The sequence below is a fragment of the Sander lucioperca genome, chromosome 14, assembly GCF_008315115.2.
Source record: "Sander lucioperca isolate FBNREF2018 chromosome 14, SLUC_FBN_1.2, whole genome shotgun sequence".
Classification (NCBI taxonomy): Eukaryota; Metazoa; Chordata; class Actinopteri; order Perciformes; family Percidae; genus Sander; species Sander lucioperca.
In genome coordinates, this window is record NC_050186.1 from 7075373 (window position 1) to 7147104 (window position 71732).

At 42.0% G+C, this 71732-nt stretch overlaps 4 protein-coding genes across 8 annotated transcripts in view; all 4 read left to right on the forward strand.

Moving 5' to 3' along the window:
- Positions 1 to 435, forward strand: part of megf10 (multiple EGF-like-domains 10) — an 81565-nt gene extending 81130 nt beyond the window's left edge. Inside the window, exon 25 of the mRNA XM_031282270.2 lies at positions 1 to 435. This exon is cut by the window's left edge and continues 539 nt beyond it. The gene's annotated coding sequence lies outside the window, so the exon portion shown is untranslated.
- A 6283-nt stretch (positions 436 to 6718) lies between these two features.
- On the forward strand, positions 6719 to 23956 carry LOC116038076 (long-chain fatty acid transport protein 6). Its single transcript, XM_035991481.1, has 10 exons — positions 6719 to 7602; positions 12489 to 12692; positions 14792 to 14950; positions 15287 to 15411; positions 17102 to 17296; positions 19681 to 19771; positions 20518 to 20716; positions 21543 to 21640; positions 22152 to 22282; positions 22371 to 23956. Exons 1-10 carry the CDS (start codon positions 7125 to 7127, stop codon positions 22545 to 22547), a joined length of 1857 nt encoding a protein of 618 aa, XP_035847374.1. The 5' UTR covers positions 6719 to 7124; the 3' UTR covers positions 22548 to 23956.
- A 4942-nt stretch (positions 23957 to 28898) lies between these two features.
- On the forward strand, positions 28899 to 39360 carry prrc1 (proline-rich coiled-coil 1). 5 transcript variants are annotated; one of them, XM_031282287.2, is made up of 9 exons: positions 28899 to 29029; positions 30156 to 30291; positions 32778 to 33170; positions 33913 to 34058; positions 34198 to 34300; positions 34399 to 34559; positions 34913 to 35016; positions 36141 to 36243; positions 38222 to 39360. In XM_031282287.2, the coding sequence occupies exons 2-9, from the start codon at positions 30195 to 30197 to the stop codon at positions 38429 to 38431; spliced, it is 1317 nt and encodes a 438-aa protein (XP_031138147.1). In that variant the 5' UTR covers positions 28899 to 29029; positions 30156 to 30194; the 3' UTR covers positions 38432 to 39360. The 5 variants fall into 5 exon arrangements, with proteins under 5 accessions (XP_031138147.1, XP_035847476.1, XP_035847477.1 ...); XM_035991583.1 differs by having other exon boundaries at positions 28946 to 29032; positions 30154 to 30291; XM_035991584.1 differs by lacking the exon at positions 28899 to 29029 and adding an exon at positions 29607 to 29761.
- A 6373-nt stretch (positions 39361 to 45733) lies between these two features.
- On the forward strand, positions 45734 to 61436 carry lmnb1 (lamin B1). Its single transcript, XM_031282325.2, has 11 exons — positions 45734 to 46282; positions 50769 to 50925; positions 51189 to 51314; positions 51961 to 52131; positions 53405 to 53530; positions 55581 to 55801; positions 57632 to 57860; positions 57994 to 58098; positions 59047 to 59166; positions 59611 to 59712; positions 60407 to 61436. Exons 1-11 carry the CDS (start codon positions 45927 to 45929, stop codon positions 60446 to 60448), a joined length of 1755 nt encoding a protein of 584 aa, XP_031138185.1. The 5' UTR covers positions 45734 to 45926; the 3' UTR covers positions 60449 to 61436.
- Positions 61437 to 71732: the final 10296 nt, after the last annotated feature.

The following is a 71732-nucleotide window of genomic DNA, read 5'->3' on the forward strand; positions in this document are numbered from 1 at the left end:
TGTCACAGTCTCTGTCCGACTGCCTCTCTGATCTCTCTCCAACAACTCTGTCTTTTGCGTGTCTCGCAGCCTCGAAACGACAGATCCTACTAATGGTGATGACACACAGATGGTGGTGAAGCATTTGTGGTGTTGCACTTGGTAGTATATATGAATGAAAAGTGTCCTTTCCATACCTCCGCACACCTCGCACCGCAAAAGTGGAAGTGATTGTTGGATTTTTCGGAAAGTTACTGGTTGCGTCCGAAATCGCATACTAAGCACTACATACTCAATGGACACACCAAAGCTGTCATTTTCAACGTCACTTCTTGACGGCCTCCTTGCCGTTGGAGATGCGTAACCATGGTAACCCCTGCCGACCTCCGCTCTAGTGGCATCGCCAGATAACGCTTAAATTACTTAAAAAGGAAAGCAACTAGACCAACAGTCGCAGGGGACAAAATCACAGATTTTTATATGTAAAAATGTAAATTAAGCTCCTTGGCTGCTGTCCTTTTGTCTGTTATGTCCAGTGTTTGCATACTGTAACGTTTCACTGGAAATAGTATGCAATTCACGTACTATTGGTTTCATACTAAGATTTCGGACGTACTTAAATCTCACATACTGTTTTAGCCTAGGCTACTAAATAGCATGTTAGTATGGAATTTCGGACGCAATCAATGTCTTGGTTTCAGATGCTGTTAAATGATCTGAGTACTTTGTTTCAAGCATACTGAAGCCTTTATGATGTTTGTGTAAAGCATTCAATACCATCAAATCTCTATTTTTGTAACAACAGTATTTGAAAAATGGCTAATTGGATTGAATATTAGCAATTGTATCAAAGATTAGATGTTTGTTAAAGTTTCATTAGGTAGAGCAGTAGAGGCAAGCTGCTGACTGTCTTTTTCATGTTGGGATAGTCAGTGTTGGGTTGGTATTTAAGTTAACTAAAGTTACAAGTTCCATTTAAATACTATTTTTTATCAGCATAGTTCAAAGATCTACAAGTTGTTTAATCGCACTGTGATCAGATCTCAGCCAGGTGTAATGTCATCTGTGTGACCCCCGCTTAAAGAAAGTCTCCCAACAAGCTTTCTACAGTAGCCTATTGTTAGCCTAGTTAGCAAGTCTGCAGATGCTTTCATCTGTCTCCCTTTGTCATGTGACCCTCGCCTTGTACAAAGCGGTCCTGCATAGGGTATTCCTCATCGCTTCACTTGGTCGGGGCTGCACCACGTTTGATTTGCATATCAACATCCAGTCACAATGTGGGCAGAATCCAAATCAAGATAACACAAGAAGCACTGGGATGTTACTCAGTAATTACACTGAACACACTTTATGTTAAAGCTTCAAATTGGTATTGGTAAAATGTGTCAATGACAGAATTGAGGCTACAGGCCCTGACACAGAATGATTTACAATGTTTAAATTCTTATCACAGTTTCCCTTTATCCAGATGTATTTCTAATGACATCGTACTGAAAATAAGTTGAATGCATTGTTTTGCTCATTGTGTTGCTGTACTGACTAACTTTGTTTTATGCATGAATGGAGTGTTATTGAAAACATTATTTAAAGTTCTATGTAAAAGAAGACGGAGCATGCAGCATGGTGAACATCTCTACCACAAGGTGGCGGCACACGTAGGAATCTAACCAATGAGAGGATGAGCCTAGTACTGTTGAGGAGGCACTTAAAACCCTTTTCTATTGCAGGCGCCCACAACTTAGGGCTGTACACCAGTAGTTACCAACCTTTTTCACCTGAAGGACCCCTAAACAGACACAAATTAGACCACGGACCCTTTTTGATAAGATTTTGTCCCAAGGTCCCCCATCTGGTAGGATTTTTTATTTTTTATCTGTTTTATTATAGAAAGTGTATGAAACTCATAAAGACCAAAATAGTCATTCATAATAGGCATTCTGTCATTGTGGTACTTATTATTTATTATTATAGTCAAAACTTGTGAAAAAAGGATTTCCCTTTTTGCTGGGGACCCAGTGGTACACCCTGAAGGACCCCACTTTGGGAACCAATGCTTTAAATTGAACTTTTAAGAACCTTGCAAATCTTTGGTTCATGTTATATATTTTGTTTCCACTGCATTTATTAAACGAGATGTTTCAGATATGTAGCATAAAAAAAAAAAAAAAAATGCAAAAGCAAAGCCTGCTTCATTAATAATGTGAGACAGGCAACAAGAGGCCATCTTCTACTGCAAGAACTTGACCCATAACCTTCTGGACCATAAGCTTATTCTATTCTAAACTTCTAAAAACCTTGTGAGGCATAAATACTATGCTCTTCCTATATATCCGCTGTTGGGACATTTCATATGTACACTTAAAAGCACAGAAGTAAGTGAATTTGGGACATACTGTACAATGATGGACAACTGATATTGTAATTGACTTTCTCTCTTATTTGTGTAAAGATGTTTACTCTGATAAGGATTCCATGGCAGTGCTAGGAAAATAGAGCCCAGATAGCGCATTGAAGTACTTTATAGTTTGTTTTTGCTCCTCTGTGCTCATGTTATCTTAGTTTTATTATTTAAATGTTGCCCTGCACTGTTTAGCTGTGCGAGTCTGGTCCAGATTTTGGTTTCTAACTGATAACTCTAGCTCCTTCTAAAACGCATCCTTTCACTACATATTATTGAGGGCCTGGGCATGCTGGTTTGTTATTCCTCTTTTGGGTGGTTACGACACATATGGTGGTTACCACACATATTCTTGACCTTAACAGCGCTGCTGATAACCCCTGAAAGTTCCTGAACTTTGCAATGAGTGTCACTTCCTGAATAGTGTCCAAATTGCATTCCCTAAGCAGGCTTCTGCAGTGGAAAAGGGTTAATATAAAGTTTATCTGCACCCCTAGCTCCCTTCCCCTCTCCTCACATACTGATGAGGTTCTGCACATTGGGTGTTTTGGTACCAAGTACACTTATGAACCACCCTATGCTCGAACATGGTGTTTGTTTTACCCGATCCATGACTAGCACATAAGTCCAACACCAAAGCACCACTGGATCAGATCAATCACCCCCCTCTAGGTTTCTCCATAGTAGAGCTAGAGTCCAGTCGGTCTCTCAGGCCTTTTTAGGGTGTACTCACACTTGGCCCAGTTGCCTTGAACTGTGCCAGAGCCCAATTGTCCCCCCCCTCCAAACTCCCCCGCTGGCCTTCGCTCACACTGCAACCAGACGCGGGCACATTTAGCGATCACACTGATGCGTACCATGCCAGAGTCCAACCGAACCCTGCCCTGGCCCACCTCTTTCTTTTCATGTTATTACAGAATAAACAAATACTTGTGTATATGCTGCATCCAAAAATGCATGTCATACAACAAAATACAACAATACACACTTGTTGTTTCGGGCTGTGCCCGGCTGAGCCCCGTGGGTCGAGGCCCGGCCACCAAACGCTCGCCGGCGAGCTCCCCTCCCGCGTCTCGCTCCCCTCCCACGTCTCGCTCCCCTCCCACGTATCGCTCCTCTTCCCATGTCTCGCTCCCCTTCCCACATCTCACTCCCCTTCCCACATCTCCCCTCCCACGTCTCGCTCCCCTTTCCCACATCTCCCCTCCCACGTCTCGCTCCCCTTTCCCACATCTCCCCTCCCACGTCTCGCTCCTCTTCCCACGTCTCGCTCCCCTTCCCACGTCTCGCTCCCCTTCCCACATCTCGCTCCTCTTCCCACATCTCGCTCCCCTCCCACGTATCGCTCCTCTTCCCATGTCTCGCTCCCCTTCCCACATCTCACTCCCCTTCCCACATCTTGCTCCCCTTCCCACATCTCCCCTCCTGCGTCTCGCTCCCCTTCCCACGTCTCGCTCCCCTTCCCACGTCTCGCTCCTCTTCCCACGTCTCGCTCCTCTTCCCACGTCTCGCTCCTCTTCCCACGTCTCGCTCCCCTTCCCACGTCTCGCTCCCCTACCATGGCAGTGCTAGGAAAATAGAGCCCAGATAGCGCATTGAAGTATTATTCTATTCTATGTTTTCTTTTTTGTCTCTTCTGTATTCGGAATTGCATAAAATAGCAAACAGTCTTAAGCTATTCTGAGCTCATTTAAAATGTTTGTAAAATAATGTATATAGTTAAGTCAGTTCTGTAAAAAATATTTACATCACCCAGCGTCTTATGTCCGAAATTAAAAAACTGGAACAAACGTGGAATTTGGTTTAGCACTGATATAATGATTATGAAAACTGGGAAACTTATCCTACATATACTGCATTTCTTTTGTAATCTTTTCTCTTTCTAGTCTGCCAGAGTACTGTGTATTTATATGACCACTAAAGATCTATCGAATGCTTGGGATTTCCCCGAGATTAACAAATACATTCAAGTTCTTGACTCTTAATTGTTTCTTTAATCCTCCAGTTCCAGAAGAGAAATCATTTACACTCAAGCTGCCACTGCACACCTGTCACAGGCCACAATGGGATTCAATTATGCTTTTTTTGTTTTTTATTATAGTGCTGTTTGTGCAAATGCTTTGGAATAAAATGACATAATATGATGAAATAGTTTGGCGTCTTGTGATATTTATGAGCACTTTATGCAAGTTTGCAAGATACTCTCTGCAGATATGCAGATTTTTGATTCTGTTCAGCACTATACTTGGCACTATTATGTTCATCTTTAAGAAACATTATGTAACTTTTTATACCTTAAAATAACTATAACAGTGGTGGTCAAAGCAAGCAACCAATACACCGGTTTTAGTTTAGGTTATTTGTTTCACAGAACATAAAAAACAAATTACATTGAAGAAATACAAAATACATGTGAGGGTGTGGTAGAAACCTGTAACGGCATTTTGAAAATAATACTGTAGTAAGACTCGCTGCCACTATGAGTTTTCTCTGTACAAACACAGACAAGGCAGTCGCTCACAGACAAAGGCACTTTTTTTATTCTAACATCTGCTCACACACACTTTCAACATAAATACACAGCTTCACCAGAAAGCGACCGCTGTGCAGCTAGGTGCGTGGGGCTTCATAGTTGTCAGTCAGCATGTTCTCCGCAGCGGGCTACCGGTGATTATTACCCCGATTTGGAAAACAATACCTTAGGTGTAAAACTGACCGCTGGATATTCTAACTTTAACTAGTCTATATCGACAACGTTTCATTTACGGGATTGCTCCGTTGCAGCCGGAAATTCCGCCGAATGTCCTTTTTTTAGGCTGGATGTGCGTCCCCTTCCTCTTTCTTTGTGTTGGCGTTCTAACCTCTGGTGGATTTGTGAGGACTATGGTTAACTGCTCCTCAGATCTCTGCAGGGTAAATCCAGACAGCTAGCTAGACTATCTGTCCAATCTGAGTTTTCTGTTGCACAACTAAAACTACTTTTGAACGTACACATGTTCCACCAAAACAAGTTCCTTCCTGAGACTATTTAGCAGAGGCACCGTGGCTCCGTCTGCCCAAGACGAGGAGCGCTGTGGAGGAAGGTCTGGTAATGCAGGACCAAACTTTAACCAACTCTACCTCACTTCCTTTAACAAGCATTAGCTGTGTCATCACTTTGCTTTGGGGGCCTTCTGTGAGTTATTTCAGGGTACAATGAGATAGAATTGAACATATTTGTGTGTTATGCTGGTGGCATGGTGTTTCAGTGGTTAGCACTGCTGCCTCACAGCTGATTCGGGCTGAGTTTGAGCCCTGGTCCAGGCAGGACCCTTTTGTGTGGAGTTTGCATGTTCTCTCTGGGTTTGCATAGGTTTCCTCCCACCATAAAGACATGCATGCCATATGAGCCCCTGTTGTTGCCTTGGAAGAAGGCACTGGCATTAGTTCTTACCCAGTCTTACCGTAATGCCTAGTATATACATGGACTGAAAACACTGTGTGGGCTAGTTGGAGCCAGGGGCGATTCCAGGATTTTTTAAGTGAGGTGGCACAGAGGGGACCAATAACCAGTCAGGGAGGGTGACATTTTATCAGAATACAGCCTAGAAAATCTGCTTAGAAATAAAACTAAGCTAAAAATATATATATATATATTGGATAGGATAGAACAACTTCTACAACAAAATAAAACATCACATTAATTATTAGTTTCACTTGTTTATATTTTAAACAAATTATATATCCGAATACAAGACTATAATAACAGACTGGAGATGATCTGTTACTGATAATAACAGACTGGAGATGATCTGTAATCTGATCAGATTGAGTCTCTCTGACTTCTAAACATCACCATCAGCCACACTACATATGTTCTGTACAGAATTATCCTCCAAAGTCCCTCCAATTCAAAACCAATAAAAAAGTTGATATAAAACATCATCATGTTGAGTCGATTCTGAACCAATCAGCTGTTAGATCAGCTGAGAGCCAGGCGTTTCCCATCATGCCCTGGGTCTTGCAGTGGGTGGAGAACAACTGCAGCGCCTGGCTCTATAACCTGCGGCCGCCTTGATCTCGTGAGTTATCGTTGTCCATGTGCATGACGTCAGAGCGAGTCGGGATCAAGGCGGACACAGATCATGCATTGGGTGGTGATCGATTCTACACAGGCCTGGCTCATCTCCAACAAGCCTACAAATTGGTCATGTGACAAGGGCTGGGAAGATTGGCAGAACAGGGCCATGTTCAGCCCCGACAAAACGTAGCAACATGTTTTTTTAAAAGTGAAGCGGGGGTGCGTTGAACACCCTGTTGTGTGCAAGCGCTGTGCCTTTATATACCACGAGTTTACAGACACATCTGACTTTTTTCTCAGAATATTACCCTTCTCTCCCAGGTCCGTAACATGATTATTTTCCAACAGCGGCCTTAGAACGCTGTCGGAGCAGAAGCAACTAGTGTTTCTCAACATCAAGCTGATAAGAAACTCTGTGGCAGATCAAGTTTCTGATCTGTCTGGAGAGGTCTACTGGTCTGGCCCACTGGAGATGGGAGATGTGGCCCATTCACTAAAATGTGTTTGGGGGTGGAGGGGGGCTGGTGCCACCCTTCTAGCCCCGCCCCTGGGTTGGAGCGTCTTTTGGCAGTGAAGGCTGGCTGGTAGCCTCGGTGCTGCTGAGAGATTGCATAATGAGCGGCCCATCCGCTTGACTGCAGACTGCTAGGCTATTTAAAGTGAGGTGTGGTGTTTTTAAACGTTACGATGTTAACTCTGGCGTTAAGCAGCGTTTTGGCGGGGCTGCTGGCTCTTGTTGTCTACCAGAGGGTGGCTTATCCCTTCTTCTGGCTGGATCTCATGTATTACTGGAAACTTCGGAGGTACGGGAAGAAGTTGGCGGCTCGTATGCAGCGAGGTATCCTCACATATCTCGACTGTTTTCTATACCAGGTGAGAAAGAAGCCGAACAAAGCCTTCATCATCTTCGGAGAGCAGACTCTGACGTACCGGGATGTGGACCGGAGAAGTAGTCAGTTCGCGAGAGCGTTCAGGACGGAGGGCTCTGTGAAACAGGGAGACATTGTTGCCCTGTTGATGTCCAACGAGCCGGACTTTATCTGTGTGTGGTTGGGACTGTGTAAGCTGGGCTGTGAAGTGGCCTTTCTCAACGTGAACATTAAAGCCAGGTCCCTGCTGCATTCCGTCCACAGTTGCGGGGCCGCGGCGCTGGTCGTCGGCGCAGGTAAAACGTAGCCTACTGCACGTTCCTTTTCACGCAGTCAGGGCGGTTCCTTTAACTGAGAACTCTGTTATTCTGGAAGAAGTATTCAGATCCTTTACGTCAGTTTAAAGTACTAATGCCACACTGTGGAAATACTCTGTTACAAGTAAAAGCCCTGCATTGAAAATGTTAGTTAAAAGTCTGTAAGTATCGGCTATCATTAGGAATATGTAGTCAAAGCAAGGGCGTAACTTTGTGTTCAACATTGGGGGGGTTTGAGATCTCCAGCTATCTAGGGAGGTCCCGGGACATGTCTGCATGGATTGAGAAAAGTTACAAAAACGTCATAAATATTGTAAAAAAAAAACAACTCAAAAATGGTGACAACTCCTTAAAGCTACATTGTGTAAGAATTTCTCCCATCTAGGTGAAATTGTATATGACAACCAACTGAATATTACTTTCTAGCCCCTCCTCCTACGGAGGCCGAACCCAAAATGATCTCTTAGTATCTCCATCGTTTCCACGCAGCTGTTCTAGCCACTCCAATATTAACTTTGTTCTTGTTGCTTTGCCTGTCGCGTTGTCGTTTTAATTCTCTTTTTCCCTCCCGGCTGGCATTCGTCATGGTGCCACTGAGTGTAAAGGCTCTGACACACAGAGCCGGTTATCGTCCGTCTGACAGTCTGGTGAGATCAGTGACTCGAGTCTGTTCGGTGTGTTCCGTGCCGTCGGCCTTCATTTTGGCCGACCCGACTTGCTCAGTCGGAGACAGGGCAGTCGGGACTCACCCGGAAATGGCGAGCGGATGAGCCTCTCAAAATCTGCCGAAAATCTTTTAAACTGACCTTTGTCAATCTGAAATGAAGACAGATTCAGCAACTGCACGGCCTATTTCTCGCTTAAAATGTTTTCCGAAACACGTTTCGGTGAACTATTTTAGTCCAATATGAGATTGTATTCTGAAAGAGCCGCCATGACAGTCTGGCTGTGAATTTCCGGAGAAAAAAGAACCACATTCGTCCAATCAGCTGCCGGTTCTCATTTTCTGGGAAACAATACAGCGAAGCGCCGCCTGCTGCTATGGAGACGTATTATGTTTCACGCACGCGCAGAGCATACGCTCAAGTCAGTGTGTTCTGAGGCATTTTTTTGGACCTCGGGACCCGACTGATCAGTCCGACTGGCTTTACTGCCGGCGGTCGGCCGTCTGGTTGGTGTGTAACCTCTCTAAGAGGACGAAATGCGGAGGTATGTTCCTCTTTGGCTAATGTATTATAAAGATGGAGGTATGTTCCTCTTTGGCTAATGTATTATAAAGATGGAGGTATGTTCCTCTTTGGCTAATGTATTTTAATGATGGAGGTATGTTCCTCTTTGGCTAATGTATTTTAAAGATGGAGGCGCAACATGGTGGCCGTCATTCGAGCGACTCGCCTGTATGTATTCTGAATGATTCTACGCGTATGAGAATACTTTGATTAGTTGGTGGTAGTAATTACACATGAATGAGCACATATTTGTGAAAGAACAAAGGGGTTTTTGCTAAGAATCAACTCAAAAAATTACACAATGTAGGTTTAAAGATTGTATCAATTATTTTGAAAAAGAGACAAATATGTTAAATAAAACATCTACAAAAAGCTGTCAAAAGGCTACAAACCTCTAAAAAGACAACAAAAACTCAGAAAGAAGCGACAAAAACATATAAAAAAAAAACTCGGAAAAAGCAACAAAAACTTTGCAAAAAGCCCAGAATGTATTATTGTGTTGATGGGATGATGAGCTGAAAGCTGTTTCGTGGTCTAATTTGGGTCAGTTTAGGAGGTCATTGACGTGGCCGTTTGATACGGGCCTGCTGGGAGCGGGCCGATCACTTGGTCTGTGGTGTGTACTTCTACTGTACTTCAGAGGAAAACATTGTGCTATTAAATTGACCTGACAGAGAAATGTTACTGGTTTCGTTGCAGATTTGTAGATTTTATAATCAAAATACAACAATTAAAATATGCATTATTATTCATGAAAACTATCCAGCATTATATTAAGCTGTAGACACACTGACCAGACGGCCGACCGTTGGCAGAAAAGGCAGTTGGATCAGTCTCCCCAAATTCGTCAAAAAAGTTCCTCAGAACACACCAAAGCGACGAGACGTAATACGTCTCCATAACAGCAGGCGGGGCTAATCTGTATTGTCGCCCAAAAATGAAAATCGGCAGCTGATTGGACGAACGCGTCACGTGGGTCTGGTTTCTCCAGAAATTCAAAGACAGACTGTCATGGCGGCTCGTTCAGAATACGATCTCATATTGGACTAAAATAGTTCACCGAAACGTGTTTCTGAAAACATTTGAAGAGAGAAATAGGCCGTGCAGTTGCTGAATCTGTCTTCATTTCAGATCAACAAAGGTCAGTTTAAAAGATTTTCATCAGATTTTGAGAGACTCTAGTCACGCTCATCCCGCTCCCCGTTTCCGGGTTAGCATTCTACCAATCAGATGGGTCATTGAGTCCGACTGCCGGCAGTGCCGGCCCTGCCGATTATACATGTCAACTCGGCCAAAATGAAGGACGACGGCCCCTCGGACGGACGACGGCACGGAACACACCGAACAGACTCGAGTCACCGACCTCACCAGACGGCCGATTATCGGCTCTGTGTGTCAGCGCCTTTAGAGTTTAACCCTTGTGTTGTCTTACCCGCTTAACCTTAAAATAATGCTACATGAGCTTATAACTCCCAAATTCTCCAATGTAACAGAGACGTTCACTGCACCAGTGTCTTCCTAATCACATTGAATGTAATTCTTTAATTCCAGCCAGATCGTTGGGTTATCTGGAGAATGCAACTGTCGTAACATTGCTATCTGTCCTTTAGCGTACAGTAAAAAGTTAAAATCTTTCAAATCAGGCCCTCCCATGGAAGTTTCCTAATGTGATAAATGCTATCAGTACCACTGATTCAGTGGTACTGATAGCTGACAGGGAGAGAGCAAAGTACCGCGCCATGACTTCCCCTAACAATAAGACAGCCATGTATGTGAATAGTCTGGAGCCCTAATTAGAAATTATAGTATTCATTTCATTTAATAATTTCAAAACTTTATTTAAAACACAGGGCCCATTGAATGAGACCCTCATTTCTTAATGGGGCCAGCATGCATTTCAGCAAAAAGACAATCAAACTACAGCAGATACAAAGTTTAAACAATCAAATAAAACAGACACAAGAAGATACACAGAAGTCACTAATTATGGCCTTAAACTGACTGATTGGGGAGAGACCCATTTTAAAGGGTAACTACCGTTTTTTTCAACCTGGACCCTATTTTCCTATGTTTTTGTGTGTAAGTGACTGATGGGATCAACAATCTCTGAAATCAGTCCAGTATTAAGCATGAACGCTGTAACCGACAGCCGTGAACTGGGCTGTATTATGTAACCCTACAGGACAGATGTTCAGCATCAGTCAGCGTCCACTAAAAGTTCTGTTTTTGCCGCTGACAGACTCAGATTATTATTCTAAGTGTCAATAGACAATACTTTTAGCGTGTATAGAGTCAACATATTTTCACATGTAAATCTGTAAACTGTGTTTATTTCAACCAAAACTAGAGTTGTGATGGTTGGAAAAGTGGAAAGACGACCCAAAACGGCTTTTCATAGATTTATTTTGTTTCTGTCCACTTTGAATGAAGTGTGTTTTACGATGTTTATTTACATGGAGTCTGGTAGGTTTAGCTAACCCAATTTCGCGGACCTTTTATGTTTAAAAAAAAAGGTGATACTCTTTAACAGAAAGGTCGACCTCCTTAGAAATCCTTTCCATAATGTTGTCAGAATATTAATCTGAGTCTGTCAGCGGCAAAACGAGCACTTTTGTGAAGGTAAATACAAGCTGCACAATTGTCCTATTAACTTACATTGTAGCTTGTTTCTCTGCTGCCAACTGCAGAGATCTCTCTTAATACTGGACCAATGTCAAAGATTGTTGTTCCATCAGTCACTTAGACACTAAAACATAGGAAAAATAGGGTCCAGGTTGAAAGAAACGGAAGTTGCTTTGTGTCGTGTTCCAGGAATGTGGAGCAGCAAACAAAAAGGCAGTTTTGCCAAGCTCAGTCCGGGACTTCAAGTAAAAGCCATTCATTGGAAAGAGTGGAAAATGGATTTACATATGGAGTTAACAAGATGGAAATGTAATGGGGTAACTGACCAAGAATGATTTACAGATGAACACCAACCAATGAGCATTTCGCCTCATCTCAAGAGATGGCCAAATGATATTGACTTTATGATCATGGAAGATGTTATGTTGACCACAACCTCACACACACAATCAGGTTGTGTAGGGGTGGACAAAAAAACAGATAATGTGCAATTAATGACATTTTTAATCGTGATTACGATTTTGGCTCCTAACGATCACACAATCCAAATAATCGAGAAAAACGATTATTTAGCACATTATGTTTTGCAACTAAACTCTTATTTTGTCTTGTGTTCTGAATGAAGAAAAAAGTTCAAACGAGAAAAGTATGAAGGGAAATTTGACAGTTCAAGATAGGGCTGGGCAAGATATGGATATTATATCGACATCGATATCTGAGGCTAGATATCGTCTTCAATTTTGGATATCATAATAGCAAGATATGACACAAGTATTGTCTTTCCCTATAATAATATCAATATCAACATCGATGTATTTGTTCAAAAATACTATAGATATTAGATTTTTTTCCCATATCACTACGCTCTCGTTCAAGGTTGTTTCACTGTTGATTTGTTTTACTGTTTCACTGGTTTTTTAACTTCAATAATTGCAACATTTTTCAGTCAAAAGTGAATGAGTAGTTGTGTTAATTAATAGTGATTTTGATATTGACCTGATTGATATTGTCCAGATTTGGTGCGTTTGGTGGAGGACGTGCTGCCCGATCTGAAGCAGGACAACATGGCGCTGTGGCTGGTGGATCACACAGCACCGTCAGAGCATTTCACCACTCTACTGGATAAGGTGGAACACATGTCCGGAGAAACCTTAAGGGACCGTCCTAAAGTTGACATCATGTCCAACTTTCTCTTCATTTTTACTTCAGGCACCACAGGTACTGCATGAGCATTGACTCCCTTAGTTCTAACACAGCCATAAGCCCCATGTAAACTGCTCCAGTGGAGATATTATTGTCGTTATAGGAAGAAGAAGTCGACAGAACAATCTCACACACGGCCCATTCAGTATCTGCCGATGGCATCACCTTATCTTCCTCAGTAGTTGGAGTTTGCTCAGTTGTCCTGGAGTTCTAAATGTTCAGATAAGACTTGTTGAGAGTAGGCCTGTAACAATTATTACATAATTGTCTCATTGTCAATTTTTTTAAATAAAAATAAATAAATAAATAAATGACTGAAATAAAAAAGTTTCTTTGTTTAATGAGCTAAGGTCTTAAAGAGTATGACTGGTAATCGTTGATTTTGTTTAGATATGACAAATTGTAATTATATAAGTGATTATTGGTCAGACTATAAGTTTTTATTATTATTTCAATTGTTAGTTTTTGGCACCTGACCCTATAGGCTACACGTTCATAGAAACAAAAATGACAAGGATACAGTTAGAAAACATGATAATGAAGAGGCGTGGTTTACATCATAGGCTGTGTATTTGTGTTATTATATTATCTGGGTCACATGACAGATATATAACCAAAAGATGTATCCTGGGATTCATATAAAACTTTAATTTAAAAAGTAATAAAAAAATGAATTTGACTGAAAGAGACAATTATATGGTTAATCGCAATTATTTCTGAGACATGAATTGTACAACAAATTCTGGAATTGTTTCAGGCCTAGTTATGAACACTGTAAGATGAATCAGCAGATGAGGAAGATCATGTGATAGGATCAAAAGCTCCAGAGAAGCCACTTAATGGACCTTGAGGTGAGATTGTTTTATCAGATTTCGAACTGGGCATTATGGAAAATATCAAACCTCACGAATTTTGTGACCAAATACCTGATCTGCTGGTTATAAAGCAACAATGGAATCACAAAACCAATTCAGACGTTAAAATGTCACAGACAAAACTTTAACTACACTTAAGTCAGAATCAGAAACGTTTTTTTTGCCAAAGTAATGGCGTTTTTCCATTACATGGTACCTGCTCGACTCGCCTCGACTCTACTCGCCTCGACTTGACTCGACTCGACACACTGTGCGTCCGTTTTCCATTGCAGATCGCACACACCAGCGCACAAGTATAAACATCAGGCCACTTGAGCTTGTTTTACAGTTCTGTGGAGGCTCCACCAGAGCTTTCTCCGTAGCCTGTGTAAGTGGCCTGATGTTTATATTTGTGCACTGGTGTGTGCGTCGAGCCAGCATGTGTGTGTGTAGTTAGGCTACGGCGAAAGCTCTGCCTGGAGCCTCCTCAGAACTGTAAAACAAGCGGCGCCGCAGTAAACTGCCGTGACCTAACGCGACACACACACAGAACGTGGAAGGTGTGTTGATGCCAGAAGACACATTTTGTTTCAAATGAAGCTGGAGGCAGCAAAAAAAAAACACAGCTGGCTAAACTGTTTAAAAATAGCGGGATTGTTCAGGACACGCCCGTCTGTCGCTTTCACGTCACCTTTTGGTATCGACTCAGCTCGCTGGGAACCTCGACTGAGGAGGTACTAAAAAAAGTACCTGTTAGCAGGTACCAGGTACTTTTTTTCGTAATGGAAAACCAAAAAAGGTCGAGGCGAGTCGAGCAGGTACCATGTAGTGGAAAAGCGCCATAAGTTACACTAACGTGGAATTTGCCTCGGTGGTTGGTAGGGTTGGGCCTCGTTTGGATTTTAACATTTCTGATTCCGATTCTTCCTTTCTGGAAGTACGGCGGTCGCTACAGAAACCAACATTTTTATTTAATTTAATTTATACTTTTTATTAATCCCCAGAAATTAAAATTCTTACAAAACTTGAAATTTGGAACCCATGATCGGATTCGTAACCAAACTTTTCCAAAGGATTCTAAACGGTTCCAATAAAAAAGTGATTCCATTGGAATGGTCATTTTTGAAAACAACTCCAAGTTGGAACCGGTTCTCGATGCCCAATCCTAGTGGTTGGTGCATACATGACCAAACGGACATCTTGAACTTCTTACACTGCGTGTGGAGCGTTTCTTCAGTAAGTGGTGCCACTCTCTTCCAGGTCTCTCCAAAGCAGCTCGGGTGGGTCATCTAAAAGCCATCGTGAGTATGACCTTCTTTCAAATGTGTGGAGCCACATCTGATGACATCATCTACATCACTCTTCCTCTCTACCACATGTCTGCTTCCCTGTTAGGGATCGGGGGATGCATACACCTTGGTAAGAACAGCTGTTCTTCCTGACAAACACAAAATACATCGTTCCTGGAAGATTTGCGGTTTATATTCAGTACGTAAAGAGGTCCAGGGCAAACGCTGGAGGACACAAACATGATGGCGGATATTCTTTTTATTGGCCTATAAGGAATTCTCACTTCCTCACATAGCAGGGGAAACGCTGAAACAAAGCAGAGGAAATGTCTCACTACCGCTCATAAATAGTTTGTATTGTTAGACATGTAGAATGCATCAAAAATCAGACTTTTTAGCACTACAGTATATTGTCTTACACTATTTGCCTTGCCATCTTCTCTCTGTCTTCTCCTTTGGATCACAGGTGCAACGTGTGTGTTAAAAAAGAAGTTTTCTGCCAGTCAGTTTTGGACGGACTGTGTGAAACACAATGTGACGGTGGTGCAGTACATAGGAGAGCTCTGCCGATACCTGTGCAACCATCCCACGGTAAGACTGTCAACAACAATTCACAAGTTTTTTAAAGAATGTTTTTTTGGGCGTTTTAGGCCTTTATTTTCACAGATCAGCTGAAGACATGAAAGGGGAGAGAGGGGGGGAATGACATGCAGCAAAGGGCCGTAAATTGGAGTCGAACCCGTGGCCGCTGCGTCGAGGATTAAACCTCTATATATGTGCGCCTGCTCTACCAACTGAGCTAACCCGGCCACACAACAATTCACAAGTTTAAAGACATAGTAGCTGCCCCTAGAGCATGTGTCAAACTCGAGGCCCACGGGCCAAATCCGGCCCTTGCTAATTTTGAGCCGGTCCGCATATCAAGTTCGATGGTGTTTTTTGCCTCCAACGGCGCCTTCCAGGCAGCTAACCCTAACCTTAACCCTAAACATAACCATTTCAGCACTGCCTGGGAGGAGACGTTGGGGGCAAAAAACACCAAAGACCACATATCAATTTCGGCTCACCATAGATTTTGGCCCGCCTAGTTGTGCGCCAAACCAGAAATTGAAAAACTGTTTTTCAAACTGCAATTATGCGGCACTCAAAGAAGAATTTGGCAGACTCGGCGACTTTGATACTCAGAAATTCCCCCAGAAGCAGAGTGTTTTCATATTCAGCCTGCTTTTAAAAATGTAATCATTGTTTTTCATGATTTGCTAAATTCTATGATGGCTAAGTTACTTTTTTACTGCTTTATGTCGACCAAACTGTAAGTGAGAAGGCTATATGAAACAAAAGCATGTCTATAAACTCTACATGTCTGGCCCTGGATGTGATTCTCACTTTCCAGTGTGGCCCTTAAGGCAGTTACACACCGGGCCGATTATCGGCTGTTGGACAGTCTGGCGAGGTTAGTGACTCAAGTCTGTTTGGTGTGTTCCGTGCCGTCGTCCGTCCGAGGGGCTGTCGGCCTTCATTTTGGCCGACCTGACGTGTTCAGTTGGAGACAGGGCAGTCGGGACTCACCCGGAAACTCATCTTTTAATGTTAAATATACAGTGAATCCTTAGGATGAGCAGAATCTGTGCATGGCTACCTAAAGGCCAGTAAGCCTATCCTCAGTAGGGATTTTTTTTTTTAATTAACAATATTTTGGAGGCCCCCCTGCATTGACTCTGAGGAACCCCTAGGGGTCCCGGACAGCCAGAGATTCCCATCGGACTCTGGACAAGCCTGTTAATAAGCATAGTTCCCAAAAGGGTAGGACTGTTCCTTCAAAGGTGAAACACTGTTTTCTTAGTCTACATCCACAACGTTCCACGTCCGGAATTGCTCCGTTGCCACCGGATTTCACTCTTTTCAGTCCGTCCCCTTCCTCTGTCTCTGTGTTGGTGTTCTAACCTCCGGTGGATTTGTGAGGACTATGGTTAACTGCTCCTCAGATCTCTGCAGGGTAAATCCAGACAGCTAGCTAGACTATCTGTCCAATCTGAGTTTTCTGTTGCACGACTAAAACTACTTTTGAACGTACACATGTTCTACCAAAACAAGTTCCTTCCTGCTTAGCTCCACCCAAGACGATTGTGATTGGTTTAAAGAAATTCCAATAAACCAGAGCACGTTTTTCTCCCATCCAGGAATGCTGTGTGGACTAGCCAGACCCTCCTCCGCAGTGCTGTGGAGGAAGGTCTGGTAATTCGAGAGTGTTTTCTTAATCCAAGTCTTGTGCTGCCTCCAGGTTCCGGAGGAGAGAGCTCACCGTGTCCGGCTGGCAGCAGGAAGCGGCCTCAGGTCAGATGTTTGGAAGGAGTTTGTCAAACGCTTTGGAAAGATCCAGATCAGAGAGGGTTACGGTTTGACCGAGGCCAGCGTCGGCTTCCTCAACTACACCGATGAGGTCGGACCAATCGGGAGGGCCAGCTATTTCAACAAGGTTAGAAATGGTTCCTTTGGACCTGGACCCTGCCACACTGGATTTCATTATAGCCTGTGTTTTTGGTAGATACAACACCATTTAGATTACTGCTTTGTCATATTGGCAACATCTGTTCCACATATTGTTTTTATTTTTTCCCGAGAAGATCTACTGTAAGGTTATGGCCAAGTCATATTCCCCCCCTGCCAGAAATTAGATTAGATCAGATTAGATTAGTTCAGGGGTCTTCAACGTTTTTTAAGACAAGGACCCCTCAGCTGAAAAAGAGACGGAGCAGGGAGCCCCTAATACATGTATTCTATCAAATTGAGTTGCATTTTAAACTGGACCTAGGGCGGCCTAGAGACTTTAGACATACCTTTTTATGGTGCATACAAAATAAGATAATGAAATAATAATTGTTGACATATGCATATATTTATACATAATGTTTTGTTAAAATGTGGAACAGTTAATCCTTAAATTGACCTGTATCTGTGGATGTCTTCATTACCTATAGGCCAGTAAGCCTATCATCAATGTTTTTGAACATTTTTAAAAAGATTTATCTTTACAAGTAATGTTGGATTCATGGTAATATATATATTAATGTTGTCAGTTAAACGCGTTATTAACGGTGTTAACGCAAACCCATTTTAACGGCATCAATTTTTTTATCGCGAGATTAACGTTCTTTTTGGCCTAGCAAACTTTGTAGTTTTTTTCACATGCTGTTGCAACAACTAGTAACGCTAGAAAAACTACAACACCACACCGGATCTAGCTAGACCGGAAACAAAACAACAGGCACGCCGCACACACTTGTTTGGGCTTGCGAGCCGGCCAGAGTAGTAGGCTAACGTTACGTTTTGAGTGGATGGCGAGCGCGAGACGCCGAAATGGATGCCAATAAGATTCTGAATGGAAAGTTTACTTTTAAAAAGTTGCCAAATGGTTCCATTGACAAGACCAAAGAGATCTGTGTGTTTTGTCGTTGTGAACTGAGCTATCATCGCAGCACGTCCAGTCTGAAATACCACTTGATGGCCAAGTACACAGCTGATGGCCAAGTACACAGCTGATGGCCAAGCACACAGCTGATGGCCAAGTATACAGCTGATGGCCAAGTATACAGCTGATGGCCAAGCACTGAGCTGATGGCCAAGCACTGAGCTGATGGCCAAGCACTGAACTGATGGCCAAGCACACAGCTGATGGCCAAGCACTGAGCTGATGGCCAAGCACACAGCTGATGGCCAAGTACACAGCTGATGGCCAAGCACACAGCTGATGGCCAAGCACACAGCTGATGGCCAAGTACACAGCTGATGGCCAAGCACACAGCTGATGGCCAAGCACACAGGTGATGGCCAAGCACTGAGCTGATGCCAATTCTCCGCCCCCTCGTCCAAGCCAGACGACAAAAGCACAAAGCAAGCCGATCCACTTTTCCATGTTGATAAGAGCATTAAAATGAGAAAAAATAATGGGACAAAAAGAAATCTAGGGACATTTAGAATAGATAAATGTGCGATTAGTTGCGAGTTAACTATGACATTAATGCGATTAATCGTGATTAAATATGTATATATATATATATATATATATATATATATATATATATATATATATATATATATATATATATATATATATATGTATGTGTATAAAAACCCTGTTAGGCATTCACCAGGCAGGGAGGATTGCTTCCTTTGTGGAAAATGTATGTAATGTTTTTTTTATGTATTTCTCCACATGATTTGTATATGCGAGACCAAAGATGTCTGGTAAATAGGCTAGTGGTGTCTTGTAATCCCATATGGGCGGGGCCAAATGTTTAGCATGACACAGAAATACAAACCCCATTTCCAATGAAGTTGGGGCGTTGTGTAAAATGTAAATAAACACAGAATACATTGATTTGCAAATCCATTTAAACCTATATTCAAATGAATACACTACAAAGACAAGATATTTAATGTTCAAACTGATCAACTTTATTTTTTTCATTTTGAATTTGAACTTTCCAAAATATTCTGTGATATATTACAATTTATCACATTTTTTTCCCAACTTCGAATGTTTCCTAATTTCAAATGATGTCCCCAAAAGGAAACTTTGTCAACATGTGTTTTATCTAAAAAGATACATTTCTCTGTTTGTTCATCTCACTTGAATTTTATTGCTGCAAAATGGGATTGTCAAGCAGACAAACTGACCAACACATATATAATAAAAGATCCATACAGTATTGCCACGGAAAAGATTGCGATACTATGCATTATCGATTTCCCCTCCCACCCCTGGTATGTACTGGACGCCATAGGTTACGCACAGGTTATTGATAACAAAGAGTGTGATTGGCTCAGTTCTGCTAACTCTTGTCTTTTCTTCTTTTTCAGCTTTCTATGCCCTTTGAGCTCCTGAGATATGATCCACAAACATTTGAGCCAGTCCGAACAGACTCTGGAAGATGCATACGAGCACAAATTGGTAACATGAAAGTCTTTAGTGCAGAGATCTTCAACAGGGGGTAGGGGCCCCCGGAGTTACTGCAATTTTTTTTTTTTAAAGATTTTTCAGTACAGAAAAATACTTCGCACATCTATAACGTGAGACAGGTGCATCGGAGATGATTAGTAGGTCAAAAGTTGCAAAGAAACTCCAGCACACTGTCTAACTTGCAAAAAATACATTTAACAGTAGGCAACGTTTGGGTACTAGACCATCATCAGGCAAAATGAATGAAGGGAGTTTCTTTGCAAATTTTTAAAGTTTTTTCAAAAATGTAAATGTCTTAACATGAATCCAACAAATTTTTAGCAAATATAAATCAGCCTATTTGTGAAAAAAACACACAATAATGATAGACTTACTGGCCTATAGGTAAAGTAGCCATCCACAGATACAGTTAATAAGAATTCTCTGTGACACATGTATGTTTAACATTTAAAAAATGATTTATAAAATCATACTAACAATTATTTTAATAGCTTAGTATTTTATATGCACTAAAAGGTATATATAAAGGCTTCAGGGGCCCACATGTTATTGTAGGCTCAGTTTATTATGCAATTTAATTGTATACGATATGTAGTAGGGGGTCCCTGCTCCGTCTCTCTTTCAGCTAAGGGGTCCTTGGCTTAAAAACATGGAAGACCCCTGCTGTAGTGCATTGCTGTATGTACAGAGGAAGAGCTCATGCGTCCACTCAGTGTACTTCCTGTTTGCATGCACAGGAGAGGCAGGGATCCTGGTCGCTCCTCTGACAGCTATGAACCAGTTCCTGGGCTACGCTGGGAACCAGGTCCAGTCTGAGAAGAAGCTGCTCCGGGACGTCTTTAAAGCTGGGGATGTCTACTTCAACACTGGAGACCTCCTGCTCCACGATCACAGGGACTTCCTTCACTTCCGTGACCGCATCGGAGACACCTTCAGGTACCGTTACTGTCTGTGTCATTAAAACTGTGCTAATGCAACCTTGAATGAGGATAGTTTGTCATGTTTTGTAGGTGTCATATTGTAGAGAAACCCTGATTTGGCATACATATAGAATATTTGGCAATTTGTAGAAGAGTAGCCTAAATATTTTCGGGAAATTTAATAGTTCACTTCTGTAGATTCAGTCTGTAGTTTCTGCCTACATGGTTGTGGCCTGCCTTTCCAGGCAGAGGAGTACTGCAACGCTGTGTCTCCATGGAAGACGTGAGACCTAGCAGCTGCATGATAAGGGAATGCTTTATCTCAGGACTGTCTCCTTATGGAGGTCAGTGGGCCTGCAACACTTTAGCATACTTCCCGGAGCGAGAGAGAGGCTGAACTAGGCTTATGCAGTATCATTGTTTCCATCGAAGGTTCAGCTAAACATCATGCCTCCAGCATGAGTTTAAATACACCTTCAGCAGGACAGGGACTTCAGAGACCTAGGATGGCACCCACACTGTACTGTGTAATGTGAAATGAGTTGTGCTGCTCCTGAGTTTTTCCTCAATGCTATAGTGCATAGTGAAGAATTCTAAGTAATGACAACAACACTGTTGGCGCGTCCACATGGTACAGGACTACAGAACGTGCTGATTGGCTCACTGTCTCTGATGAGATTTACTCCTTAGGTATTTAAATAGGGTATTGAATGACGAGGCATTGTTCGATACTCGATGAGTGCCCAGCCGAGTAATAATATGTCAGTGCTGGGTTCACGACTTGTTTCTTCTGTCCCCAAGTGGTCACAAGAATCAGTTCTATCTAAGCCCGTGTCCTACAGGTGGAAAGGAGAGAATGTGTCCACCACAGAGGTGTCGGAGGTTTTCGGTCTTCTTGATTTTATCCAGGAGGCCAACATCTACGGAGTCACCATACCAGGTCTGTGAAATCTACGTGTTACACGGTGATTTCTAATACTACAGAATCTACAGAATCAGAATTGGCTTTAATGGCCAAGTATGTAATCCATTCAATTTTATTTATGGTGTCAAATCATGTTAAACCATGTCATCCGATCTGTCCGTTTACACCGGCTGCAATCAGGAGCAGCCGCGCCGGGCCGCGCTCGCACTGCAGCCATCGTGTCGCCATCTCCTCTGTTTGTTTCACGAGCAAATTTGACAACCTAACACCAGGAACACACCGCATGCGAATCTACACTTCCTAGCATTTTGCAGCGCTTCGCACAGCGTGGGCTGTGTGTTCCTGGCGTTAGATTGCCAAGTTACGACCAATTTAGCTTGAGACCAAGCGTCCCCCACTTTGGGGGGGAAATACTTCCAGAACCAGCTGTGCCCTGCTCTGCATGTCTGACTTTGCTCTTGTTTATGCAGTATGACTTCTTCTTTGTGACATTCAGTCTGTGACTTTTTTCAACGTGTGTATGCAGGATATGAAGGTCGCGCAGGCATGGCTGCTATCGTCTTAAAACAGGATCACACATTAAATGGAACAAAACTCTACAACCATTTAGTAGAAACACTTCCTGCATACGCCTGGCCGTGGTTTCTCAGAATACAGGTAATCCATGCAGGTGCTGATTACCTGCCGTTTGTATTTCTAAGTGTAAAGTTCTACTGTTCATTTGGATCCCTGCTTGTGTTTCCAGACCTCTCTGGATGTGACGGAGACCTTCAAGCAGCAGAAGGGGAAGCTGGTCCAGGAGGGTTTTAACCCGGATGTCACCCAGGATCCTCTGTATTTCTTAGATGTCTCTCAGAAGGACTATGTTCTCCTGACTGTACGTCTGTATCATGACATTGTGTCTGGAAAGATCAAATTATAAACATGTTGGGACACGTTCATGCAGGAGTACAGCCAAAGATAAGCCACATTTCCATGTGACTGTACTTAAAACCCTGCCTCCTAACTCCTTTAAACAAAGCTCTATCAACCATTTTCACAGTTTGCATCAGCGATGTATAATATTAACCGAAATTGAGCCTGTTGAGTTCAGTGGAGTTGCTCTCTTGGCACATACCCCCCAAAAGTTTCTAAGCGTCCGGGTTTACTTTTGTGATATGCGACCCACTGAATCTGCGCAGTAGTATTTCTCCTGCTGACCCACAGACTTTACATTGTGCTGATATCACAGGTTTTTAATTTAAATCACTTTTCTCGGCTCGAGGGAAGGTTATCAAATATAAAAGTCTATGGATTAAAAAACTTCAGAATAGAAAGAGTCATAACCGTCTGTTTTCAGTTTGAGATGTCCTGGCAGTAGTTTTACAGACACTCATTAACAATGGTGAGCTAAAATCCTTTCTGGCTGCAGGGGGAGATTTTGATGCAATCCAGCGAGTGGCCACTGGAAAGAATTTGGCTGCAAGGCTGAGTTCCCTTCCTGGGAACCTGGTTTAAATACGTCAACAAGCTTTGTTTTTTTTATTAATGATTCAACCACGACTTTAAGCATCGGCTCTTCAGAAATGGTGAAGACAAGTGACTGCTTAACTGTTTTTACTTATCATTGGACCTCAGCACTACCAGCACATGTTTCACATTTAAGAGCAATGTGCTATAGTTTAGTTTAGTGTAAAAGTTTATACCAGAGTTTCCGCGGGGTCTTAAAAAGTCTAACATTTCCAAATCAAAATTTTAGGCCCTAAAAAGTCTTAAAGTATTGTGTTCTAGGTCCTAAATCATTTTCAACAGGTCTTAATTTTCCTACGTCAATGCAACGCTAATGCTTCCACAGCGCTTTACAATGTTTCTTTTTAATTCTGTGGTGTTGTAGTTCTTTCTGTCGCTAGTCCAAATATAACTCGCTGTATAACAACTACAAATGAGACCAACGATCTACTCTAGACACCAGTCCTATTATGCCAGTGAGGAAATCTGGGAATTGTTTCAGACAATGGGCCTTATTCACCAAACGTTCTTCAGAACAAATTTCTTAAATTCTTAAACCCAACTTGCGCAGTTTTCACGAATTTTTGGCATTGAATTCTGGCACCAATGTTTTCTTATTTGGGATTTGTTCTTAGGTAAGAACAGAATCTACGCACACTCAAGAGCACTCTGACGCACTATTTAGAGCTGACATGTTTGCGCAGTAAAGTAGTTATACCGCTTTTGTCCGTTCTAATTTAAAATTTATAATTTCTCATCTTTATAATTTTGTAACTAATTATTTTTATTATTTTACACATAATTATACGTTTGTTTGTTTTAATAAATACACACTACTGCTCATTTGTCAAGCACTTTGAATTGCCATTGTGTATGAATTGTGCTAGGCCTATATAAATAAACTTGCCTTGCTTTGTTTTCAATTCACATCAATTATGTTAACAGGGAACCTTGCCATCCAATAATAAGTGATTGATCACGCTATTTATACGCCCAAAGTGTGCATATTTCTACAGACTAGGACTACCCCACACAATGGCGTATTTCTTTTTGTATGCCTCAGATTTTAGATCAAACCATTTCTTCTTTACTTCATCAGTTCTGCGCCCTTCTCCGGATACGTTCACTACATGAGGAATTGCTGCTTAGTATCCACTGCTGACGCTACTAAATATGATGTCTTATATTTCACTAACTTATTGCAGCAGTACCTCCGCTTTAGAATTACTGAAGTATTTCTTTATTTTTGGAGTCGAGGCCTCCACCGTCTTTACCACGTCTTTTGGACATTTTTCTAAGTGTGCACACGGCCCTGCCATCTCATACCCTTTTATGAGTATTAACGGGGCGTTTACCTATGTTAAATAGGATCAACGGGCACAAGCTTTCAAATTACGAAGACATTGGGATTCATCATTCTAAGAACACACCTGCGAACAACTCTGCTGTTAAAGAACACGTCATGAATCAGACGTAGACTTTTCTTAGGAACTTTCTTAACAAATTTAAGAAAAAACTTAGGAAGATATTGGTGAATGAGGCCCAATGTTTCTGGACTCTGACATGTGACTTACTTTTTTCATTTCCTATTTTTTTTATGTCGTGAGGGTCTTAAATTTCATTCACAATCGACTTAAAAAGTCTTAAATTTGACTTGGTGAAACCTGCAGAAACCCTGTAGTAATGGCGTGGACAGTCCCCTTTAATAAACTGCACTGTAACAGTAACAGCTTTAGCCTCTATGGCTAATTTCTAGCTGTAGGCCCCGGCCAGTTGCCAATAGGCATCATGAAATACAATGGTAGGGCTGGGCAATATATCAATATTATATCGATATCGTGATATGAGACTGGATATCGTCTTAGATTTTGGATATCGTAATATCGTGATATGACACAAGTGTTATCTGTCCCTGGTTTTAACGGCTGGATTACAGTAAAGTGATGTCATTTTTTTAACTTACCAGACTGTTCTAGCTTTTCTATTATTTGCCTTTACCCACTTAGTTATTATATACAGACATCAATGATGATTATTTATCAAAAATCTCATTGCGTAAATATTTCTTTGTAAGCACTAATTGTCAACCCTACAATATCGCCGCAATATCGATATTGATGTATTTGGTCAACAATATTGTGATATTACATTTTTTCCATATCGCCCAGCTCTATACAATGGTTACAAAATTTTAATAATATAAATGACATTACATTTATAATAACAGCAGACTTAAGGAATAGGGAGTAAGACATACAAACATATGGCACACAGTTGGAGCAAGCACAAACAAACAAGCAAGCACGGATGATGGCAAAGGCATCAAAGCAGTTCATGCAAAGGAGACAAGGGAAAGGAGAATAGTCCCAGAGGCCACATAGAAAGCACATACAAGACATAACATGGAGGCAGGCAGCAGCAGTGACTACGTCACATCAATCACACAGCACATCTGACTGATTCATGTGTGCAGTTATACAGCGGTGGAAAGTACATTTACTCCAGTACTGTGCTTAAGTCCACATGTTGAGGTACTTGTACTTTACTTGAGTCTTTTCTTTTCATGCCACTTTCTACTTCTACTCCGCTACATTTCAGAGAGAAATATTGTACTTTTTACTCCACTACATTCATCTGTTACAGCTTTAGTTACTAGTTACTTTACACATTAAGATTTCTGCACACAAAACACATGTAGTTGATAAAATCTGATGTTTGATTCTAAAGTAAACTAGTCAACAATATAACGGCTACAAGTCCAGATGAGATGATCAGACCATTAAACACACAACTGGTTGGATCCTTTACACTTTCAAGATTATGTTTTGGGCATTTTTAGGCCTTTAATGACAGGACAGCTGAAGACATGAAAGGGTAGAGAGAGGGGGGGAATGACACGCAGCAAAGGGCCGCAGGTCAGAGTCGAACCTGGGCCCGCTGCATCGAGGAGTAAACCTCTATATATGGGCGCTGCTCTACCAGCTGAGCTATCCGGGCGCCCCGTTTACACTTTCTACAATACTTTTACTTTTAATTCTTTAAGATCATTTTCCTGATGATACTTTTACTGCAGTAACATGTTCAATGCAGGGTTTGTATGATGGAACTTTACAATAAAAACATTTTGGCCTTGGCCATTCTTTCAATTACTTTTTTTATTTTGTGTGCAGACTTTTATTTGAAAGTGTATGCTTTTTACCTTTTCTATTTCTGCACGAAATTGGGTTTTCTTAGAAGAATGTGATGGATGCATTTATACTTTTTAAATGTCTAATATTGTAAAAAAAAAAAAAATAGATTTCCATGTCTTTTTTTACTATAAAGCAGGTGAAGGTGCTGCATAAATACTGCAAAAGTATCAAAATGCTCAATCCACAGAGAAATGCTCCTATTGAGAAACTGTGCCTTTAAATGAGGCATCAGGACTTCCTGTACGGTTGTGATGTCACAACTATACTATACATAGGTAGAAAGTGCCATTACAGTCATTCTCCGGCTGCAATGACGGTGCAGAGACAATGAAAGTGAAGATGCTGGAGACCCGGAAACGCTGACCAATCAGAGCAGACTAGTTTATTATAAAGTATGCACTCTGTTGGTATTACACATTACACACAGGCCGGAAATACACACACATGCACAAACAGGACCTTTATGCATTAATAGAGAGATGTCAGAGTGGGGGGTGAGGGGCTGCCCATGGAAATGTCTCCCCTACCTATTGTATTTATCTTAAAAATAGAAACATCAGACAATGTTTGCGTCTCTTTAGGTGGCAGTATTGAAAATGATTCAACATTTCTAGTGTTCTGGTTTCAGAATGATGAAGACAGTTGGAGACATTCACACCAAGAGAAGTAATCCGGAGATTTTCCGCAGGGTGGTGCGGTGGGGGGGGTGTGTCAATAAAACTGCCCATTTGTGACGTCCTGTTGTGTTCTTTAACCCCACAACAAAGCACAAATATACTTTATATTTCACAATTACGTTTTCCGTTAGCCTAGAAATCTAGACCACCCTAGCAGCAGCAAATGTCATTTGCAGCCAGGGTCGTCTAGCAACTCTCCGGAAAAACCAAACTCTAGTCAGGCCAATCACAGCGTGTATAGAGTCGGTGGGCGGGCTTAACATAATGAGGGCAGAGTTGCGACGGTTCCGCGTGAATTCCCTGCTACTTGAAAACAAAGAAGATGGCTGCTGCTGCTGGAGAACAGCGGTCTTTGGAGTCGGCTTTGGCCGCGACTCTGGAAGACTTGGAGTTCAGCTTTTCTTTGAGAAAAGAACAAATAACGGCACTGAAGTCATTCTTAAAAAAGGAAGCTGTGTTCAGAGTTTATAGTTTAATCTATCAACTTGCTCTGATTGGCTATGAGTGCAGAGACAGACCCAACATCTGGATGTGGGTCTGGCTTGTCATACTAGTTTTCGTCAGATCATTTATAGATTTCAACATTTCCAAGTGCACTTGAAGGCAGCTTCATTACCGGAGAGAGAGGAGCGAGGCATAGTGAGTTCATTCAGCTGTTCCACTAACTCCCGGGCAGTTCAGAGCTTGTGTTTGCTGTTTTAAAACTTTCTTGTGGCAGAGATAGAGGCAGTGATGTTTCCTGTTTCCTGTACGGGACTCTCACACTGCCTCCAAACACTCCACCCACGTGTGACGTAGGGTTGCATTTCTCCAAAGGTTGAGTGGGTCTCAACTTTTTGCCGCAGGACTGCTGCGAGTGTCCCCCCTGCAGCAATTGTTACTAATTGTTACTTCTAATTGTTATTAACATCAATATTAAAAGGCTGATATTTATATTTAAAAATAGGCTATATATCATGATTTATTGGGAAAAAATAAACAATTGTACTGTATGTATAATCAGACATTCAGCACCATAGGCCAGAGGGAATGATCCTTTGTTTCATAAGCACATTTTCATACCCTGCGGTGAGACTGCTGTGAGATTGGCAGTCCAATCAGACTCTTTAGATCACAAGTGTCAAACTCATGGTCCGTGGGCCGAACCCGTCCCCTCACAGATTTTGAGCTGGCCTGCATATCAATTTATGTTCACAATGAATTTAGGCCCACCTAGTTTTTGTATAGCTTTTGCAGACGTTTTTGTCGCTTTTATCTTTGATGGCTAAGTCTATTTTTAGGGCTTTATGTCGCCCAGACTGTAAGTGAGAAGGCTATATGAGACATGCAGTAATACAGTCAAAGATGCTTGACTTTTTCGATGAAATAAAAGCATGTGAATAAACTCATATACATGTCTGGCCCTTGATGTGATTCTCATTTTCCATTGTGGCCCTTAGAGAAGTTGAGAAGTACGGGTCACCTCTAAACGATATAGGCCTAAGTATAAATGTATCAGACAATGATGTCACGCAACTGCTACCTTTTGTGGTCTAATTCAGGCACTGAATTAAATACTAAGCGAATATGATTATGAATCTTTCCTTCTTTTTAGAATCATATCGACCTAAGTTTAACCAAAGCCGTTCAACCTCAGCTCTGAGCCTATAATATAATATAACAATATAGGGTTCAAAATTACATTTACCAGCCAAATGCTGGTAAAATATGCAATTGGCTGGTAGATTTGCTTCACTCACCAGCCAAAAAAACAACGGTAATCTTTTGAGTGGCTGGTTAAATTTGAACATTCACTAGCCATTTGGCTGGTGGACGAAAAAGTTAATTTTGAACCCTGTATATATATATATATATATATATATATATATATATATATATATATAATACAATAACCACACAGCCAGTGACCTTCATGCGCGTGTCCGGCACGGTGTCCGGGCGCTCTCGGTAATGGGAGGAGTCACGCTCGAGCAGACGTGGCAACACGTGACGCCATCAAAGAGGGTCGCTGGTTCTTGATGGGAGCAGTAAGCTAGTCCAGCTAGCAGGTGAGTAGTCAAGCTGCTTGTCTTGTAACTTGAAAACGAGCGACTCATGATATTTATTTAGCTGGAGAATTATAACATGGATATGTCACTTTCTCTGTATCTACATCTGTTGTTCGCACGAGCCGAGGGTGTTTGTACACGTGTAACGTTACAGCTCAGTGTTAAATGAAGCTAACGCTGAATTCAGTTCAGACCAGAGACTGTAAATAAACTCCCAACATTTTGATGTTGCGTCGCTTATAAACAGGCAAATAACGTTACATGGCCAAGCGTCACATGTCTCCATAAGACAGCGATAACGTTACGCCTCCCACTGCTTTTACACAGAGGAGCATTAACCCGGTACAAACGGAGCCTTCACAACACTGGACTAAACGCGCTGAGGCTTGGGAGTCTGAAAAAGTTCGTTCCATTCTAACCAGTGACGGCAGAGGGCCTGATAGAAGTGACATGGAAGCACAGTACTTCCTACTCACTAGGGCTGTCCTCGAATAAACAAAGTCTTAGTCGACTAATAGATAAATTGATTCAGTATCTGTAAAACTGAGTTTCTCCAAAGAATCATGCAGACGCACCACTTTAAATTTTGTGTTTACCAGAGATGTGCTCATACGTTTCTCGGAAAGAAGTCATTCAGCATGAAGAAGCATAAAAAAGGACTATTGGACTAAAGGAATTTTAGACTGAGACCAAAACGACTGATTCATTGGTCGACTAATCAAAGACGAGAAGGTAGCCCTAGTGTGTGCTCTGTTGTGTATGGAAATGTGTGTTTATGTGTGAGCTGCTAGATACTCAAATTTCCTATCTCTTCTAGTGTACAGATCTGATTCCAGTGCTCTATTTTTCTCCAATTTATAATCTGTAGCTCACTGTATGGAACTAATTGCAATCAAGGTAACATGATAGCAGGGATTACATATAAATTACATTTATTCTGAATGAGTCATATCAACACGTTTAATCTAAGTCTGAGTCTTTATATGCCATCTGTGGTCAATGCCTCATATCTGTTCACTAGGTTAAATAGAACGGTGCATCCTCCGTGTTAGTATGCAGACATTAGAATTGGTTGGCTTAACAACAGGATGAACACATCCTGATCAATCACAACATCTTCCTGCAGCTATATTCTGGGCCGAAGTGAAGGTATAAGGCCAAGAAGATGATGGAAGAGAGTGGAATCGAGACTACGCCTCCTGCCAGCCCTACACCTCCTCTGACTGTGGCTGCCACAGGCAGCACCCCGCCGATCGCCGTAGGTAAGTCAAGATCTGTCATAGCCCACTGATCACCATAGGTAAGACATGACCTGTCATAGCCCGCTGATCACCATAGTTAAGACATGACCTGTCATAGCCCACCAATCACCATAGGTAAGACATGATCTGTCATAGCTCGTCGATCACCATAGGTAAGACATGACCTGTCATAGCCCGCTGATCACCATAGGTAAGACATGACCTGTCATAGCCCGCTGATCACCATAGGTAAGACATGACCTGTCAAGTGTTGCTATGTAGGCAGACCTGAGGGCGTGCTTGTTCTAAATCTCCAGTTTTGGATCACCTACTGTATATTACTGAGCTCCCCCTTTATTATTAATGATTAATATTATTCTGTGTGAACAGGGCTTCAGATTGTAAAGAGAGGAAATTAGTGTCACTGTGGTCAGTTGCATTGGTCAAGATAAGTTTATTATCATATCTTACTGAATGTAGCACAACCAATGAACAAAAACATTTGGTTTTGATGACATCATCAGGGTTTTTCCTGGCTCATAATGGGCTTTTGGGGAGGGGGGGACTACGCACGGCAGTAAGCATTACCCGTCCGCGTACAGTAAGACAAAGAGTCTGTTACCTTATTTGACAAATCTATGCATTTTCCTATTATTTCTGACAATTTAATAAACAAAAATGTATATTATGATTGAGTAAATAAAACCCCAGTTAACACAGTGTTTCCTCTATGTTGATTTTGTAGTGGCGGCCCACCATGGCAAAATATCTGCCACCATGGTATCAGAGATAGGGCTGTACAAAAAATGTAGTCGCGGTTGCCTTTTAAATGATCCTGCCGACATAATGCACCCCCGTTGGCTGCCGCTCACATTGCAATTTAACAACAAGTAGAACTACTCAGAGGTTATTGGGCCCGTCCAGTTTAACAACAAGTAGAACTACTCAGAGGTTATTGGGCCCGTCCAGTTTAACAACAAGTAGAACTACTCAGAGGTTATTGGGCCTGTCCAGTTTAACAACAAGTAGAACTATTCAGAGGTTATTGGACCCGTCCAGTTTAACAAGTAGAACTATTCAGAGGTTATTGGACCCGTCCAGTTTAACAAGTAGAACTATTCAGAGGTTATTGGGCCCGTCCAGTTTAACAAGTAGAACTATTCAGAGGTTATTGGGCCCGTCCAGTTTAACAAGTAGAACTATTCAGAGGTTATTGGACCCGTCCAGTTTAACAACAAGTAGAACTATTCAGAGGTTATTGGGCCCGTCCAGTTTAACAAGTAGAACTACTCAGAGGTTATTGGACCCGTCCAGTTTAACAACAAGTAGAACTATTCAGAGGTTATTGGACCCGTCCAGTTTAACAAGTAGAACTACTCAGAGGTTACTGGGCCTGTCCAGTTTAACAACAAGTAGAACAGACAGACCTGTTCGGACAGACCTGCCCCCACTGCTAAAAAAAATCCTAAAGGAAACACTGTAACAAAACTGGTTAAATAATGATATTAATATTTAAATAAATAACCGAGAAAGTCCGGTATACAGGCTGACTCTCATATTCCAGTTTATGTTCTGCTTGTTCAACGGTTGTTTGGTAAATTGCTGTTAAACACATTGAGAGAAGACCTGAATTGCTATTTGTATTCTCATTTCTTACCAGTACCATTTTTGTGCTGGTGATTTCCCTTTGGGGCTGACTAAAACCTCTTTGGGGGGTGTCAAACATTTCTCTATGCAGGAAAAACCCTGGTCATTTGTAGGGTGGGGAGAAAAATCGATACAGGATAGTATGACGATATTGTGGTGGATTGATACACAGACTCCAAGGATCTTTTATCATATAAATTGCACATCAGAATTTAACCTTTTTGCTACTAGAATAATAACATGAATTGTTTTTTCAGTCCTCTAGATGGACCACAGTAACAGGCCGGCTACATTGCACGCGTAACGTATGCGGAGCAGATGTTCCAACACTACGCTTCCACTATAATCAATGAAACTGGCGACATAGGACACGAGAGCAGCGCGTAGTGGTGTGTATGCTCCGCGGAGATCCGCTCTACAATGGTAAAAATAGGGCAGTCTTCTTTTTATATTTTTGACGCGAGGTGTGTGCGGCCCTTTTACACAGAAAAGGATCATAAAGTGTCTATATGTCTTTTAAATTAAACTACCGATATAAAGGAAAAAGACTCAATGACTGTCAGTTAGCGTATTGGCAGTTTAATTTAGAATTTCTGTTTTTATTTCTTGTTTCCCTCCCCTGCGTCCTCTGATAACAGCTGACAGTAGATTAATGTGTCCTAGCTGGAACTGAAGAAACAACAACAGTCCCAGGGGGAAAGCCCACCGTCTCGTCTGTGACTCGCACAATCCTACACCGTGTGCGCGCAGCAGGTGTAGCCAGTTTGAAGATACATTCCGCGGCACATCCACTTCGCGGTCTGCATAAGTTATGCGTTCAATGTAGCCGAAGTGTAAGGTGTAACATTCTTGTGTTTCAGGTCTGTCCAGCCCTCTGTCCCTCCCTGGCACCAGCTCTGTCGGTTCCCCCGCAGTCTCCACCGCTTTCTCCCCTGTTCCCTCCCTCCCTGCTTTCAGCAGCCCTCTGGCCACACACCCCTCCCTGTCCTCCCCGTTCCCCCCTCCCTCTACTCTCGCCTCCCCGTTCACCAGCAGCTCTCCGTTTCCCCCTCCCACCTCTGCCTCTTTGCCCCCTCTGGCCGCTCCCATCGGGCCACCTCCCCTTTCGGCTCCCGGCATGTCGGCCCCTCCCTCAGGCCCGCCCGTATCCAGCTTCTCCATGAGTGCAGGATATGACATCACACGGGGTCATGCCGGTCGTACTCCGCAGACACCGTTGATGCCGACATTCTCCAGTCCTGCCGCTATGCCAGGTAAGAGCCACGCTGGTCTTCTCCTGTAACACACACAGAGCAAGATTCCCCGTTAATCCAAACTCTCTCTGTATATCTCAGTATGAATATGTTCTGAAGATTGTGTCACCCGCAGACTTTCTAAAGACTCTTCTGAAGAGTCTGCCATGTTTTTTTCCTCCTTGGCTACTAGCAACTGTTTGGAGGAGGGGTGGTGGTGATTACCGAAGGCTGTACGCGCCAATAGTTTTGTCATTAATTAGAATTCCTCATGGGGGAGACAGAAACTATGCACTATATCTTTAAACATGAACCTTGTATAAGAACAAGGAGAGATGCATTGCACCGGGTTGTAGCACGATTGCTATTTTCCGCCCGTAGTCGCTAGGCAGCGAGGTAAACAATAAATATTCAATGCAAGTGTAGTCCAAAACATCAGAATATACAGTCATACAAACACATTCACACCTAATTTACAATAATATAAGTATGTGCAAAGTTGCATCAATAAAATGATCATGGTCACATCCTAAAACCAGTCTCCCAACCCTTTTTCCCAACAAAGCTATGCATTCAAAATCCTAACCCCTCCCATTACACAGCCGGCCACAAAAGATCATGTAGATGTATCAATACATAGAAGGCTGCAGTTATTGCCAAGTTAGAGCTCAGACCTTTCATTGCATATATATAATTATATATACTTATACACAACACAATTACATTTGTCACTTGGCTTTAAAAATGGTCTGATATCTTCTAGGTGTGGGACCAAACCCCATGGTTCAGCAGCCAGCCATGACAGGAGGATTAGATGCTGGATCTCCCATCACTTTCCCAGAGGAGCAGGACGATCCCAGAGGACCTGGACACGCCAACGCTGGTGGAGGCATCTGGGGCTTTTTTAAGGTAACACCGCTCCTGTCAAATGTGGCTTGGTGACATTTTAAAGCCCTTTCCTGACATGGAGATGATCATGCTTTAGCAGTCGAGCCCTTCCCAGTGCTCTGACCGCCATGTTGTGTGTTTTGTCTGTGTGTGTCCTCAGGGAGTAGCAGGTAACACTGTAGTAAAGACAGTCCTGGACAGAACCAAGCACTCTGTGGAGTCCATGATCACCACTCTGGATCCTGGCATGGCTCCATACATCAGTAAGTGGACCTGCTCGCTCCGCATCGCTACATCAGCCCATAATGATATAATGTGCTGTCCTCGATGAACGTTCCATAAATGTACTTCTGCTCTCCAGAGTCTGGCGGGGACATTGACATCGTGGTGACTTCAGATGAGATGAACGTGGAGGCCGTCAGAGACGCATTCCAGGAGGTTTTTGGGATGGCCATGGTCACTGGAGAGCCCGGTCAGTCCAACATCGCCCCGCAGCCGGTGGGCTACGCAGCCGGAGTCAAGGTCAGTCCATTGCTGCATCTCCAAACTGTTCTGTGTCAAAGTAGTTTCGCATTGCCAGACCTTCCTCCACAGCAATAATAAATATATTTACTATTGCTGTTTACTAAATATTTCTTACTAAGTATTTCTTATCCGATTAATCGATGGAATAATCGGTAGAATACTCGATTACTAAAAGAATCGATAGCTGCAGCCCTAATACATAGACAAGCCCTGTGTCATTCTGTCCCTGCTGTTCTTCAAGACTGAATTACCAAGCTGTGCTAGAATGTGGGTATCCAAACTTCAGGGTATACAACTTGTGTGTGTGTGTGTGTGTGTGTGTGTGTGTGTGTGTGTGTGCGTGCGCGCAGGGGGCTCAGGAACGCATTGACAGCCTGCGTCGAGCCGGTGTGATCCATGAGAAGCAGCCAGTGGTCTCTCTGGAAAACTTCATCGCTGAGCTCTTTCCCGACAAGTAAGGAAAAGACCTCTGACACACACACATATGCACGCAGACGCACACGCACACTCACTCTGAGAAACCCAAACAGTTTTATTTAAACTATTTGCAGGCCTTTTTGTTTCTCACACACACACACACACACACTTTACATATTTACATCTTACACACTCAGTGATGGGAAGAGATAATGGAACCCATTTCAGTAGCGTGCAGTAAACACCACCTCTGTGGATTTTGGAGGCTATAGTTTGTGGTAGTTTGTAGTGTAATGGACTGAATCATACTACATGCTGAGTACACTTTGTTTCCCTTTAAGGCTGCGGTTGACAGGTTTCCTACCTGCTGGCTCACTCACCAGCTACGCTGACTGTTAAACAGTCCGTTGTGCTGTTTAATTCCTCCAGTTTCTGGATGTCCAGTCACGTGTAGGTTTGGGTACCATTCACATTTTAACCAGTACCGGTACCTGAAATTCGATGCCAGTACCCAACAGTACCTTTTTACTACTTTAGTACTACTCCTCTCTGTGTAATAGCAAAAACATTTATTTCAGTGAATAAATAAGTCCAAACCTCTCAATTTCAACATTTCATTTATTTAGGAATTTTACACACTACATGAAATAAAACCCCTCCCTTCCTCCTTCTCCCCATCCCAAACCCACCCCCACCCCCTGTTAAATCAAATCATTAGTCACTTCTACATACATTTCACTGCACCTTTTTATTCTTCTGTTCGTATCTTATTCTGTTTTAGCCTGTTTTATTTTCTACCTCTCTCACAACTGTTTTTAATAGTTTTATGGAACACCCTTTTAAATTGAGCGCTTTTGTGCCTGTCTGTCTCTCGGGGGAGACACTTTGTTTCTCTCACTACACCTAGAGTCAGTACTCTCTCCAAAGCTAATCGCCGTCACTCTCTCTAACACACACTCCACACACACGCCGGCCCTGCTATTCTGTTAAAGAGATCGACACACACACCAACGCACCAGTATAAACTTCAGGCCGCTTAAGTATGCTACAGAGAAAGCTCTGCGTGGAGACTCCGCAGAAGCGTAAAGGAAGGTTGTTGGATGTTTTTAACCAGGTGTGAGGTGTGGGATGTTCATGTCAGAACCCCTGTGTTGTCTCCAGGTGGTTTGACATCGGCTGTCTGATCCTGGAGGACCCTGGTCACAGCATCCGCATCGAGGTCTTCACACAGGCAACCCCTGTGGCCCTAGATCACGTCCAACAGGTACGCACCAGCAACTGTCAACTGCATGCCGGTTTATTACAATACCCTAATGTGTCTGATAATATGGTTGGTGGAAAAACTGAGATTTCCAGAGAAAATGTCAAGATATTTTGAGACTAAAGTTCTGAGAACAGAGTAAAAGGTGCCAGTGTGCCCGTCGGATTGTCAAATAGCTTCTAAGCTCACTAGTAAATAGTCTCAGGAAGGAACTTGTTTTGGTGGAACATGTGTATGTTCAAAAGTAGTTTTAGTCGTGGAACAGAAAAGTCAGATTGGACAGATAGTCTAGCTAGCTGTCTGGATTTACCCTGCAGAGATCTGAGGAGCAGTTAACCATAGTCCTCACAAATCCACCAGAGGTTAGAACGCCAACACAGAGACAGAGGAAGGGGACGGACATCAGGCCCTGAAAATAAAGTAGTATTTTTTTCAATTTATCTCACAAAAAAAAAACATTCTCTCCAAATTACAAGTTCATTGTAACAGGTTTCAGACTTTTTTCTCAAAATATTTTGACGTTACTCTATTTTTTCCCCCATATCAGTGGCCCAAATACATGGCTTTAAACATGACAAATTTTATCATGTGTTTTTTTTTTTTTTTTTTTTTTATCAATAGATATAAGTGTTTAATTATGACTGACACCTACATTTTATCATTGATTATCTAAACCATGTTGATTATGAAAAGAGGAAAGGACGCTAGGATGGAGCTCCATCTGTTATCTGTACTAGGGAAGCCACGGGGAGGAAATGTTCCCACTGACAGATAAACCTGGGACACCACCGGTCAAGAAAAGAAAAAGATCAAGAAAAGAAAAAGATCATCGTTGATGACGCGCGATATCTGTTTCATCTCTAGCCTCTCCGATGGAGCTTTCCACTGCGTACACTTTGAAGGTTACAGCACCTAGAGGCCACATTTGTCTAGAGTAGCGGCTTTCATTCATTTTTTTTGAGTTTTTTTTATTTGATGAATGTGGGCGCCTGCATGCAAAATGAACTAAATGGGTTTATGTCTGTGGTGGGGCGAAAGGAGCAAAACGACGGCCAGTAATGTAATCAGTGTATACCCAGACACCGTGTAACACCGGCTACCCCTGAAGCCTAACCTTTATCCTCCGTATCCTGTGTAGGGTGGTGGGGGGGCTGGAGCCTCCCAGCTCACTTTGTTTGTGTGCTGGCTGTACAGACGTTTAATGTATCTGAATTTCCTTGGCACTGGCATCTTGCCTCCATTACCCAGATTCTCCACCGGGAGCGTCTGAGCTGCGTTCCAACTACATTCCGTTTTTGTTCCGTCCTCCGCCACACGCCATACCACACCGGGAGCGTCTCAGAAGCGGAGCGACTCGCAGATTTTATTGTCTCTTCAAATACTTTACAGAACAATCCCGTGTTTATTAAGCTAGTCTCTACCTTCCACTGCAAGCTCTCCTGTAATTAAACTCCATGTCTTCTCTTTACTGGCGTTGTCCTGATATAAAGAATCTGTGATGTCTGTCAGCTCCAAGATGAATCTCTCGTTGTCCGTGGTGTTGTAGAGGAGACATAGACGATATAGGGGGTGTGTCTTTTGGTAAACTGACTAGATGCTCTCGCTGTTACTCTTCCTGCCCGGCTGTCTGAACGCCCCGCGGCTCACGTGAAAACAGACCTGGCGCGTATCTTTGGTGGAGAAGAGAGCCGCTTCACGCACGCTTCTGGGACGCGGCGTGACGCGGCTGGTGGACTATCAAGAATTGATTTGATTGGCTGTTGGAGTCGCAACGTGCACGGAACGCTGCGCAGACGCGCCCGGTGGAAAATAGGTGTTAGCGGTATTACAACTGCAGCCACTTCACGTTTCAACCACGCTAGCTTATTGTCATTGACGGGGACGAATATCAGCTTCAGCCTTAGAAACGTTATTCCTGATCACATCAGACAGAAAGCTCCAGCGACTCATCAAACTGTGTGTGTAACCTCCCCCTGTGCAGGCTCAGTCGCTGACCCCCCCTGACTACAGCCTGCGCTGGTCCGGGCTGATCGTCCCAGTGGGCGAGGTGCTGGAGCGCAGCCTGCCAAACGTCAGCCGGACGGACTGGCACCAGGCCATGACGGGCATGGCCCGGCGCCAGATGATCCAGAGCGCGGCCAAAGCCCTGGCTGGTATCTACAAACAGCAGCTCCCCCCCAGGACTGTGTGAGGCCCAATGCTTCCACTTCCTGTCACATACCTGGAGGAGGCGGAGACACGTCAGAGGAAAAACTGGCTGATGGGACAGCGAGCTTCCCTCGTATCTCCCCATCCATCCGCCATCTGTCCTCGCGGGGCAAAGCCAAATGCACATTTCTTTAAAAGACCTTAATGCTCCCAGATGTTTACTGAGGTCCCAACATGTCAGAAGGGTTTTACTGAGAGGCCATCCCATATCTGTATCGTCTGTAGCGGCCTTTAAGGGGAGACACTGCAGTAAACTAACACATATCAGCAGCAAACTTCCCCAGTCGACTACTTACATTAAGACGGTTATTTTTTTTGTACTACAAGTTTTCTGCAATTTTAAAATTTTAATTTTAAATATGCAAATGAGGCCTTATTTTATTAAAATATGTGCTAATTTGCCAACATTTCCAGAACGGAAATGTAAACATTAATAGAGCCTGGTTCAAAGTTCTAGTTTCATTTTATTGACATTAGAGTCAGTTTTCTACAGACGGAGTTAGGTTTAATTTTGGATATCTTTTTTTATCACTCCATAAATCCGAAAATTCTGTCAACATTCTGTAACATTGAGACATTTTGAAGACACTACAGGTGAATAGGGTCAACATTTAACTAACAACATTAAACTTCCCCAACTGATTACTGACACAATCTTTGTATTACAAGTTTTCTGAAATGTTTAAATATGCAAATGAGGCAACTTTTGGTGAATTTAGAAGTCTACAAAAACAAATAGGCAACGTGTTGTCAAATAAATGTTTTCTTTCCACATGTGATAAAGAAGACATGTTATGGAAGCAAAATAGCCCAAAAACTCAAAATTAAAAAAAAATGTTTTTGCGTGTAGTGTCTCCCCTTAACTACTATGGAATCATCTCATTGTCCTCCATAAAAGGTTCTTACACATGATGTATATTATCAACAACCTTAACACATATTGTGGCAATATTTAGTTTTCTTGTTTGTTTTTTATGGAAGCTTCTGGTTATTGTACAGACTATTACATGGGCTGTGTCCCAGTTGCATTCTATGTTAGTAGAGGTCATCAAAGATTTTAAAAAGAGAGCCAATCCAAAATGTGGTAGAGCCAGACGGAGCAGAACAGAGAGAGAGAACGCCAACGCTCCGACCCAGCTACACTAAATCAGGGGTGTCAAACATACGGCCCGTGGGCCAGAACCGGCCAGCCAAAGGGTCCAATCAGGCCCACTGGATGACTTTGCAAAGTGTGAAAATTGCAGAGAAGTAATTCATTCCAATTCCAGATGTACCACTTTAATCTCAGAGAATATCCAAGTTTTTTCTCTGAATATTACCCCTCTCTCCCGGGTCCGTAACATGATTATTTTCCTACAACGGCCTTAGAACGCTGTTGGAGCAGAAGCAACTAGCGTGTGCCAACATCAAGCTGACAAGAAACTCTGTGGCAGATCAAGTTTCTGATCTGTCTGGAGAGGTCTACTGGTCTGGCCCACTGGAGATGGGAGATGTGGCCCATTCACTAAAATGAGTTTGACACCCCTGGACTAAATAATGTCTAATGTGGAGCTGGGCTAGGTCTGGGATACTAGGGACTGAGTGGACCTGTGAAGTCGGCCACTACATACTGTAACACCGTTAATTCCACTTTGGACTACAGTTTGGAGGGTACTATTAGTAAAGCTACTGCTAGTTTCACATTTCAAAAGCTTAAGTAGCTGGTAAACATTTGGCTGCTCGAGCCATCCATCCACCGTCCACTTCTCTGTTCTTTCTTTTCTTTGTTTTACAATTTCTTTCGAGCTGTAAATAACTCCTTTCTTTGTTTAAAAAAAAAAAGTCTTAACCGTGGTCGTACGAACTTTCTAGAGGGCCCGTTAACCCACCTTTACTCACCCTCGCTATTTATTGACGCTATTCCTAAACTCAATTCAAACAACTTTATTTATCTCTAGAGGGCTGTGCGGTAATTACATTAAACACAAATGAATTTGTTATTATGTAACATTTAAAATAATGAAATAATAAAGGTATTAGAAGTAGATTTTGACACAGGGCCTTAAGATCAGAAAACACCTGAAAGCCTTTATAGTGTCAGCTGATATGCTGCTTTAGTGCGGCATATTCCCTTATTTTCGTGTAAAATTACAGTTTTTTTGACCAGTAGAAGCTGACTACAATTTTATTTAGTCAATGCATAGGCGTAATTTACAGAGAGGAGGGTTACAACCCCCCCAATAATCAAAACTGGCCAGTGCCCACCAAATATCTAATAATACATTATTTACATATTTAAAGACAATTGCAACATAAATTGGTGCAGACAAATTCAAAACTTAAATTTTGCTCAAAAGTGGAGATCTCAAATTAGTGTTGATGGGAAATGTAGGCGATTAAAGCAATAGATTCCTCAGTGCATGCTACTACAGTGATCAAAAAAGCTGAGATTGCTGCAACATCTGTTGATCCCCGCGGTTAGAGAGGAAATGCCCTAAACATATTCTTTGTAAATCTTTACACTCATTTCTTGAAAGAACCAAGCAGGCCTGACTTGTTGCACCGTCCACATCTTCAAAACTTGACATTTTCAGCGTTTAGCTTGCAAACTGGAAGGTGGTTGTTGTTTCCTGAAGCGAAGGGATTTTGAGCAGTGTAAGGAATGTACTGTCGTTGATCCAGACTAGTTGGATGCTGAACCCCAATCCCAAGAGAGTATGTAGCTTGGTTACCCCACGATCTGTCTAACCCTAACCCTAGTCTTCAGGGCTTTCTGCCAGAAAGGGTGTTTTAGGGTTTAACACAAACCAGTATCTTTTCCTAAACTTAACCAAGTCCTTTTGTTTCCTAAACCTAAGATTTTTAGCTACTTCTCCCATGTATGTGATGCACTTCACTTAGCTTGCATGCAATGCATCCTGGTACATGCACTGCACAGCTCCGCGAGAACTCAGCTTTCTCGGCCAATGTGGTAGCACATAATGAGGAAGTTATTGCTTCAATCGCCTACATTTACCATCAACACTGATTGGTAATCAACACAAAAGGTGGCGATGCTTTAAATCCACTTATGAATCAGTATGTGGCATGCAACTGGGACACAGCTAAAATTGTCTGATGGGCCAAGTGATATCATGTTTTAGATATGTATTAGTTTGGAAAATCACAATATGAAATTCATTGATTCTTGCTTGTTTTACTGCAACATCTTTGCACATTGTTGTGCTGTATGTATTTAAACCCACGAGTAATTGCAGCAGGATGCTAACAGTAACCTGCGATGGGATAAGAAGAACTTAATTTATTTCCTGCTTCTTCAGGCAGTTGGGACACCGTTGGAAACAGAAGTTACTCATACAGTACACTAAACACTGTTTGTGAAGTTTGAGTGGAAAGATCTTACTGTGTACTTTCGTTTGTGTACCCTAAATGTGCCTTTTTACACAAACTAAATAAATCCCTTTTTCATGCAGGTTTGTATGGATGCTACATGTTTTTTTCTACATTAACTTGACTATGACTATGAATATTAGGTCATATTAATGTACTGTAAAGTGGGACCATTTCACCACTGGAATCCCCCTGCTGCCTCACTCTCACCGTTTTGTATCTCATGTCTGTCCTATAAATAAAAATGTGCAGCATGTTCATGTTTAGGTTAATGAATGTTCTGCTTGGCATATTAAAGGTGCCGTAGGTTGGATTGGGAAGATCCAGGACTTAGCCAAAGAATTTGAACATCGACAACTTCTCAGTCTCTCCCCCCTTTCTGCTAAAGCCCAAAACAGTATCCTAAGCCCCTCCCCCCACAAGGGAGAATGAATGCATGTGCATGAGCAGTGATTGACACGCAGTTAGACACTCCCCCCTGGCCCTGATTGGTGCATCTGAACAGGGAGGTGTGGATTTTTGTAAATCTCACTCCAGGCTGTAGGTGGAGCCAGAGGAGCTGGATTTATTTTAAATGACCTGCTTCATGTAGTTCTACTGGAACATAGGGTCAGTTTCAGCTAATAGGACAGAAAGGTAGTTTTATAAGTCTTACCTACTGTGTCTGTAAGAAAGGCTTTTTGGAACAACAATTACATATTGTCTAAAGCCTCTTGAAAGCCCTCAGGATAAAAAAAAGTTTGGCTCATATGAGACAAACTGTCACCTTGCAGGATTGTGATTGACACGTGAACACACACGGAGAGTTTCTAGACAGAAAACAAGACATGACATACGGGAGGAAAGAGGGCAGAGATCCCACAGACACATTGGAGTGGATGTACTGTGATGGGAGACCAGACAGATGGGTTACATTTTAGTGATCATTTATTATAAATGAATCAAGATTTTACAAACATTCCTTTCTTTTGCCTGAGCACCTTTCTGTGTCTCTGCACAGTTAACATCAATGTGTGGTGGTGTTTATAGAAGCAGGTTGAGAGTGTGCGTCACGATTCGTCCCCTCCACAATATTATATATTGCTACACATGGTTTTCATCAAAAAATTCAAACAGTCAGACATATGGGCACCTGCTCTACCAGGTGAGCCACCCAGGCACCCGTAAGTGAGAAAGCTATATGAGACATGCAATAATACATTCAAAGATATTTGACTTTTTTGTTGAAATAAAAGCATGTGAACAATCTACACATGTCTGGCTGTTGATGTGATTCTTATTTTCCAGTGTGGCCCTTATAGGAAATGAGTTTGACCCCACTGCTGTAGAGAAACTCTGATACAAGTCAAAGTCCTGCATTCAAATGTTTTCCTGAAGTACAAAAATAGCATCATCAAAATATACTTAATGTACCAAAGGTAAAAGTACTTATTCTGCAGAATAATATACAGTTTATTGTATTATAGTTATTGATGCATTAATGTGTTCATCACTTTAACGTGCAGCTGGTAAAGGTGGAACTCATTTGTGACTATGTGTCCCAGAGGATCAGTAAAGTCTTATCTTAACCTACTGTATAATATAATACATCATTTCTTTTTTGATTATATTCTGATCATTAATCTGGGTCTGCAAAGTACCTAGGAACTGAAAAATAGTAAATAAGTCCAATATTTGCCTCTGAACTGTGCTGGAGTGTAAAGTAAAGAAAAATGTAACATGTATATGTTTGTAAGTCAGGCCTGGGTTTAATGGTGTTGTCTTCCCGTTTCTGGGTCAAAATTTTTAATTATTTTTCAACGTTTTGGTTGTCTTTTTCAAAACTTTTGTTGCTTTCCCCCCTGATGTTTTTGTCAGTTTTTTTCTGCACCTTTTGACGTTTTTGTGGGTTTTCCCCTCATGTTTTTGAAGCTTTTGCGGACGTTTTTTTTTAAACTTTTTTCAACATTCTTTCATAATTTTTCTTTTTTGAATGCTATAAAATTGAATAAAACATTCAAATTTAAACAAAGTAGTGAACTGATCATTTATTTTACTTGTGAACAGCGTTGTGTGGAACAATCCGCGTTATTTTTCTGAAAATTTGGTTGATTAATTTTCTGATAAAGACATGTTTTAATAATGGGTCAAATTTGACCCGAGCTGAGGACAACATGAGGGTTAATGTGTGTGCAACTCTACTAACAGAGTGAAAATTGGGAATTTCCCCTCTCCCTTCTTTTTCTTCTTCATCTCCCTTGCTGTGGACAGTCCATGTAGGGCTGACCACTGAGGGGGTGGACCAGCAGCATGCTCAAGTTTGCTTTGTGCTTTAACATTATTGTGTGATGAGTAATATCACTCTTTCCTAATCTCCCATGGTTTTGCATGGTCTTTAACATTATATTGTCAAATCATTTTTAAAAGAAAGGCTGCATTGGGAATTGATAGCAGCGATGTAATGCAATGTTGATGTGAAAAAACACACCAAAGGAACACCACCCTAATGAAGAATTCATTTCCATGATCTAGGAACGTTCAATTCATATTTGTGAACGTTCTCCTAAAGACAGAATCCAGAGAAGTGACGTCATCAAGTACAAAGCCTGGAGCTCCAGACAATGAATGGGAGACTGATTTGTTGTAGTGTTCTCAGTTCTCAGTGAAAGTGAAAATGTACCCTTACACTCAGAACACTCAGCGTCATCTACCATCTAGCCTTCACAACTCATTGTCTATGGAGCAGACGGCATACTTGATGACATCACAAATCTGAGTTAGACCTGTCTAGTTTTTGGATTTGGGAGAGTTGTTCATGTTTATTAATATGTTTGGACTGCCTTAGACCATAGGAATGTTTTTATTTAGAAAATGGGCGTAGTTCCCCATTAACTCACTATAACTTAGAGCACATAAATGATGATAGCCATTTTTGGTATACGTGCAGTTTAGTGTCCCAAATTCCCCATATAATTACCTTAATTAATTATGAACCTGCTAAACCACCTGTGCTACCCTAACCCTACCCCTACCCTTAACCCTAACCTTAACCTGTCTTAAATAAGACCCTCATCATTTGGGACACTCAGTTTTTGGAAAATAATTTGTGACACTAAACTGCACGTAAGCAGCAATTTTTAACATTTTAAGTAACAACATTTGTGAACAAAATATATGATCATACCAGGGATAAGGCCAGAGAGTATTACAATTGCATAGATTTAATCTCATACACTCATACATAAATGAAACCAAAGTAAATTAAAAGACTACACTTTGTGCGTATACTTTATTTAGTTAAACATATGCTATTACACAGTCTTTCTGTTTGTAACATATCTATTTGGGGTGTCATGTTCAAAACGTTCTTGAAAAAAGTGCCCCCCCCCCCATTCTTCTTCTTCTTCTTATGAATGATTTCCCCTCTTAAGTAGACCAAATGTAAAAAGCTCTTGTCCATTTTGTTCCCCTCAGAACAAAGAAAAAGGTCATCATTGCAGTTGCATCATTAGCTCAGTTTTTCTCAGTGCAGAAAGCCCTAGAGTCTGTGCATGCATCAACACAAGCTATTCACTATCTTGTCATGGGTAACATACACTTCATTCTTGTCTTTGATAGTACGGAGCCACTACAGGGAGAAACGATACAATGAAATGAATTACTACAGGGAGAAATGATTCAATCAGGATACAATGAAATGATTTCAGGCTCGGCGGTTATCAGAAAATTCAGGCAGCGCTTGTTATTTACACCAGGACGCTCGGGGTCAGCTGCTAAACCCGAGGTAATGTCGCCTACTAAAGAATGCATGATGCAAAATCGACTCCGCCTCCACGGTACGGTTACGGCATGCGTCGGTCACAGTTACGAGTGAACCCAAGTTGAAATAACGCACTGCGTCCAGCTACGCCATTGGCTAGTGATAAACAACGTAAAATATCCAATGAGCCGCCATATTAGAAGCCAACCCCTCTTTCATTCGGGTGAGAAAAGACACTTGGAGGCTAGTTTTCTGAAGTGCTGGTTGTTTATGTCGTTGAGCGTTTAACTATAAATCGTTAAACCTGCACAACTCGTGTCTTGTTTTGGTTTGGTTAGTGTCTTTCATACGGGTAATTTAGTCTTCTACAATGGCTACCGCGGCTGCAACTCCGACCGGGCAGAGAAGCACGTGCGGCGGCGGCACTCCGCTGAGCCCGACCAGGATCAGCAGACTGCAGGAGAAGCAACAGCTCAGGGACCTCAACGACCGCCTGGCCGTTTACATTGACAAAGTCCGTAGTTTGGAGTCTGAAAACAGCGTACTCCACCTTCAAATTAACGAGAGGGAAGACGTAAGGAGCCGGGAGGTCAGCGGACTGAAAGCCCTGTACGAGACCGAGCTAGCCGACGCCAGAAAATGTCTGGATGAGTCGTCCAAGGAGCGGGCCTGGCTGCAGATTGAGCTGGGGAAGATCACCTCCGAGCATGAACAGCTTCTACAGAAGTAAGTGCCTCACACACTTGAATCATGTTAAACGGTCCAATAGGGACAGGGACGCTGGGTCGCTAGCTAAATGCTATACGCCGACTTTGATTTTCGAGCCACTTTTGCAACATTACGCACGCAAAACGTTCGCACGCTCATCTGGTCTGGTGAGCGCGTCCCTCAAACTCGGCTTCTAGAAGAAAGAGGATTTAACGGTCTCTTAGTTAATCGCCACTCTTAGATCTGATATAAGGCTAGTTACAATCATTTGGTTGAAATGATAGAAATAATGAACAGTATTTTGAAATGATTGACAGTGACCTTTTACGTTACCCGCCCACCATTGTCTGTGTTACTGAAACAGAATAAATCTCCAACCGGCTTTTTAAAATGTAATTTTTACCACGCCTAATGCTAAATTTAAAAAAAGAGATAGACTAATACAAATATAAAGAATAAGTGTATTTTATAGAAATCAATTAATAAGGCAGAGACACTGTGTAGGCCTACATGTGGTTTAATTAGACAGAGAGACAAGAACAGAAGACTTAAACAGTCTATGAGTGGCACACAGTGTTTTTGTTTTTGGGGAAAAGGCCAACATGTTGGGAGTATTTCGCTTTTGCTCTGAAGTGGTACACAGACTTACTGTGTGCCGAGGGAATGTGCATCAGACATGTGTGACATCATTTTAATACCTAGATTGTATTTTTTGTTATTGGCTACACAGCACCCATGTATTGATAGACAGGAAACATAAGTGTTATGTGTGTTCCCATTTATCTGAGAGGATCTGACAGCTGCAGCTGTTACTCACAGCTGTTGACCAAAAGTGCATGCATGGACAATGTGGAGGGTTTCCCCCTGTTCTGATTCAACTGCATTTTCAGAAATAAAGTCAACAGTGTAATTCATGGTTGAAATGTGTCAGAAAATACTTATGTTTTCCTGCCTAATAAACACCAAGCAGTGTCGTGTTGAAACTTTAGAAATTGGCACTCACTCACAGCTGTGTGTAATGTCATGTCCCCTCAGTTCTGTGTGAAACCGAATGAGCTGAAAACAACTTAGATTTCACCAGCGTGTGAAGTTCCACAGGATGGTGATACGAATGTTGCAGAGGTCTGCTGTTACTAAACAAATGTAGCATTAGTACTCTGTGAAAAGAGTATACTGCATCCCAGTTACACATGTAACTACACACCCGTGCTGTTGAGTCTGAGGAGTCAGGTGTGGCGCTGTTGTGTGTTGTTGAACAGAGGAAGTACTGTGTGTGTGGTCACACACTCTGACAGCAGAACACAGGTGGCAGGGACAGCCTGTTTGAGACTGATGGCCAGTTGACATTATCCATCTGTTCACTTAGTCTTTATTTTGTAACACGTGTCTTGTGTTTGGGTTGTGTATAATTGACTCTACAGACTGTTGCGGCTGTTAGCAGTCTAAACAAATGCAGCCGCGAGGGACTAAACACTGAGAGATGAAAAACACTGCAGGGTTTTCCCTGGCAGTAGAAGTATTAGGTGCAACACCGAACCATTGTTGGCATCACCTTAGCTAAATGAATGTGAAATGCAGCAAAAAAAAACACTAACAGAGGAGAAAAAGCATCAAACTAACTTAAAGACTTTTCTCAGATCTATTCTGCTAATACACTGCATATATCTATATTATTCTTACTACTAGTATAATGTTACTGCTACTACATTGCACATATCTGTACATGTTGTTCATACATTGTTCATATTACATAGCCATATTTATTCTGCTCTTATAACACTGCAATATATTTCTTGTCCTGTCTATGCACCACCTGTCTATACTTGTATTTCACATTGCACTTTTCTGCTTTTTTGCACTTCTGGTTAGACGCTAACTGCATTTTGTTGTCCTTTTACTTTTACTCTGCACAATGACAATAACGTTGAATCTAATCTACTCTAATCTAATGACTGTAGTTGGACTTGTTTAGCAAGTTTAGTCATTTTTTGAGTGTTTATCTATTATCTGCTCTAGTTTTTCCAATGTTTTAGACACCTAGATGGTAATAATCACGGTCCAAAATGATATCAAATTGCATTTTTTTTTTTTTTTTTTTAAAAACATCAGATTTTTTTTTGAGGAAGGACCCAAACCCCTGCCAAATATGCGCACCTAAGTCTTCCACAAACCTAGGGAAAACACTGCACTGTGAACTGCAGTTGCCAAATCTAAAATTACCTTGTAATTCAAATAAGTGCGTTGAGTGCGGTCAACAGAAAGTGTTCGCTCCCAGGCTCACCCCCCCCCCTCTCTGTCAAAGCCCAAAAACCATTACATTACATGTCATTTAGCTGATGCTTTTATCCAAAGCGACTTAGAGTTGCTACATATGTCAGAGGTCACACACCTCTGGAACAACTAGGGGTTAAGTGCCTTGCTCAGGGACACATTGGTTGATGTATCACAGTGGGAATCGAACCCAGGTCTCCCACACCAAAAGCATGGGTCATATCCACTGTGCTATCACCACCCACCAGATGAACCAGATGAACAGGTGAAGCAAACAGATATACTGTAATCGCTTCCACCCAAACCCCAGTGAACATGCCCACCACCTACAGCATCAGTGCAGTGAATAATATAAAATGAGACCATAAACATACAGGAGAAACATTACAGCTGCTATCTCTAACTTTCCCCATGGTAAGATGACGTTGGTGATGTGTTCTGTCTCTGGAATAGACTCAGCTTGCTGTTGGTCTGCAGCACTGTTCCTGTGAAGTGAGAGCCCACTGGGTCAGTGGTTTTGCCTCCCAGCTAATGTTTCTCAGTAAAATGTGAAAAAGCAGACATACCATTGTACATTCCACTCATAGTTTGTTCACTTCAGCAGCAGTCTCACCCGCCCATTGTAACCCTCAGGCACACACATGAGGAAAATAGCTGGCCTCTAGCCCAGCAGAGCTCCTCCAACATACCATTTTACTCCCAAACCCATTGAAACACTTCCACTGTTGACTTGGTTAACCCAGGATCAGAGCTGGGAAACAGATGTCCAACTGGCTTGGCTTTATAAATCAAAGCACTCAACATAAAATGCATTTGTTTTGAAGCCTAATCTAAACAGGAAAAATAATGCAAACACACATAATAAAAAATATTTGCAGTGCAAACATGACCTAAATAAACTTCTTTTCTGTTAGTTCTGATCTGTTGTGGTCACCAGAGGACCCTGTTTGCTTTTTTAACGTTTCTGCCTGGGCGTTGTCTATCTTCATTGAGTGAGTGAGCGAAATATTAGTAACAACTCGACTTTAACCCTCTAAGGTCTAAGCCATTTTTTTTCAATATTTGTGTTGCCTGGTCTCCTTGTGTAATAATGCTTGTAGAAGTTATAGACCTGATTGTTTTCAGGACAAGCTGGGCTATCAGGATATGTATGCTGCAGGGATGTCACATGAATGTATACCCTGTTAGGCTATATGACTGTTAATACAAAAGAAAAAAAACTAAACGGAAATTTAATTATACAAATGTATTGAAATCACAGAGATTACTACCACTACTACTACTACTCATTTCTGCCTGATGCCATCTGAAGTTAAGTCTTGCAGTGGAACAAATTATTGTAATTGTTAATTGTTTTTTTTCAATTGTGCATCTTGATTGATAGTCCTGAGCACTATGGGCAATCTGAGAACATTATTAATGTGTATTGTCCCTTTCTTAAATACACAGACAGAAATATCTGCCTGTTCTGGCTCCATGTTAACCTTCATTGTCAACGAAGTTTGTATCTGCCGTTGTCCTTTCCCAGTGTAGTCAGTGAAGACCCACCGTGTCCCTCTGCCTGCCTCATCAGGTCTGGTTTCGGGTCTTAACGTGTGTCAGACTTGTATTCGGGAAACCCTGGAGTACCTTTTGATCCTTGATGGTAGTCAGTGGTAGACTCTGAGCAGCATCACACACTGTCATCTCATAGGTGGAAATCACTGGGGGGGGGCAGGAGGACCCACCCCATCTGAGGGTTGTTTCTCTCTCCCCCCATTCAAACCACGCTGTGTATTGTAAATAATAGGGAAACGATACAAATGAAGACAGAGCGAAAAAAATGCTTTTTAAGTTTACAAACTTTAAGTACATTTTAAATTAGTCATGACAAAAAAACGATGTATTTTTCCACGAGTCCACTATGTTAGCAGGTATAAAGTTACTCAGCTTGTTTGGTAGCTTGTTGGATAGTTAGTTAGCTAATGTTAGCTTGCTGATTCCACCCACCGTGCCGTCACGCGACACACTGGTTATTAAAAATGAGCCGGACAAAGTGTCACTCATCTGGCGACAGCGTTGTGCTTTCCTACGCTGGGATAAGAGTGTGAATGACACATTAAGTTGTTAAACTTTCTAATGTAGTCACCGGCTGGCTAGTTAGTTAGCTAGCACCCCCCCCCCATCTGTTAGATGAAATTTATCAACTTTATCATCCACATGCACTCACCGTGCCTTGTCATTCTCCTTCCAGCTACAACAAGAAGGACTCTGAGGCAGCCAGCGCCCAGGCCAGGCTGAAGGACTTAGAGGCTCAGCTGAACTCTAAAGAGGCCCTGCTGGCTACAGCGCTGTCTGAGAATGGAGGCTTGGGGGCCACACTGGCCGACCTGCGAGAACAGCTGCAGGAGGTACTGCACTGCTACAACATCAATATGATCAGGCTCAAAATATTTCCCCTTCCTTTGACCGTTGAATGGAGTGATGCAGAGAGATCTGATTTGTAAATATAATATGCTTTTATTTCTGAATCTTGTACTTAAACAAAATGTTATTTGTGATTGTCGCTCACAGTCTTTGTTCTTTTGAGAGCTGTTCTAGATTCACTTAACTTGATAACCCTTTTCCATTCACCATTTTTTTCAAAGCGCTACCTGTTCTTGTGCGTTTTCAGATGGATACAGGTCTCGCTCAGGCCAAGAAGCAACTTGGAGACGAGATGCTGCTGCGCGTCGACTTGGAAAACCGTTGCCAGAGTATGACAGAGGAAATGATCTTCCGCAAGAGCATGCAAGAGGAGGTCAGAATTTTTCCATTTGATCAGATTTCTATGCAATAAAGCCAGCCCAACAGAACAGAAAAGGAGAAGAATGAAGATTGTACATCTGACAGAATAGAGAATCAAAAGACAAGTAAAGGTTAAAAAAAAATAAATCGTAGAAAACATTACTCAAACAGGAGGAAACTGTGCATTTTGTTGGACTATTTTGTGCGGCGAAGTAGTGTGTGTGTGTGTGTGTGTGTGTGTGTGTGTGTGTGTGTGTGTGTGTGTGTGTGTGTGTGTGTGTGTGTGTGTGTGTGTGTGTGTGTGTGTGTGTGTGTGTGTCTAATGGGTTTTAACAACAATGAAGCTGAGCAGGGAAGGAAAGACATATCAGGCTGTGTTGCACACACAGATTTACTGACAGTAAGAGAAATCTAGTTTTAAGTGATTTGGCTTCTTTCTGACTGGTCTAAAATCAAAGAGCCACATCAGCAAAAGCATGATGAACTTAAGTTTCAGTAGGGCTGCATAATAATTGAATGTCTTAATAATGTTTTGTATTAAATGTCTGAATCCCTTTCTTTCCGTTTCATTTGGTGTCTGTGTAACCTAACTAGTGTTGACTTGAGTTAATCAGGACAGGCTCAAAGTGTCTGAATGCTGCCTGTGTGCTGTGCTACAGGAAGTAAAGGAGGCGCGGCAGCGGTACGAGGCGCGGCTGGTGGAGGTGGACTCTGGACGGAAGGAGGAGTACGAGTATAAACTGACCCAGGCCCTGACTGACATGAGAGCTCAGAACGAAGAGCAGATCAAGATGTACAAGGACAACATGGAGAGCACCTACGTGGCCAAAGTATGTCAGCACATACAGTCTTGGTATTCTCCATTCACATAATCATAATTCATTCCATGTGAACGAGCTGGCTGACATAAACATCTTCTGTCTGTACCTGCTGTGACGGGGAGGATTATGTGTCTCTCTGACCCAGAATTAAGCAACATCAAAATATAACAATATACTGTAACTCACGAGCCATGAGACAAACTATGCATGAAGTGTCACAATAGATTTTATCAGACAACAGCCAACCAATCAGAGATGAGTCATTTCTGTTGCCTTGATATAAAATGTGATTTGCTAGGAGTGCAAAACTACACTATGTACACAATATGTACAAAGTATGTGTATGGTCAAACAATACAGCCATATGTGGTACATTACATGTCATTTAGCTGATGCTTTTATCCAAAGCGACTTCCAATTAATTGAGAGGGATGGAACCATGTTTTCAGTGGTGGGGGAAACTAGAGCACCCGGAGAGGTCCATCACTGATCTCGAGCCAGGCTAACGTTGTTGGATGGGGGGTGAGGTCCGGGCTCTGTGAATGCCAGTCAGGTTCTTCCACAGCAGACAGGAATCACTGTTTCTTTATGGAGCTGGCTTTGTGGGTGGGGTCACTGTCATGTTGAAACAGGAAAGGACCAAACATAAAGTGTTGCAACAAAGTTAGACGAACACAGTTGTCTGAAATATTATATGCTGGAGCATTAAGATACACAATTGTATGTTGACATAGCTATCAACTCAACTTAAAATACTACTCATGAGTACAGTTTTTTTTTATTTATTTTTTTTTATATTGTTCAGATGCACTTCTGCCAGCTGGGTGCTAGGATGCAAATGCAGAGATAAAAATGTAAATGCATTTACTAACTCTTAATCTTTTCCAACATTTAACGAGTGCAGATTTTAACTAAGCCCCTAAATATTTTGATGCATCGTACTTATCATTGCGTCCTAGCCCTCTGAATCGGAATCAAATAGGTGCCTAGAGATTCACACCCCTAACTGACACTGATAAATTATAAAAGGTGAATGCCAAAATACACGGATGCCTTCTGCAGGATGTTGGCGGACCAGTTTAAATCATCCTCCTCCTACACAATATGCAACTAAGCAACAAGCTAGTTTGTGTTTACAATCAAGTGAACCTGTAAGTTACATACCAAACAAGACATTACTAAAACTTCCTGCATGTCAGGAAGTGACTGCCATTGCTCAGTTCCTCTTTCAGTGTGTGATGAAGAGGAAACGGTGTTGATGTTGCTGTGTGTTTGTCTCCAGCTGGACGACCTGCGTCGGCTGTCTGAGATGAACGGAGCATCGGCCAACATGAGCCGAGAGGAGCTCAGAGAGTCCAGCCTGAGGATCGAGAGCCTCACCGCCCAGATGGCAGCCATGCAGAAGGAGGTCGGCATTTTGTTTTACATTTACCTTTTTTGTTCTTGATAGAATTATTATTATTTCTATCAATTATTATTAATTGGTGTCCTAAAATATTTGATACAATCCAACGCCAACCACATGTATCTCAGTGCTGAATCTAATATCCTACCTTTACCAACACCTGTAAAGATCAGATTAGTTGGACGTTGGAGTTTTCCAGATACTTCTAGCTTTCCCTTTTCTCCAGTAAAAGTGAAACATGAAATATCTCCATTAAAGCAGGCTGTAAATCACGTTTATGCAGCTGATTTTTCACTCTGTTTATTCCGTTTATCAAACTCTCGTCATGACAGTCTGTGACATCACAATCAGAGACTCGTGCAGGTTAAACTGGCCTTCCTATACATTGTTAGAGCAGACTAAAGGCTGGTTTATGCTTCTGCGTCATATAACGCTGGTATCAGGTAGGGCTGCAACTAACGATTATTTTAATAATCGATTAATCTGTCGATTTATTTTTTCAATGAATCGGATAAAAAAACAAAGCATTAATTTACATCAACTCAATACATACTTGCATACATACTTGTTGTTTTAGTTAATAGTTGTGTAAAGGTAAGTAACCCAAAGAGCAGACACCAGACACACACACACACACACACACACACACACACACACACACACGTTCACTTGAAGCTTATTCATTAAATTATTACCATCATTGTAGTAAGTGCGAGTTAAGTTCATTTGTACACCACATTTAAACACAGCTTAAGATGACTAAGTGCTATAAAAGAACTTTAAAATGAAATTAAAAAGTACAACACACACAAATATATTTGTCAACAATAACTGATATGGGGCAAAGCACAGAATATATACATGACAATAGATTGAAAAATGAATGGGCCAAAAAAGGCGAGCGAATAAAAACGTGTCTTTAGTCTTGCTTTACTACTGTTAACGAGCTAATGCTAGCTTGTCATGCTAGTCAGCTGGATAACGAGTAAACACCACACCAGCACCAGAAGAGGACGTTAAGTTCCTCACTTCAAAACGGAACAACAGTAGGATTGTGTAGTGACTTTACCCTGCTGTTGAACTCCCTTCCTCCTCATCAAGGACTCCAACATGTTTACGTTTTAGGTGCTGAATCATCACCGTGGTGACCGTGCCATGCCGTGTCGCTTTTGCTTATCTTGCAATTAACACATTTTTGATTTATGTAATGTGAATGCTCCCACACCTTGGATGACTTAGGTCGTACTGATTTCTCTGCCTCCGCCATGTGTTTCAGAACGTTACGGGTCTCCGGTCTCTGCTCTTTTTTTTTTTTTTTTTTCTCTTTCACTCCACGCCGCTCCGCACGGCACTCAACTCAATTGCTTTTATCTCCGCGACTGAGTGGTGTGTCGCGCGACACAACGAATCGATAATGAAATTCGTTGGCAACTTTTTTTAATAATCAAATTTTATCGATTTTATCGATTCGTTGTTGCAGCCTTAGTATCAGGAAGGACTGGAGTTTATGCACCGATCCGATACCACGTAATAAAGCCCTAAAGAAAATATGTTAAAGTAGATTTAGTTTATTTATGTTCTTTTTCCGTTATAACTGACTGTCAAACTGCATAATAAAAGAAAGTTCTGGGGCGTTCATTGTTTGTGTTTGTTCATGTTACACAAAAAGTTTAACCTGAGCCAGACCGACAACAAAGATAGAAATAATATCACATCCATACAGGGATAGTAGTATACAGCTGTTATAACATAATAAAATATATGACATACTGGTATCGGATCAGTACTCGGTATCGGCCGATATGCAAGTTCAGGTATCAGAATCGGTATCGGGAAGCAAAAAATGGTATCGGACCATCTCTAACGTGCACCAGCCTCTGTACACAGAAAAAAGTATTTTGAACCCTGCACTGGGTTTGATTTTTTTTTTTTTTTATCTCAGTATTGATGTATACTATATATTTATCTTTTTATTGAAGCAGGTGTCAAAAGCTTTTTAGATGACGTATGATAAAGTGTTACCTCCGACTCTCGCCTCGCTGTCTGTATGCAGACTCGTGGTTGGCGCGACCGTATCGTGGAGCTGGAGGACACCTTGGCTCAGGAGAAAGACAGGAGCCGCAAGCTGCTGGCAGACAAAGACCGCGAGGTCCGCGAGGTCCAGGCCAGGATGCAGCAACAGCTAAACGACTACGAACAGCTGCTGGACGTCAAACTGGCACTGGACATGGAGATCAACGCCTACCGTAAACTCCTGGAGGGAGAGGAAGAGAGGTGAGGACACATGAGGTTTATGAGTGGTGGTGGTGGTGTTTCCACTCCATTTCCAACCCAGCCGCCAGTGTTGTAGTACTCGAGATTGGGTATTGTTTGGGGTTTTTCCAAATACCTGTGCTAAAGTGGTACTTTTAAAACGTTTTTTTTTACGGAAAAAAAAAAAAAAAATGAAGAGCACAAAATGACAGTCGTCGACATTAAAGAACGGCTTGTTTATTGCTAAGACCAATAGGGTTGGGCATCGTTTGGATTTTAACGATTCTGATTCCAATTCCGCCTTTCGATTCCGGTTCTTATCGATTCCGATTCTTTGAGGGGTGGAGTTGAAACAGGTCAAATGCTTATTTTCACAAATAAGAGTTTTATTTTGATTCAATGGTGGTTTGCAGTTTTACAGCTTTTTCAATGTAAAATAAAGCCACACTAGAGCGCTGCTTACTGTGCTCCAAGGCTGCAACACAACAAGCACCTGGCCGCTACGGAAACCAAAAACTTGCGCATGTTAAATTGGGAAGCAATGATCGGATTTGAAATCAAATCCTCCAAACGATTCCAAACGATTCCAATAAAGAAACGATTCTGCTGGAATCGTAATTTTAGAAACTATTCCAAGTAGGAATCGGTTCTCGATGCCCAACCCTAAAGGCCAACCATCTTAGGTTACCAGTTTCAAATGAACGCACAGTCTGTGTTGTTTTTCTGACAATGACAACTGCAGACTGTAGGACGTCCCGCTGTTGGAATCCTCTCCAGTGAAATACAGTCACACTGTTTAACCGTCAGCATTTTAACCGTGTTTAAACCAGCTGCTAGCTAACGGTAGGCTAACGTTACCTGCTGTCAAGCATAGTGTTTACTAGCTAACAGTAGGCTAACGTTATCTTCTGTCAAGTGTAGTGTTTACTAGCTAATGGTAGGCTAAAGTTAAATGCTGTCAAGTGTAGTGTTTACTAGCTAACAGTAGGCTAACGTTATCTTCTGTCAAGCATAGTGTTTACTAGCTAACAGTAGGCTAACGTTACCTGCTGTCAAGTGTAGTGTTTACTAGCTAACGGTAGGCTAAAGTTAAATGCTGTCAAGTGTAGTGTTTACTAGCTAACAGTAGGCTAACGTTATCTTCTGTCAAGTGTAGTGTTTACTAGCTAACAGTAGGCTAACGTTATCTTCTGTCAAGTGTAGTGTTTACTAGCTAACGGTAGGCTAAAGTTAAATGCTGTCAAGTGTAGTGTTAACTATGCTTGCAGCGATGCTTTTGTTGCCTGTAACATCTGTTTCGGAGCATCAGAGAGCAGCGCAGGTGTTTAAGTGGCACCGAAATGAGGCACTGAAATCCCCGTAGCTATTCGGTCCAGTAGATACCGGTTGTTTAGGAACCAGCGCCGTATTAGCACCCTACTCGAGATCGGTCTTGGTCTTAAAACCGCTTTTTGAAGGTCTCAGTCCCGTCTCGGAATCAACCGTATTTACTCGGTCTCGGATGAAGAGGACTCTGGATTTTATTTCCAGACCGGTCAAGACCACAACTGCACGGATATCACTAAATGATTTATGTGTTAACATCATTACTGTGATTGGATGTAAAACTTCCTGCTTCAAATGCAACCAATAACTTGACTCATTTCTAATTTGAAATGTGTTACTGTTAACCCCCTCTTCCCGCCCCCCTTAACGCGCAGTCCCAGGAGAGTGAATGGCTGTCTTGGTCATGACTCGGTCTCGATACACTCTGGTCTTGGTAATGACTTGGTCTTGGTTTAGGTGGTCTGGACCTAGAACACAGCCAGCTGCTGAGCCTGACCCCTCACTGTGCTACCTCCCTCCCCACAGACTGAAGCTGTCTCCCAGTCCTTCGGCCCGTGTCACCATGTCTCGAGCCTCCTCCAGCAGCCGCAGCGTGCGCACCACTCAGGGAAAGAGGAAGCGCGTGGATGTGGAGGAACAGGAAGCCAGCAGCTCGGTGTCGATCGCTCACTCTGCCTCGGCCACAGGATCGATCTGCATCGACGAGATCGACATGGACGGCAAGTTCATCTGCCTCCACAACACTGGAGAGGAGGTGAGCTCCTGGGTTCTTAGATGTTGGCTGCTTTTAGTTCCTTCATGTTTATGTAGAGACAACGCTAAAAGTCTTGTATCAAGAGATCCGCTATGAACTTTGTATCTGATTGATTTCTGCATTGTGTCAACAGGACCAGGCAATGGTCGGTTATGAGATGATTAAGACAATCGGAAATGCTACAGCTACCTACAAGTTCACACCCAAATATGTCCTAAAGGCTGGCCAGAAAGTCACGGTAGGAGTTTGTCTTTAGTTGGATTCTAATAATTTTCTGTTGAACCTTTTAGGAGTGATATCCTGTCTATAAACATGTCATCAAGTCATTATTAAGTGTTCTAAGGAAGAACGGAAGAGTCTTTGGATAAAAGGTGAATGCTAGGTTAGTGCTCCTGACTAAAGGCCTGGAGCCGGTCCCCGGGCTGCTGCAGTGTACAGGAGGTTAAATGCAGAGGACACAGTCAGTGCTGAGAAATGGCAATAAAGGAACCTTTTCTCTCAAGCCGGATGGTGTACAGTGTTTCCCACACATAGACTAATTTGTGGTGGTGCGCCCATACAATCAACACCGGGCGCCACATATTGCGCATTTTTTTTTTTAACGCTATTTAAAACACGCAGCGTAATTCGTTCAGCTGCATTTCCTTTCCCTGCTCTCCATCTCTGTCACTCACGCGTCTCTCTCACATAGGCTACACACACACACACACACACACACACACACACACACACACAGCCCCTCCCCTCTGTGCACACAGCGTCTGTCTCCATGAAAACGAGAGAAGACGGCTGGCGAAATTCACAAGTTCATGAAAGGTTGGTATCTATCTCGTGAACACCTTTTACACAATCACACATTAAAAAGTGCTATAAAAATATTTTAGATTCTGAATACAATGTTGAGTCCCGACCCGACTCTTAGCAAACAAGCGATTGCTCCTGCTTTAGAACGTTAACTAGTCGCAGGTTTGCGGTAAAATGCAGTTGGGTTGTCGAGATCAAAACACTATATGTAGCAACTGTGAATCAAATAAACTTATTATAAATAATGTTATGTCATTTTTTACTCTTAAACTGAATGTTTGCTGCTTCAATCCAGATGAGTATTGGAAAGTATTTTCATTAGTATGAGGACCAGCCTGAACCGGAGGTATCAGTCTGAAACAGAGCTGTGTTTGTGTTGCAGGTTTGGGCGTCTGATGCTGGTGTGAGCTCCAAACCTCCCACAGACCTGCTGTGGAAGAACCAGTCGTCCTGGGGATCAGGGCTGGACGTGCATGTGGTGCTGACCAACCCTCAGGGAGAGGTGAGAGAACACTCACTCATTCACTCACTCACTCACTCACTCACACTCTCTCTCTCTCTCTCTCTCTCTCTCTCTCTCTCTCTCTCTCTCTCTCTCTCTCTCTCTCTCTCTCTCTCTGTCTCACTCACACACTCTCTCTCTGTCTCTCTCTCTCTCTCTCTCTCTCTCTCTCTCTCTCTCTCTCTCTCTCTCTCTCTCTCTCTCTCTCTCTCTCACTCACTGACTCACTCACACACACACTACATCCCTGTACACCCTCTGTATTTTGTCTGTTCAGTCTTGCCACACTGGTTGCTGGGCCAGTGTAATAGTCATCCGTCCGTCTCCACATCAGTTTTTGTTGCCCATTGTCAGATTTTTCTTACTAGTAAAAATCATGAAGAGCAGCCAGTTGTGTGTCAGGGATAATCTTGGTGTGTGTGTGTGTGTGTGTGTGTGTGTCAGGAGGTGGCAAAGAGAACCACAACATACAACACGGCACTGGAAGAGCAGGATGAGGAAGATAATGGAGTGGAGGCCAGTGAGGAAGCCCTCTTCCACCTGCAGGTGAGACTAACAGCCACACTATCGGCTCAAAAATCTATAAGTGTGTGTGTGTGTGTGTGTGTGTGTGTGTGTGTGTGTGTGTGTGTGTGTGTGTGTGTGTGTGTGTGTGTGTGTGTGTGTGTGTGTGTGTGTGTGTGTGTGGCGTTGGGTTCAGAGAGCCACCCCTAGTAATGTAACTGTCATGCACAGAAAGGAAGTTGATGACTCTAAAGCTGCTGAACGTGTCAGCCTTTAAACCTCAATTTACGGCTTACGGTCAGCTCTGTGCGTTGCTATGGTTACTGTACAAACCAAGCAGTTTGCAGGGCTGCGGTATAGATGCACGGCCAAAAGAAAAGACAGAGAAACTCAGCTACTTTTAAACATTATCAGAGACTCAGATATCAACAGGTTTTTGGATATGAGCAGACCTTTTCAAGAAGCTGGTTGAAGGAATGAAAGAGAGACGCTGAGTTCACACGCTCCAACAAGTCCTCCACCGCTGAAATCCTTTTTTGCACGGTGACATGTAAACAGGACATTTGTTGGAATACTCATATTCATTAGCCATGTAAATGGCTTAGACGGAATATCGTCTTTTTCAGAATTACAATAACCGGAATATTATGTGCATGTAAACGTAGTCACTGCTGATCTAGATTTTGGGGTTGTGTGTGTTTGTGTTCTGAATGGTACCGTGACCGTTTGTGTGCAGGAGGACCCTCGCACGGCCAAGAGAGGCTGCTCCATCATGTGATCCCTCTGCACCAACCAGCCGCTCCGCTGCCTCTAATACTACAACTATTTTTCTATCTTTTGTAGTGTATTTCCATACGAAGAATGTTTTACTTTCTCATAAAAATGCAAAGCTGGGTAGATTTTATTTTCATCTGAAAAAGCCAACAACATGGTGCTGAAACAATGTATTTTGTAGATCAGAAACCTTTTTATTTTATAAAAACATGCAACAAGTAGCTAAACTCCAGACCGACTGTGTCTTTTAAAAATTGAGTAATGTGCTATGTCATTTTAAAATTATAATTTTGTTATTTTCTTTTATATTTTATCTTGTAATTTTATTGATGCTATATTTTAAGCTACAAGAGAAGACGCAGGATTAGGTCAGGGGCTGATTTAGATCAGTTTTGCTCAAAATCTACTGTATTTTAAAAAAAAATAAGAAAAAAAAAAGACTGAAGAAATACGCACTGAAAGGACAAGTACACTAAATAAAAGCTTGACAGTAAGAGGAGTTGTGAAGGAGCCTGGACCTGGACAAGATGTCAGAATTACACAATATGGAACCTCTGTTTAATAGCATTCTTTAGAAAAAAAGAACTACTGTGATTGATTGTATTCATGAAGAAATCCGAGGGCATTTGAAGTTTGTTAGCAGTTGTTGACTTCCCTTAAAGCCCCTGTGTGTAAGATTTGAAACTGTGGCGTTAGCGACTCCTCGTGGTAGAATGAAAAAGAAAAAAAAAAAAGATGTGACCTGGGGACAAAAGATGGACTGACAGCAGTAGCCGGCTCCAGTCTTCACAGGGGGGGGGGGGGGGGCTGTAATATCAAATCTGAACGTTTCTCTCCGCTGACTTTGAATAAGCGTTGCACCACTAATTGAGAAGTGTTGATTGTATCTTAACTTTTGATATTTGAAGTGTTTGAAGTACTTTTTGTGTTAGTCTGTTAATATGCATGCTGTGGCTGAATCCTAGTTAAATGATTAAATGTGTTTTCTTGTACTTTCTTGTTTTCCCTGTTTGTCATACATCATTGTAATGGGTCTATGTAGAAAAGAGGATTAAAAGAAATAGATATTAGAAATTATTAAAACACAAAAAAGCATGGCAGAAAAAAACAATATCAATGATGATGTCAGATAACAGGAGTAAATATGGTAGCCCTGTATTTACTGATTTACATCCCCTGGCATCAGAGACCAGCACAGACTGACACTCATTTGATACAGAGTGTTACAAAACAATGACAACAGTGGATTCAACCTTTAGAGAAATGCAACCCGACGTCCCCCTGATGGCCAATGACGGAGTCTGTATCCACGACGTTCCACTTCCGGGATTGTTCAGGTGCGGCCGGAAATTTGGCCTGATGTCCGTCTCCTTCCTCTTTCTTTGTGTTGGCGTTCTAACCTCTGGTGGATTTGTGAGGACTATGGTTAACTGCTCCTCAGATCTCTGCAGGGTAAATCCAGACAGCTAGCTAGACTATCTGTCCAATCTGAGTTTTCTGTTGCACGACTAAAACTACTTTTGAACGTACACATGTTCCACCAAAACAAGTTCCTTCCTGAGACTATTTAGCAGAGGCACCGTGGCTCTGTCCGGAGCTTAGCCCCACCCAAGACGATTGTGATTGGTTTAAAGAAATGCCAATAAAGCAGAGAATATTTTTCGCATATATTTTTGTTGTAATTTATTTATTTGGCAAATAACATTTTCATCAGCGTTTATCTTATTAGCCGTTTACCGATTAAGATAAAATCCGATGAGATTGAACATACAAACTTTATGTCGATATTCATGAAATTCAATTACATTTTATAGTTTCCATAAGGCATTTTTCATTTGATATTTCTTAACATAAAAACGTGTGGAAGGAAACATGGCTTTCCCTGCTTTAACTAAAGTAGCCCGATAAACCCTGACCATGTTTGGATCCATTTACAGCCGTGAGTCACCTTTCTCCACCAAGTAGGGCTCCAGGTTCACCAGTGAGCACCTACACACACCTTCAAGCCAAGACTCAAACTACTGGCAGGAAGGAAGTCATGGAATAACAAAAGAGAGAAAGAGGCTGCTCAAAGCTCGGTTTGCACTTTTTCTATTTATTTATATACATTCTTCTGCATTTTATTCAGAAGAATGTCTTGTTTTCTTTTAAGGTTTGTTGTGCTACACTCTAAGAAATATCTGTGTTTTAACAGTTGTGTGTCTGTATATTTCAACAGAAATGACAGAACTAGAACTTGATTCACAGTCTTTATTTATTTTATTTACACTTTTAAAGATGTTTTTGTCTCTTTTTTCCGACCTCTTTGCCGCTTTTTCTGATGTTTTGCGGATTTTTTTCCCGGTGTTTAAACTGTAACTCACATCATTTCCGTTTTTTAATTACAGCTGCAAAGTCCTGGTAATGAGCTGCCAGACCTTTTTCTGTTATTTTACAGATTTATTTCTCAGAGTGTAGGACCTATTTTATTTATGGTAAAGATGGCTGTTTGTGTTCCATACAAGCTGAATTACAGTTTGTGTCTGTATGTGTAAGCAGAGAATGTCTAATAAGGGGAGAACTTCTAGCCTAGAAATCTAGACCCCCTAGTGGCAGCAAATGTCATTTGCAGCCAGGGTCAGTCTAGCAATTCTCCGTTGGCTTGCGAGCTGGAAAAACCAAACTCTGGTCAGGCCAATCACATCGTGTATAGAATCGGTGGGCGGGGCTTATGGTTGCTGCTTCTGGTGAACAGCGGTCTTTGGAATCTGCTTTGGCCGCGACTCTGGAAGACTTGGAGTTCAGCTTTTCTTTGAGAAAAGAACAAAGAACGGCAATGAAGTCATTCTTAAAAAAGGAAGATGTGTTTGGAGTTTAAAGTTTAATCTATCAACTAGCTCTGCTACCTTCTTCGTTGCTCTGGTTGGTTGTAGAGCTATCCTATTGTCGTGCAGAGGGAATTTGAAAGACAACCATTTATTCCGCCCCTCGGATTGAGCCCTGCCAATGGGGAGTTTCCAGACCCAACATCTGGATGTGGGGCTGACTTGTAAGGCTAGAGAACGTCCACTCTCGGGGAAACTTCCGGCTTCTGAACTGGTTACAGTTCCACTCTTGATCCATATGGGGGCGCTCACAGGCGAGTGCAGAATGAATGGAGGTCTATGGAGCTATACCCCTCAAAATCCACTTTTCTCAGGATATCATTTTTTGTCTAGTAATTTAAATGTTGCATTTGAAAGGGGAGGCTAAGAAAATACACACTGCTGGGTGTTAGATTTTTTTAAAGGTTTTTTTTTTGTTTTAAAAAGCCTTTTAAAATATCAATGACGTCATACACATCGTACGGCCACAGATTCTGCTTTACGGCAAGCTCTGAGTCACTTCCTTTGTTCTCTCGAGGCATCGACAACACAGCTGACAGGTTAGACTCTCCCTGTTAATACAACACAGCTGACAGGTTAGACTCTCCCTGTTAATACAACACAGCTGACAGGTTAAGCCTGGTTCACATGGCAGGATAATTAGGCCGATTTTAGCCCCAATTCACCCCTTCCGACAATCTTAAGGATGCTCCGATTATGGTAAAATAATCTGATCAGTTATTCCTGCCGTGTGTGGTGTGTTAAGACTGCTCTCGTCTGCTCTGAAGGACGTTGAGACCGCTCCCATCTCAAATCGGGGATATCCAACATGTTGGATTGTTTTGGCCCGATTTCTCCTCGTGTGTGGTGTCCCCCGGGGACAAACGAGCACGCAGCCTGTGGACTGTGGCGTGTAGCCAATCAGAAAGCGAGGTGACGAGGCGGCGAGGAAAGCACCGGGAAACAAAATCAAAACAGCCGGCGGCATGGCGCACCAGAAAGTCCGGTGGACGTCGGAGATCAGTAGAGCAAGTATAGTCCATGCTCGCGTTGTCTCCACTTCTTTCTTCTTCTTTTTATTTCCGGCAGACTAGACGCATCTATGGCGTATTGCTGCCCTCCGCTGTTCACTAATCACTATTCCCAACTTGCTTAAAAGTAATTATCTATATATTTTTATATACTCCAATACGTCGCAAGTACTCCATCAGTTTCTTCAATTTGTTCCAACTGTCCAAATTCAATAAAGTGCATAAAGTAAAAACAGTTTCTCCAGTTGCACCCAGTTCCCTGAACAGTTTCTTCCTCTGAGGAGTACTTCCTGCACTGCACTAATACATACTTCACTGTTTCCTTGTCTCCACATTCACACTTTCCATCAGGATGTTTACTAATCAGAGCCAGCCCACTCCTCAGCCCACAATGCCCAAGCCTCAATCTGGATAAAACTACTGCATCTCTTCTCTTACATCTATAAGCACATCTTTCTTTCTCTACCATTCTTTGTACTGAATAATACGTTCTCCCCTTCCTTTCACAATCCCATAAATTTTGCCACATTTCTTTTACTGACCTATTAATTATTTCTGTGTAATCTGGTGACCCATACTGCACATTGATTTGAACTCTTTCCTCCTGCACTGCTTTCTTTGCCACCTCATCTGCCTCCTCATTACCCTCCACACCCAGAACCCACATAAACCCCACCTCATACCCTGCTTTATGAATTCTATACAACACTTGCATAATTTCAACAAGCAAATCAGGTCTGGACTTAGATTTGGTACCTTTAATTGTAATTAGGGATGCAGCTGAATCACTACATATGACAGAATGTTCCTGTTTGTTATCTTCAACCCACCTTACTGCCCATAGAACTGCCACCAACTCTGCAGTAAATACTGATAAGTGATCTGGAATCCTACAGCCTTTTTTATAACCTATTTCAGGTATACTAATACCAAAAGCCACTTTACCGCTCTCAGGATCCTTCGACCCGTCAGTATAAATTTGTAAGTAGCCTCCCCACATTTGACACTGACGGGCTTTTATCTCCTACACTACCCCCTCTGACATCTTTCTTTTGCTTGTTTTCAAAAAATATAAATCAACAATGGGATCTGGAATCAACCACAAAGGTACATCTGACCGACATATTGGTGGACACACATTCAAATTCACAATACCAATTTCATCTGCCATAGATTTAAGTGTTTCTGTAAAGTTTGTTTTGACCAATCTTGCTGTTCCCATAAACTCCCAATGCTGACTCAACAGGTTTTTTGTTGGTAATTTTCCAGTCTGTCCTTTTAGTTTCATTAAATACTTCAACCCCAGTTTACGTCTTCTTATATCTAACGGCATCTCCCCTGTTTCTATTAATAGCGCCGGTATTGGAGTTGTACGAAACGCCCCACTACACACTCTAAGGGCTTTTGCTTGGACTATATCAAGTTGACTAGTTACTGAAGGGGCTGCTGACCCATATACCATACAGCCATAATCAATAGTTGATCTTATCATTGCTCTGTATATCATCATCATAGAATCACTGTCAGCCCCCCAATCAGACCCAGCCACACACCTTAAAACATTAATTATTTTCCCACATTTAGACGAAACCATCTCAATATGTTTCCTCCATGTCAGTCTTTCATCTAACCACATCCCCAAAAATTTAAAATTTTTAACTCTTTCAATAGTTGTATTATATATTTGTAACAGCCGTGTTGGCATTTTCTTCTTATGTCCAAATACCATGTATTTTGTTTTTTCTATTGATATTTTAAAACCCCAATCATTAGCCCATTCAGATATCCTCTCCAAAGCAGTTTGCGTTTCACCAAAAGTATAGGAAAGGTTCCTCCCTCGCTTCCAGAGGGCCCCATCATCTGCAAACAATGAAAACCGAAATCCTTTCCCCACTCTGCTAAACATACCATTAACTAGTATATTAAAAAGAACCGGCCTTATAACGCTACCTTGAGGGGTTCCATTCTCTATCCCAACCTCCTCTGATAATTCACTTCCCACCCTTACCTGAATTATCCTGTTACTTAAAAAATTCTTTATCCAATTAAACATTCTTCCTCTGATTCCCGCATCATAAAGTGCAATGAGCAATCCCTCCTTCCAAAGCGTATCATAAGCTTTTTCAATGTCCAAAAACACTGCAACAACGGCTTCTTTATTTGCGATGGCTTTTTTAATGTCAATATCTAAATCTAAAACAGCATCCATTGTTGACCGCCCCTGCCTAAATCCACTCTGATATTCCACAAAATATCCACTTTTCTCCAGTTTATCCACAAGTCTATCTGTTATCATGCGCTCCATAATCTTACATAAAACAGAGGTCAATGCAATTGGTCTATAAGAACTTGGGTTATCTGGTTTTTTCCCTGGTTTTACAATTGGAATAATTACAGCATGTTTCCACTCTTTAGGAAGACACCCACTCTCCCATACATTATTAATTAGGGCAAGAATTTCTTCTCCTAACAAATCTCCAGAATTTTTAAATAATTGATATCCCAACCCATCTCTGCCAGGCGAGGTATCTTTACCCTGAGCAAGAACTTTCTTTAGCTCATCTATTGAAAAAAATACATTAATATCATCAGAATTATCACAATCAATTAGCAATTTAGCCATATTAATTCTTGATATTTGACACCTCCTTCTCCTGTTTACCTCATCTACATTTTTGGAGCTGTGTACTTTTTTGAATTGCTTGACCAACATACTAGCTTTCCCTTTATTATTTACAGCTTCATTTCCATCACAGTGGAGGACAGGAATTTCTGTCTGCCGAAAGATACCTGTCATTCTATGAACTAGATTCCAAATCTTTTTTAAGGGCGGATCCGGTCCTAACTTACTACAGAAAGCCTTCCAACTTTGCTTCTTTGCATCCTTAATTACACGTCTAGCCTTCGCTCTAAGCCTCTTATATTCAACAGCACAATTCTCTAATAGGTGTTTCCGTAAGTTTTTATATGCCCTATTCCTATCACGGACCGCCGAATTACATTCATCAGTCCACCACGGAACCATTGCTCCTCTTACTGGAACTTTTTTCTTAGGGATACTCTTAACTGCCGCAACCCACAACACTTCACTAAGAGACCTATTCCACTCATCTACTCCTTTTTCACTATCTATTCCTGACAATCCCATATTCACTCGATCCTCAAACTTGATCCAATTAGCTCTTTTATAATTAAGCCGCAGGGAGCACTGAACTGGCTCCTCAATCAGACACCTACCGAATTTACTAATTATTGGAACATGGTCACTTCCCACTGTATAAAGATCCATTGTTTCCCACCTACTGATCAATGCTAACTCTGCTGATGCAATTGTAATATCTATGGAAAACGTCATTGACCGACTTGTACTAAACCATGTAGGACGACCATCATTTAACACAATTAAATTATTTTTATCTATAAAATCTTCTACAATTTGACCATTTCTGTCTCTCTTCTCACCTCCCCACAGTTCATTATGAGCATTAAAATCCCCAACCCAAATCCCCGGTACACTAATTTTATCTACAATTTCCTGAAAGTGACTCTCTTCTAGCTTAATGCACGGATTATACAAATTCACAATAGAGATTTTCCCTTGATCAGTCCAAACTTCTGTAATGACACACTCTAAAACTGTTTTTATTTCAATTCTTCTATACTGAATCCCATTTCTAATAAATGTAGCACAACCCCCTCCTGATGTATTTTCCCTATCTTTCCTTTCACATTTGTACCCTGGTATTATAAAATCTAATCTCGGATTTAACCAAGTTTCCTCAATACAAATAATTTCTGGTTTTTCTTCAAGACAATCTATCAAGTGTTTAAACTCTTGCCCATTCGCAATAAGACTCCTAGCATTCCATTGCATTATGTAAAACATAATACAAAAGACACTAATCACCATCATGTTCATCATGTCTGCTGTCCATTTCCTCTTCCTCACTGTCGTCCAACTCTATGTGTTGACTCCCATTTGGTCTTTGATCTGCACTGTCCTGAGTAAAAGTAAATTCCCATAATTCCTTTGGATTGATCCCCTTGAATCCTAAAAGTTTTTCTGCAGCGGAAGCAATTTCACGTGCCACATCTGACTTTTTGTTTGCCACCATTTTAACTTTCCACATTGCTTCAACCATGAATGCCAGTAGTCCTTTTTTGCTAATCACAACATAGTCGTCATTAAGAGCATGTCCCTTTACTATTTCTTTTGCCTTGGCCTCCCCTTGATCTTGTCTTACCCCACCATTACACTCCACTCTTCTCACTGCCTCAGCATAAGATATTTTCCCCTCTTTTCTTATTCTCTCCACATTTTCTGCTTTGACATAGTTTTGACAACCCCTAAAGGAAGCTGGATGTTCACCCCCACAGTTACAACATTTCACAGGTTCATTACATTCTTTTCCGTCATGCTCCTTGCTACATCGTCTACATCTTCTCTTTCCATTACACACAGCTGCCACATGTCCATATCTCTGGCACTGAAAACATCTCAAAGGGGGTCTATCATACTCTTTTACTGGGTAGCTCATGACCAACCCAACATGACCCTCTTCGGTAGCACACCATCTTTAAAGGAGAGAAGGATAGGTATGGTTCCTCTACCATTTACATTTCTACCCATACGTTTTACAGCTACAACATTACCGCCTTTTAAACTAGTCAATATCTCTTGCTCAGATACGTCCAATGGCACATTATACATCACTCCCTTTACCTCGGTATTAGTTTTTGGTTTGAACACCTCTACTCCCTTACCAAGCACAGTTTTAATCTTAAGTGCCTTAGTTTGTTGCATTTCCGACTTGCACATAATTGAAATCATTCCATTCTGCAAAATAGAGGCATGCAATATATCACCAATCCCTTTTTTAAGTTCATTTGTCAATTTAAGGGGACTGACTGTAGAAAATCCAACCCCTCCTTTTACTTTAATCAGAACTTTAAATTCCTCATCACTATTTGGATTAGGCCTTATTGATTTAACCTGTGGGTTTTCCATATCACTATCCTGAAAGTTATTTCCTCGCTGTCTTTTGTAACTTGTCTTACTCACTGTGCTCCACTCCTCCCCACCCCCATCCACTCCCCTGGGCATGGGCTGACTCTGAGTTTAAATTATCCCCAACTGTGTGAGAATTTACCGTTTTTAAAAAGGTTCACTGGAAGTTTTTTGTTTTTAGTTTTCCTTTACAGAAGACTCACCACTATCTACTGAGTTTGCTAGGACCTGCTCAGGGATATCGTTCCCGGACCTATACAGGCCGTCGGGCAATACCCCTTCACACAGTTCCTCACAAAACCCACACTATCCAATCCAAAATCACACCTAGTCAATTAAACTCACGGCTCTCCGGTTACCCGGTACGAAAGGAAGCAGTGAATTACACCGAACGCGACCGTCTGTCTGTCTAACCTACGTTAAAGACCAACAAACTTGTCTCCTTCAGGTTCTCACTCCTCTCCAACCTAGCACGCTCCTAGTCCACCCCCTCCACTTCTTTGACCATCGCCTTTTCTTTTGATAACAGTTTTTTTCGGTTAAAAACAAACTACAAATTATCGTCACTGCATCCTCTTCGTCCGCCATGATTGTTTACTCTGAAGTCACGTTTTATCTCGAGGGATTTTGCGAGATTTCCCGTCTGACCTGGGAATGCTCGGGAGTCAAATCGGTTCGTGTGTGATGTGTTGATGTTGCCGTGTGCTGCGCACCACACACTGTACGACCAAAACTGTTAGACCGTGATTTTTTATCGCCGTGTGTGGGGTCTCTCAGGATTGGAAAATCGGCCGACAATTTTAAAATCGTCCTGTGTGAACCAGGCTTTAGACTCTCCCTGTTAATACATATGCTAGAAAGAGGTTTGCTAATGTTTTAAAGACCACGCCGAAATATTCACTCTGACATTCTGGTTCTGCTTCGGATGCTGTCAAGCGGGATCTCTGGTCGTAATCAGTCCTTCACTGACCAATCAGCATTCATTAGCAGAATGCTAGCGTGTTATGGGCAACAACGACTCAACCTGTAAGAAATCAAAAGGACATAAGTACTCGTTCATTCAACTTTCGACCTATAATCCATGTTGAACTTGCAAAAACTACAATCAAATCTGAGATTTCTCAACGACAATCAGGCGAAAGAGACAAATTTAGCCGTCTAGCTCCATAGACTCCCATTCATTTAGCACTGGACCGTGATCACCCCCAGTGGAACTCTGGTGGAACTGCAACCAAATTCGGTACAATGGGGCTTAAAGGAACACGCCACCGTTTTGTGAAATAGATTCTATTCTCTCTATTTTCAAACGTTGTGTGATTATAATCACACAATGTTTGAGTTCACTCACACACCCACTAACCAGCATTGTCAAGATAAAAAACAAGATTGTAAATACATTGTTAATAAAATTCCAAGCATCCCACAAAGGCTCCACGTCCCTGTCACAAAGCCTACGTTTGTATTTACCAAAGGGCCTCGTCGACAGAGACCAGAGTATGTTTCCTACTCAGGTTTGAAATCTGTAGAAACATTTAAGGAATGTCAGGCCCACTGGGAAACCACTGCAAATTCATTTTTCTGCAGCAATTCATCTCACCTAAATGAATTCCATGCACATTTAATGCAGTTAATGTTGATCTGGCGATCTTTAAAACAAAACATGCTTTTTCAAACCCGCCAGCAATATTTGGTGTAGGGAGGGTTGATGTCTAAATTGCGTTCTACATCCTAAAACGTGATTTTATGCTTCTGCGTTAAATCTACGTCGTGGTTACGTACGTAGGTACGTGGAGACACCAACCCTACACTGTAGCCTGACGTGCACCTGCGTCGCAGTGACGTACGTGGCTTGGCCGGGGCTTGGTAGCATAGGCGGACTGGCAATCTGGCAGTTCTGGCAAATGCCTGAAGGGCCGATGCACTCTTGGGCCGATTTGGGCCGCTGGAAAAAAGAAATAACACTGGCGTTTCACACTAGTTTGACAAAAATATGCAAGACTGTACGGCTGCAGCCTGGCGCCTCCTGTCTGCTGCCCTCGGGCTTTTACTTTTCAAAATAAAACCTTGCGTCTAATAATGTTTTAAATACGCAAGCATCTCCATTCTAAGATGGTGCCATGGTAGTTTACTTGAAGGTCTTATGACTTGTGTTTATTATTTCATTATGAAAGCCTGTAAGTGTGCCTCATTCTTCTAGTGCCAAATTCTCACGTGAGCCTGGTTTTCCACTTATAAAGCAAATAATGTCCCCATCTGAATTTGGGCCGGTAAGGGACGGAATTGCCAGGGCCGAATTGTTGTCCCAGTCTGCCCCTGCTTGGTAGCGTTGCATTTCCCCCCCGACTCATTTCCTGGTTCTCCTTCTCCATAAACAACATGAAATAAAGGAGAGGGATAACTTTTCCT

Bases quoted from the DNA above. Each gene is read 5' to 3' on its own strand.
- lmnb1 (XM_031282325.2), top strand. From the start codon at position 45,927: ATGGCTACCGCGGCTGCAACTCCGACCGGGCAGAGAAGCACGTGCGGC. The intron at 59,167-59,610 runs GTGAGAGAACAC...TGTGTGTGTCAG, and splicing joins TGACCAACCCTCAGGGAGAG to GAGGTGGCAAAGAGAACCAC. The intron at 59,713-60,406 runs GTGAGACTAACA...GTTTGTGTGCAG, and splicing joins AAGCCCTCTTCCACCTGCAG to GAGGACCCTCGCACGGCCAA.
- LOC116038076 (XM_035991481.1), top strand. From the start codon at position 7,125: ATGTTAACTCTGGCGTTAAGCAGCGTTTTGGCGGGGCTGCTGGCTCTT. The intron at 15,412-17,101 runs GTAAGACTGTCA...TGCTGCCTCCAG, and splicing joins ACCTGTGCAACCATCCCACG to GTTCCGGAGGAGAGAGCTCA. The intron at 21,641-22,151 runs GTCTGTGAAATC...GTGTGTATGCAG, and splicing joins CTACGGAGTCACCATACCAG to GATATGAAGGTCGCGCAGGC.
- prrc1 (XM_031282287.2), top strand. From the start codon at position 30,195: ATGATGGAAGAGAGTGGAATCGAGACTACGCCTCCTGCCAGCCCTACA. The intron at 34,301-34,398 runs GTAAGTGGACCT...TCTGCTCTCCAG, and splicing joins TGGCATGGCTCCATACATCA to AGTCTGGCGGGGACATTGAC. The intron at 35,017-36,140 runs GTAAGGAAAAGA...TGTTGTCTCCAG, and splicing joins GCTGAGCTCTTTCCCGACAA to GTGGTTTGACATCGGCTGTC.